The following is a 59,856-nucleotide window of genomic DNA, read 5'->3' on the forward strand; positions in this document are numbered from 1 at the left end:
ATTTGATTTATAGAATGGGTAATTTTCTTGTCAAAAACCCAGTTTTCTATCGTGTTACCCGATGACAAATTTACTGGATGCATTTCCTTTTGGCTTTCCGTAAAGGGCATGCATACCCGTACTTACCGTTTTTACTGGATGCATGGCCAGCCATGCATAAGTTTTTACTGGATGCATTGCCAAGCTGAGTGCGCGAACGCTTGCTTTAGTGCGTGAACCTTTGTTACAAGTACGCGTACTCTTGCTAAGTGCGCGATAACATGTTTACCACTGTGACTCAGCATGCGGCCAGTAAAAATGAACACATAGCTCTCGACCAATCAGATCGCAGGATTCTCGCTACCCATTCTATAAAGCCCAATCAAACATGCCAGCATGAACAGTATCTACCACTTGGTACATATTTATACACACGTTGCTCATGTTTCACTTGCAGAGCAATTATCAAGTTCACCCAAAACAACTGGGTATGCATATTTGCATCATCCTGAATCACAGATTTCTTTGTGGATAGGGAGAGAAAGTTCAGGAAAATTCTGTCAAAGTATTGCTTACATCTTTCTGCTTCACAGAGCTAAAAATTATCTTCCTGATTTGAGTTTAAAAAAGAGAGAGTATTTTGTTGATCAACAGAAGTCAGAATTCAAGGGGGATACACACCATAAAAGCACAAATGTCCTTCTTGAAGTAAAAACATTGATTTCATGGGAGGAATAGTGCATGCATTCCCATGTCTGTAGAGGGTACAAATTTGAAATATTTAATTACATTAAACGCCAGCATAACGAAAATCAAATGAACACACTGATACTTCATTTCCTGACGATATATTTGCTTAGCAGAACATGAACTGTTATGTCTATGTCATATATTGTAGGCAAAGCAAATTGTTATTGTGGATGTTGGAAAATGATGGAAAAGAGTCATATGTACATGGGCTGCAGAAATACAGTATTATAAATGCCATCAGACCATTGCCAACCAGACATTGTAGGTCCTTACGTGCCGGCATTGTTGTCATGACAACACAAGGTTGCTGATTAATACGAGTTACATATATGTGTACACCTGGTACAAATCTCTCATTTCACTTTGAAGCATAACACATATGTCAACAAGCGGTAATAAAATGATTAGTACAATACACAAACATAATATAGAAATAATTGTTTTCCGGAAGGTGGATGACTATTGTTGCAAGGTGAAAAAACAAAAACAAACCCAAAATATGTGTCCACATGACAAAAGAATGGGCAAAACTGCTATTTAACTGACAAATATACATTTGCAAAATAGCACATACAAGTGTACCTCATAAGTAGCTGTATCAACTTCAGCAATAATGCAAGATATAATGAAAGTATAGCCTACAAGAGACCGAACAAGAAGTTTAGAACAATCTGCCATTACACATGCACAATTACAATGTGCATATAAAAGCTACAACAGACATCTCAATCAGATAGCAGCTTGCCAACTACATCTGTAACTTGCGAGAAAAGTAACAATATATTTCCATTCTGGGATTGTGACAGAGTGCCAAGAACAAATGCTGTACTCTGCTTGAGTCATCTTACGTATTGTTCTTGAGAAAGAGAGGCCATGATGATTTCCATTCACTTTCTTCTTCTTCTTGTATTTTTGGCAAGGCTCACATGAATAAAATAAGGAATGAGTGATACAATGTATTTCATCATCAAAAAGGTATTCAAGCAACCATCGCAAATGCAATGCTACCCTGTAAGAATGCAGAATGCGTTTAATAAGGGAACGTAAAACAATAAGCACAAGCCTTCAATACAATAGCAACCATATAATGGCCCGATCTTAACCACATGAAAATTGGAATCTTTGTTCAATGTCAGTCCTTCCCAATTGTTTTTGAACATTAATAATGAGATGATATGTAAATAGCATTAATCATACTGCACACTCCTTGAGTGAAGTTAAGAGCACAATTTTGGAATCAGACCATAACCAATTATTTTAACTTGTTCAGTAATGTTTTGTAACATGCCTGCCAGTTTCTCCATCAATCCATATTCACGTATTTAGTTCAACATGGTACAATAGTATGTCCTACATTTCTTCACTTATGGCTGAACACTTAAACCGTTGCATTGAGACATTGATCTTTGACCAGGGCCTTCACCATTGAACGGGCCCCGTCTAATCAATAAGAATAACCCTGTCTCTGTGTACCCTTTCTGAATATGATGAGAGTCCTAAAGAGGTTTCAAGTTCCATAAATCTAGATGGCAGACGAACCCTGAAAACACAGCACCTCCTGTATTTTTGTTATGTAAATACAGAAAGTATGGGAGAAATGGCAGGCAAATTTCAAGAATATTGAAGAGGTCGGGTAGAGGGAAATTCTGTACACAATTATTCCCAAATATACCCCCCATCACGACTTCTTTCAAACTGCTAACACAGAAGCTTAACGCAAACAATATATCTTTTAGCCAGTGACTCCTTTGGAACGTGCACATTGCATTTCATGTCAAGCTCCTGATATGCCGTGCAGTCTACATTGAGATGTCTAAACAGCGCTCAAAGGGGTGGGATCAGTTAGGTTCTCGGTTAATTCTCTTTGTTGTACTTCTGTGGATTCATTCCTTGATTATCATTCTTTTATCATTTTTACAAATGCCTGTATAACACGATTATACAGAGACTGTGCAGCCCCTTTTCTCAGCTGGGTTGTACAGGCACAAGCCCTGAGTAGCAAACATTTTAAACTCCACCACAAAACAACGTCCCTTCACTCCCCCTCTCCCCTCACCCCCCCCCCCCCCTCCACACTGCTGGCACTGCTGCCGCCACCGTAATTTGATTTTTCTCCCGCTCCCCTCTTGACATCATTAATGAATAATGCAGGCAGGGTAATCCACAGTGTAGTTTCCTTTCGCTACTTTGTACAGGCCTTCTCTCTCTCTCTATCTCTCCACTTCTAAGGCAGTGCGAAAGCAAACCTGGGCAGCATATCAACTATTTAAAGGGACACACATGTCATGGTCAGCTAAACAGAGTGCACGCAGTGACTTTTGTGTGGCAGTGGAGTTGAGCATCTAGCATTAGCAGCAAGATGAGGTGACTACCTTTAGGATACTTTTTAAATATAGTATTCTGTAGTACCGGTTTACCAGGATGAGTGGACAAGATGCTACCTGAACTACATATAATCTGTTGAGAAAGATAACAGCATTAAGGTGCTACTAACGCCATAGGTTAGAGGAACCTTAACGCCCGTATCTTATTCAACCAACAATATTGTATCTTCCATTATTTACACTGATATAAAAATCAAGTTTCATCACGACCCTCCTTCACTCCATCCCCCCTTCCCATGAAAAGAGAGTGTAGCGTGATTTTATATATACCTGAAGAATGAACACAGACCTGCTACAATATTTGTTCACACATACTGCTTGAACCCACCCCCATCCCACCATTGTTCTATTGTATCAACATATCTCAATATTCAAGTGATATCCTTGAGTAATGACATCTCATTCCACTATCATATATGCCTTTCATATCAAATCAACTATTTATCATGGTCCAATGAACACACGCAAACATACACTATATATAGATTTTATAGACATACTTAAACACTAACATATCTAGACTGAATTGGTAATAGATACTGTGGTGATGAGACAATAAATTGAACTTCTGTCATCTTATGGCTATAAGAACCCACATTTAGTGATTCCCTTGGAACATGAGCGCAGTCTGATGCAGTATAATAAGCACATCTTTCATGGCACCTGCAATGCCATACATATTAGATATTATCAGATTTGGTATACAAACAAGCATCTTTGGGGTGCAATGCTGGACAAGAGGTACTGTGCTGTCATGTCACAGAAAACTGCTAGGACACAGCTAAACTGAAAACTGAAAAAAAAAAATGGTAGAAAAGTGTACAAACACCTTGTAGCCCGATCCCACCAGGGAAGTGCACCTCCCTGATCCCACTGATATCATATAACTTGAAGACTGAATTGTCTTTGATTACAAAAAAATAATGTGGGAATACCCAATATTAGCTAATAAATCCCCTCCCCCAGATGGGAATCATACGTTGATGGCATGGGTTCAAACTGACTCTCCAAGACAACATAATCAAACGGTACGGTCAAAAGGATGAGGCTTTGGATGGTGGAGAGGTTAGATACGACTCAGCTATGCACACACCGAGCAACTATAGTAGAGCCTTACAACCAGTAGCTTGAATTTCAGCGCAAAAACATGTCCACCAGCGAAATAAAAAATGAAGGAACAACTGTATGCATAATTTACACAGTGAACAAACATGGCCAATCAAAGATATTCACACAAGGTATTCAGATAAATTGCAATGATATGGACGAGACCCAACATAGAGTTATCACAGTTAACCTGAGCCGTGCCAGTATTGAGAAATGGGATTAAAGTAGTGGAAATCACTTTTGTGTGAATAGAAGCAGGATTAGAGGAACAACACAATGAAAGTGTGACCAAATTCTGATACAAACCAATAACGTTATGATATTTGGAATTTGTGATCAATATCGGCAATAACTATGGTGTCATACATTGTACCTGAGCCCTCATACCCCGTCCAGTAAGTTTTTAATACTACAACATGTACATGCATGCTTAAAATATTGTAAAATCATTGTAAATATTTTTCTTTAACACTCCTGCTAGGAAAAAATATATTTCCGTCATCAATAACGAAAAAAGAAAAGAAAAGAGAGATATGAAATTTCATGCGTGGGGCAAATGGAAGGTGAGCTTCCATGTCATATCACTGAGTTTCCAATAGTGATAATCAATCCAATGTTTGATTGGTCACACCTTCAAAATTAAAGAACTTTCTCTTTTCTACTCAGAACCTTCTGATCTCATTTTTCAAGGTTTTTTAGTCAAACAAACTTATTTTTTGGGTCAACTTTCCCTTTAAGTTCATTCCCAATTACACATTCAGAGAGGCAATCAAGACGCATAGCTACAGTTGTTGGCCAGTATAGTGATATGTTAAAAGAAGATTTTTAACTATGCTGCTTTCTCCTACTGTGGTCAATTTCCTACACAGTAAATTCTAAAACTCAGAGCATGAATTACAAAAACAGCAGTACCATGTCACAAGCTTCATGTGCTGATTAGTGTTAAGAGTTAAATCCCCTTGGAAAAGAATAAGAGATATCACTTGCAGCTCGAGGGAGTTTAAATATAGTCTGTTTATGAGCACATACTCTCTCTGCAGGGCACATCGACTGATGTTAAATATAGCATCATTGATACTCTCCTTGAAGAACAATTGTTTTCTCTGGAGTCCCTCTTTAAAAAAATACACTTACAACCTTCTTACATTGATTACCGCATGTGAAGCAATACCAGTAGTTACATCATTCACTGACATGGGACTAGAAGACAGGTCACTCAACAAACTGAGTACCATAACTTCCTCAAACTCTGATGGATATGCAGGTTAAGAGTTAAAGGACAAGTCCATCTTCGTACACATGTGGACTGAGTGAATGCAACAATATTAGTAGAACACATCCGTGAGAGTTTGAGGAAAATTGGACAATCTGTTCAAAAGTTATGAATTTTTAAAGTATCTGTGCAGTCAATGCTGGATGAGATGACTACTACAGTGTGTGATGTCACAAGCGTAGAATGACATAAGGAAAATATAAAAGAGAATTTCACAAAATTTCATTTTTTGAAAAAAGTGCACATTTCCTTGACTTGTAACTAATGTATCCCCCTGCCTCCTGAAAGAGGCGAGTCAAGTGTTCTTTCATTATGCAAGAAAAGTTAAAATACGTTGAATTTTCTTTATATTTTTTGACATTGTTCTACACATGTGACATCACAAGCTGTAGCAGTCTTCTCATCCAGCACTTAGCCAGCAGAAACTTCAAAAATTCAAAACTTCTGAATGGACTATCCAATTTTCCTCAAACTCTCACTGATGTGTTCTACTAATTAATAGTAATATTGCTGCACTCACTAAATCTACGTCTATGAAGGTGAACTTGTCGTTCAAAATCCCATCTATACAACACTTGCTGAGAGATTGTTCCCTGGAGGCACCTGAAAATAGACACAGCACAACTATTCCAAACTGCTGATAAGTTTTCATCCATAAAAGTAACACAGAATGTAGACTCAGATGCATGGGCAGCAAGGCCACTTTTGACAGAGCTCTAGTCAGATTCTATTAACCCTGTTCTCCATTTCAATTCAATTCATAGAATCGTTTCTGTGTATGAGTAGCACAACATGAGGACTCTGCAAAAGATAAAATGTTTTGTAGTTTCAAATGTTTGTCTTTTTCAAGAAACTTCAACATATTGCCTCTTATAAAATCTGATATTCTGGTCTACATCTGAAAAAAAAAGAGAAGAAAAATTACACTTGTGAATATAAATGGCAAAACTCTGCATTGTTAGTCCAAGAAGTAATGGTATTATGTACTCATATAATTTGTACACAATTGGCTGCAAATACACATAATGTGATCCATAATATTTCCTTACATTGTATACTGACAGCTCATAACTCAACTGTAACCATCAGTTCATCAGAAAAACAGGAAATGGTTCTTCTTATACACTGTGCCATGTTCAAAGTATCTATAACTGTGGTCATGCTGGCAAAACTCCTCCAAGTTGAAGTTCTCGAAGTTGGGCCAGTCTGAATGCTACTAACTCACCGAAAATTTCTCATCAACCTTTCCACTAAGATAGGGGAATTTCCAGAACGCCCGCAAATCTTCCCCAAGTTTGTGCAGTCTGAACACATCCAGCTGAAACTTTGCACAGTTTGCAATGTGACCAGTCCACTCCCTGTTTGTGGTGCCTCCCAAGCCATCAGACAGTGTGCAACTTTTTCATAGTTGCACATGCTCATCAGTGACCAAAAACTTTTGTAACTTTAATATCGAGAACTGAAACTTTGAGAAGTGCGGCCAAGCAGTATGAATGAACAAACAAATTTCATAAAGTGTTCTCAAAGTTTTGCCAGTGTGAACGCTGCCTCAAATGAGATATTTCAAAAGCATTTGTAAGCCATCCATGCCACTTGAGTCTTTATGAAACTGAGCATCGCTGAAGACAGGAAAAGAAAAGTCTGCAATCATACTCCATATGGCAGAATGTACAATGAATGCATGTAACAAAAGCAAAAAAGTTTTAGATGATCATAAAGCTATAGAAAACAAGACATTTAGTACTGACCAAAGAAATTGCATTTCTTCCCTTTTGACGGGATAGTTACTCTTTTGCTTTGTAATTCACGAGTATAAATAACGGAATGTCAGAATATGCAGTCATACATACATGATCATTCTTAAGATGCTGTCTGTTCCAGATATTTGTAAAAAATTTCCAGCACAGTATTCAGGCAGTAACTCTGGATATTTCACTGAAATACTGGTTTAATAATGTGTTTTTGCATGAACAACCGCCTTGCAACAGCATACACATTTCAATAAAATATGCTCTAAAAATGTACTGTGTATACAATGTTCATGAGTGATAGACTACCTCGTCTGAAAACATATCCAGGTATATATTGTCCACATTCATTAAAACATGATGATCTAATAGTACATTGAGAAAGCATGACACATTTTATTTGATATCCATCTTATCACTGCCTTCAGCATTGTCCACTGCCCAGGTATGAGATACATACAGTCAATGAAGTAAAAGTTGAATTCACTGAAACTGAAAAAAAAAACACAAACAAAACCAACAACAACATTACATTGACTGCATGGGAAATCCATTGATCATATTCTAATACTACAGCATGTCTCCTGTGTAAAGAGGGAATTCCTTATCCTTTTTGGAATGTTCATTTCAGCCAGTTCTTAACCTGCACAAAGTTGACCTACTGTAGGCACAGTGAACTGTATACACATGTCTCGTGACAGCTCACCAGCTACTGACGTCTCCAAGGAACAAAAAGGTGACTTGACTGGGAAGCTACTGCACTGAGCACACATCAAACAGATCGCATAAAGTAAGCCACATCACCCAGCGGCACTGGGACATTCTTCAACCACTGGTTCCCCTCATGAAGCTGATCCGACGTGTCTATCCAGGAGCCCTGCGGGAGATAGACATCACGCTGCCTGTCTCCCTCGTCGAGGACAGGTGCCACGAGGAGGTCATCTCCCAGCATGAACTGCGAGTCAGAAATCAGAGCATGGAAATCCATGGGTGCCACCCACCAAAGGGGTCTGACAAGAGGATCTCCCTTTTGTACAAAGTCTGCAACAAGCTCAGTTACTTTGGGAGCTACAGTGTTCTCATGGAAGGTGACCCACTTTTTCACAATCGCCTTCGTCTCGTCGTCATACTCGGATAGTATTGTGGGGATTTGCATTGCAGGAAAGAAAGCAGACAATTCTATGTATCGCATGAAAAATTCCTTTTCTGGAAGGCAGTCTCTAGGCTGGGTGCATACATCCTGAAGGACTTTGAGATCTGGCATAAAGTAAGGATAGCCCTGCAGACCCAGTGTAAGAGCTGTAGGGATGATGGTCTTCAGGCCATTGTCATAATCCCAGTTGGGTTCTTTGGGAATCATTTCGACCATCAGTGGAATACTTTGGGACTGATAAGCGCTACGAACATATGGAGAGGCCAGCATATTCGCTAGGGTCGTGTACTTCATGGAGAATTCATCTGGATTCTGCAGGATTTCATTCATTTGGAAGCCCACGGGAAGATAGCTGGCTTGTCCATAGTCAAAGGTGAAGGCATCCAGCCCACTGTCCTTCATCAACTGAAGCTTTAACTTAAACCACTGGACGGCAAGGTTGCTGGACATGTCCAATATAGCACCAATATTATTTTCCCACTTGGTGAGTCCAGGAACAAGATTCCTCGGGTCCCTCACCCAGTGCCCCTTCTCTTCACCCTCAATAAAGTTTGCTGACTGTGTGCTGCAATATGGCGTAACCTGGATGGCAGTCTTGAATCCTAGATCCTTCACAGTAGACATCAAGTCAGAAACGTCACCAAAACGGCTACTATCAAAGGTGAGGTCACCTTCATAGGCAGAATAGGATGTCGGAATCTTTAACACCCCTGCTGTATACCCAAGTTCTTGAAGTGAATCTGCTGCATCTATCAGAAAGGATTCATTCCACTTGGATTTGTCTGCAGGGGTGGCAAGGTTCCAGCGAGGGTTGGAAACTGAATAACTATCTGGGGGTTCAGTAGCTCTTGTGATGTATAGATCACTCATATTCCTATGCACAGCTCTTATATCAGAGGCCAAGCACAATGAGTACTGGAGCAGCGCTTGATCTTGGGTTTTCCTCGGGAAAGAGTATCTAGTTTGACCAGCCTCAAAGCAAAGTTCTTGACTGTTAGCATCTACGCTGACAAAGAGAAAAGATGAATCATTTACACGCACGCCAAGTCCATTGGAGGATAACCAGTAGCGTTCTGCAATGGGGCCAAATGTGGAGTCCCGATCCCCAGTGAGAAATGGCTCTGCTGACAAGTTTCTGGCTAACTCCAAGGGCCACTGCTGGTCTGCAACAATGGCACCTCCATACCAGTGTGAGTTTTGAAATGAAAAGCAATCTTTGTGTGTCACGTCCTTGTGAATAGCTGTCCAGGCAAACTCATAGCAATCCATATTGTCCTTCTCCTGCCAGTCGATCTCCAGCTGTCCGTATTCCCGCCACTCCAAGCACAATCTCTGATCAGTGGTCGTGGCACAGGTAGAGGGCGTCACACCCGGAAGATTCAACCCAACCCTACTGTGCGTGTAGTTCCTCCCCCTAAAGCTTACTCTTATGGTCTTGGTGTCTACATAGAACGTCAGCCGGCCCACTTTGTAGTGCAGTGGTGGCTCTGAGTAGAACAGTAAGACGCACGTTGTGCCAGTGACGATGAGGAGGAAGAGAGTGATGACCATCAATTTGAGTTTGACTTCACGTGGTGCTCTCAGAACCTTGGTTGGTTGGCTGATGTCCACCTGTGACGGGTCTGCGACTGAGTTTGTCCGACTTCTCAATTCTACCTGAGTCATACCATCATCCATGGGTGGCTTTTCGTCATCGAGTCTGACCATGGAGTGACCATTACCATTCCTGCCTTCTGGAACTTCCTCAACTAAGAAGCGGGTTGACCCAACTGTTGATAAAGGAAGCAAAAAGAATTGTCTGGTGAAAAACCCATATGAGGAGGAAGATTTCAACATGCTACTAGAAACAAAGGTCATTCTTTATTTATAATGTAGTCTCCTCATACTCACATTCAGTTCCCACAAGAGGCTTACAATACATATGTTGATGTATCTTATTTTCAATGTTAAGATTTAGATATAGTTAATCAGTGGAAAGTACGGACAGGTAGAAAGGCCAGCTAACGTTAAAGGATACAGAGAAACAAGTCTTTACAGACAGTCTTTACAGACAGGTACCGGTAGTCACTAACGTTAAACACATTACTAATACTCATTACTCCAGCTTTGATATTGCACATAATTAATGGACAATCTTTCAAAACTTTTTCTTTCACAAACAATGATACAGAGAAAACAGTTCTCATATGCTTGCAGAACAGTGTCGATTCTTGCTCTAAAATGTACACAGTCTAATGCTACCCACTATTCACTTCAACTTACTTAGATTAGACTATCTAGAGTTTACACTTCACGAATTACAGACTGTCCTACATTTCTACAGTACGTTAGATTTAAATATTGTTTGTCAGTCAGTATTTCTAACCTTAACGTTAGATCTACTTACCTCGCGTCTCTGCGCTCGAATTTATAGAGTATCTATCCATTCTTCTCAGACGTAGGACGTAGTACTGTACTAGTAGTAGTACTTAGTAGGGACGGCGTCAGTAACAAACAGCTGGGCTTAGAATGTATGGCCTAGTTTAGGTCTCGCAGAATAGAGCCGAATTTAATACAGGATTCCCTTTGAATAATGGCATACATACACTCGGTGCAAACAAGGAGGTAACCCTTATCCAAACCACGGCGTCCCTGATCTCTGATGCTGAGAGAGTCATCCTTCCCCTAATTGGGAGACAAGTTACTGTACTGGAGTGTAGTACATTATCATTACAAAATAAATGTGTCGGACAGTGTCACACGATCGATGCTATACAAGCGGCGTTATATTCAGTGGCTAGTGAGTAGTGCGAGAAGTGAGGGTCGTACTGGCACCGGTACCGTTCTTTGCACTGCCACAAATGACGCCCTCTGTCTGTGCAAGGAGCTACATGCATGGTTCATAAAGCCAAGCGCCGCAGCTCTAGCGAAACTCTCTTCCTGATCCTCCCTCCCAAACATTTGTATTTAGGCCGACAGTACCAATATATTTTAGATTTTTAAAAAAATTGCATCCTTTAGTGATTGGTTGACGTGATTATAGGTATCAGAATATTGGCTTGGTTGGCAGTTGACACTCCATGGCATACTATTTGCAAAATGATAACACCAAGTCTTTTTTTTTTGACATTTTGCGAAGTAGGGCCAATAACAACCTTGTGAAATGATGTCACAAAGAAATTGTGACATCACAAAGTAATTCTGACATAGCGCGCTGTATGAAATGTAACAATTTCTAACAAAACAATTGTGACATCACAAAGCAAATCTGACATCGCGCGCTGCATTGTGTGAAATGTAACAATTTCTAATAAAACAATTGTGACATCACAAAGCAATTCTGACATCGCGCGCTGCTTCTTACTGACACTGTGAAAATAATGTAACAATTTCTAACAAAACAATTGCACATCACAAAGCAATTCTGACATCGCGCGCTGCTTCTTAACTGTCACTCTGTGAAATGTATCAATTTCTAACAAAGCAATTGTGACATCACAAAGCGAATCTGACATCGTGCTCTGCTCGTACTGTCAAATGTAACAATTTCTAACAAAACAATTGTGACGTACATTACAACGCGCTGTTTCTTCCACTGTCACTCTGTGAAATGTAACAATATGTCTAACAAAGCAATTGTGACATCACAAAGCAATTCTGACATCTCGCGCTGTTTCTTCCATTGTCACTCTGTGAAATGTAACAATTTCTAACAAAACAATTGTGACATCACAAAGTAATTCTGACATAATGCGCCGCTTCGTTGTACGGTCAGTGTAGGATTCTTCCGCAATCCACCACACGACTTCTTGCCTCACATTTCCCCTTCTCTTGTTTAATTTTTAGATCCAAAATAGAAAACGAAATAAACTCTATGCCTCCAAAAGTACTATTCACTGAGGGGCGCAGCCCCGAAGTGCATAGTAGAGTTTTGGAGATTACCTCTGCTGACAGTTTTAACCAGAAACTATGTATTTTGTACAGATCCACGATTTCTCAACATGTACAGGTGGAAACCAAAATGGTCTGAGTGAAACTCATGCATCTGTGCGTTGGTTTATTAAATTCTCTAGTACTGTTAGAGCATTCTCTAATACCTATAGTACACTTACTAGATCTATGTTAGTCGAGTAAACTGACGATAACAGTAATGATATTGATGATGATGACAATAACAATAATAATGACCATAATAATAATAAGAGGGGGGCGCGGAACGGTTTTTTTTTTCAAGGTGGGGGCTGCGGGACGGGGGTGGGGTGGGGAGGGGGAGGGGGTAAGGTCTTCTTTATCCCGAAGGTTCATTATTTCAAATCCCACAAATTTCGTAATTTAGGCCTCTACCTGATGTTCGTTAATCCAAAAATAGATAGGGTTCAGTGATCAGAACATGGCATTATTCCGAAGGTTCGTGAGTCCGAAAATGAAATAATGTTTGTTATTCCGAAGGTTCGTTAATCCGAAAATGAAATAAAGTTCTTCATTTCGAGGGTTTGTTAATCCGAAATGAAATAAGATTCGATATTCCGAAAGTTCGAATGTTCGAAAATGAAAGTTTGAAACTAAAGGGGAAAAAAGGTGTGTACTACCAACCTTCGGATTAACGAACCTCTTACATTTTCGGAATAACGAGTCTTATTTCATTTTCGGAATTACGAACGTTCGGACTATCGAACCTTCGGAATGTGAACCTTCGGATTAACGCCCTGTCATCAACCAAAACAAATAATGACAGATTATAATAGGGATAAAAGCTTGAATGTTTTGAATTACACATACACCATTTAAACAAACATGTTTTTATTTTGTCTCATTTTGATTAAACTCCCTCTCCCTCCCCCCCTCTCTCTCTCTCTCTCTCTCTCTCTCTCTCTTGTGACTTTGCTCGAATTCATATCAGAGGCCTACGTTGAATACGGGCCGGGTAAAGTTACCCTGCACTGAATTCGGGTTGTCGTCCTTTTCAGCTTTGGTTTCATTTGGTGATGATAAACAATCTATCATCATTATAATGTGATCGACAGTTAACGATGGAGAAGTGCTAAGCGTGCGTGCATGCGATTTCTCTCCCCCCCCCCTCCCCCTCCCCCAACATTAACTTTGTGAAAAGCTCAAATCCGTCCTTTGTATATAGGCCCTGCTTGCATATAGGCAATGAATATACGTACAACGTGGATAGAGTACGGGTTTCTTGTTATGTCTTTCTGGTGATAAACATTCAGTTGCATTTTGATTAATTCTGATATCGTTCAAGTTGAGTCATATATAGACGTGGTATAGTTGAACGTGGAAGTTAAATAAGAGCAAGGACGTATGGTGGGGGGGGGGGGGGGGGGGGAGGGGTGATGTCTTGAAAAGAGCAAACATGCAAGGATGCATGTTGACATGGAAGGATAATACCTACATGCCAAGCCGTAAAGAGGCTCCTGTCGCTGGATGGGGTGTTAAGCCATGCAAATGAATAATGACCTGTCACATTCATGAGATCACGCGCATGTGTATATGAGTATATAATGTCCATACCACATTGATATTAGTTGTGCAAGCAGTGGTGATCTCATTGACCAACTGTGCAAATAAATTCAACTAGGTGCATCATCATTACCAATCGTGTTGTGCTGAGTAAACTTCATTTGGAGTTGTTGTGATTCACACGGGACCCGAAACTCTTCATTTTCGCAAGTGCGAGGTTATGAGGCAGCCACATATCCAGACTATTTTTTTTTTTAATTTCTAAACTGGAAACAGCTTGACCAAAAACTCTGACAGACTATGCCAAACATTAACACTTTATTTTTGTTGAAAAACAATCCTTGAGAACGGCGAGAACATGCCTGCCGAAACGTCGGGACTGGGCATGGCCCTTTTCAGGGCCAAACACATACCCTAGAAAGAACACGTGTTGCACCCGACGTACTACCGCCACGGAAGCCTTCAAAGATTTCAGCCTTCAGAGATTTTAATCCGGGAGAACAAGCAAACAAACATTAAAACTTTTGATATCTAGCTTGCAATTCAAGTGCCCTGACGAGCTTCATTGGATGACCATGAGTATGCGACATGCTGGTATATAGGCCTACTCAGTTTTCTTTAGAGAAAGCTAAGGTGTTTATCATGCTATGTACAATTTTGTCCGCTGGAATCGTATCATCTCTCCCACGACGATATTGGGGGAGAAAACTTGAGAAGTCTGTCAGATGAGGACTAGGACTCCATGAAACAATGCACTAGGGTACCTAGAGATTAGGACACACACGTTGTACTAAAGTTATCGACCACGTACTTTCAATCGTAGATACTGTTTCAATCATTGATACATTTCATTTCATTTATTTTCACTTAATAAAACATGCATACATGAACATGTGACAATAGTATGACAAGTATAACATGACAATGTGACAAAATAAACAAACAAACAAGCAAACAAACAACCAACGTTATCAAGTGAATGGGTTAATGAGAAGGCAATTGGCCTTGTTTAAAATTAACCCCGGGAAAGTAAATATAGGGTATTGTCTCTTCTTTCTGTAAACTATGTATAACTGACAAAAAAAGAAAGAAAAAAAGTCGGCACACGCACGCATACACAAACAAAACATACACAAGATGCCATTTCACAAACATACCCTCATCGTGCTACAGGCCTAAATGGTGATTACTTCCAGAATACCTTTCAAGTAAAATACGCTTGAAAGTTTTCTTAAAACTTTTTTCGTCTTCTTACATTTCACATCAGAGTGTATAGAATTATGGTGATCTACCAAACTTCGTATTTCTTGGATTGGAGGAAAAACAACAAAACTAAAGTTCAATGTAATATCGTCATACAAATTACAATGTATAGTGGGGTGGCTTAGTGAAATTATCGTGACACGGCGGACAAAAGCATGATTTTTTCACCAAAGGTACTTCATGATGTACCTTCTCAAAAAATAGGGTGCTCCAAGAAAATTGATGCTGGGAAGGAGGTCAGAGGTCAAAGGTCAATGACCTTTATTTGTGAAACAGGTTTTTTGGCTATTTCTCAGGTCAGGAATATCAAATCTGGATAAAACTTGGCAGGAAGAATATTGAGAACAAGTAAAATATTTTGATTGAATTTGGAGTGAATTTTCCAAAGGTCAAAGGTCAAAGGTCAATGAACTTTTTCTAAAAATCATGTTTTTGTTTATTTCTCCAGGTAGGAAGATTCAATTTTCACAAAATTTGATATGAATGTTGTATAGAAGGTACTAAGAGTATAAACCAGGGGTCAAATATAATTGTTGATTTGTGCGTTGCCATGGCAACCCAAAACTAGGGTTTTTAATTGAAGTTAGTTACAGGAGGCTATTTTCCAGTTTGGAAGAGATTCCATTTGAATAGGTACAACTGATCGACGGGATGTATACAGGTTTGAAATACTTTTCATTAGTGTTAAGTGGTATGTTGCCATGGCAACTACATATATAGATTTTGGTTAAACTTAAAGGAGACTTCAGAACTTATGAATTTGAAGAGATTTCCATCAGGCTTGGTATAATTGATCAACAAAAAAGTCGCCAGACAAAGATTTGTCACCTTTATAGCATGTGGGTTGAGTGAATGCAGCAACAATAGTAGAACACATCAGTGAGAGTTTGAGGAAAATTGGACAATCCGTTCTAAAGTTATGAATTTTTGAAGTTTCTGCTCATGCAGTCGAGGCTGGATGAGAAGACTACTATACCTTGTAATGTCACATGTGTACAATGATATAAAGAATGAATAAAGACAATTCAACATAAATTATTTTCGCTTACAAAAGGATACTCAACTTCTCTTTCAGAAGGCAGGGGGAATATATTACCCTTGACATACGTCAGTAGCAAGTCAAAGAAACTATGTGAACTTTATTCAAAAAGTATGGTTTTGTGAAATTCTCATTTTATTTTCCTTAGAATGTGCGCATGTGACATCATGCACTGTGGTAGTCTTTTCATCCCGCCGCGACTGTGCAGATACCTTAAAAATCATAACTTTTGAACGGATTGTACGATTTTTCCAAGCTTTCTGTGATGTGTCCTACTAATATTGTTGTATTCACTGAATCCATGTGTGCATGAAGGTGGACTTGTCCTCAAAAGAGCAGACTGTAAGCTTTAAAATGATGTATCACACAATTCAAAGGGATTCCCCTAACCTATCTAAATAATAATACCGGTACTGGAAAGAAAGCACACACTCTGGATAAGTATGAACTGAGAAAAGAGGCTGCATTGTCTATTTTAGCGTTTAATCTTTACCAAGCTGTCTCATGTCAATATGTTCGTCTTTTCTTCCCCCCTCCAATTTTCATTTGAGTTTGTCATTATCAATTTTTGATGATAAGAACGATGCCACAAGGCATTGTTTCTTAAAAATGCTTCACCTGCTCCTTCAGGTCCAAAATCTACATCAATATATATAATTTTCCTGATCTCCTCAACATTTTCCCAAAATAAAGCATACACCTTTTATGCATTGAGTCCTCCTTTTTGTGGATAATTAAAGGCAAAACCCCAAAATTAGTGCTTGAAAATTATTCTTAAGTGTGAGTTACGGATAGAAAGAACCTCTGTAAAAATGAATCTGTATAATCAATGTTAAGTATTGTCAATAACACAAAATGTGAACAATATTTCTATGATAACATGTTTCCAGACTAAACCGTCCGCATTTATGCTTTAATGAGAAAAATACTGATATCTCTTTATATGTTTGCTTTGATTGCAAAAACTGTATATGGTAGGATGTCTTGTGATACAACAGGGGGGGGGGGCATTTCATGAAGCAGTTTGGTCAAATATTTTTCTGACAAACTGTTACAAACTACAGAAATCCTTGCATCTGATTGGCAGAGAGCAAATTTGTCCGACAACTTGTCAGACAAAATGCTTCATGAAATGCCCCCAGACCTACACATATTATGCATAAAATGTGATATCCTGAACATTTTTTTCAAGTCACTCTCCCAAAAGTGTATATATAGGACCTTTAAGTTTTTCTTGTGTTTGTTCCTGGCAGATTACTAGTACACAAATGCTCCAATCCATGATGACCTAACGGAAATTAAGGAAATTAAAATGAATATACAGTTGTACTGAAAACCAAAACTACAGATACTAATAACTTACTTCATTCTTCTCTCCCCACCCCACCCCTTCTTTTTGGTTTCTTGATATACTAGTAGATCTAGCTAACTTTGATAATTGTCATTATGTAACATCATCTTCAATTGACAAGGCGATAAAACTTAACAATCATTTCATTATGCTGCTGGACTAATGGGGTCAGTTGAACTATATTGTTTTTAATGTACTATACTTTTTCCTCCTGTCAATCACATGTATTTTGGGTGGAATGTATTTTGACATAAAGCATCATAGAATCAACCGCCTTTGGGGTCGGGAAATTTGTCATATTGTATTGTGATTTAGATTTTGCTCTATGCCGATTTTGTTTTATTTCTATCAACTTTTTAAACTCCCCCATAGACTTTGTTCACCAGCCAACTACATCCCACCCTCTTTGGATAATGTGAACCAATCAAACATTGCTTTTACTTTTTAATAACATGTCTATACATAGCTATCAGACCAAAAATATTCAAACCGCTTTAAGTCTTTATGAGTGAAATTACAAATATCAATATATTTTTAAGAATATTCAAATTGTCTAAATTCAACTTCATCTATGAAAACAAACTTTTAACCTTTTTAAACATTTGAATAACCCCCATAAGAAATAAGAAACATATAGAGAGGGGAAGTGCGGACTATAAAAATTGCTTACGGGAACCAGGTAATCCCTGCGCTAAACCTATGGAATTCACACAATCTTGGAGGAAACAGGTTAAATTTGTTAGGAAATATGTAGGGTAATACCCAAAACCTTAAGTTCTCAATGGAATATGCAGCTCTTCTACTGGTAAACTAGTAGTTCTGGGAGAAAAAATGAGCTGTGACATAGTCCTACACCTGGCTATAAGTCATTGCCCAAGATTTAAAGTATCTGAGCCAGAGTCACATGTCACTCTTTGCCATTTCTCTACAGGAGGTAGACAGTACTAAAAAAAATCCTTTACCAGAAATTATATCAAATTATTTAATGAAAAGGTGCTTAAGAAAACTGGACTATTCCAACACACCTCCCTCAGGTCTGCAACACAGACTAACCACCTGCTACCATAGGAACACCAGTAAATATGGTGTATTATTGGTAACATGCACATAATATGTCGAATTATGGGTCTGAATTTTAAGACTAGCAACCATGTACATTGCATTGCATTGTACAGAAACCTGGCGAATGCCCTGTGTATAGTCTTTTAATTCAGACATTATTGTTATGTACAAATTAAGGGCATTTTCTCATTTTTTCTGTTAGCGGATTTCTTGGAGCACCCCCTAATTTTGATCCTCATATATATACAAATGTCTGAGGAAAAAATGACACTTTTGTCCGGCGTGTCACGATTATCAGTATATTTGTCACTAAGCCACCCCACTAGTACACGCGTACAATAATTATTTAAAGAGACGCGACCTTTACGCGGTCACGTGACTACACACACCACATGTCGCCCACCATTCCCAGACGTAGACGTAGACAATCTAACAACAACGAGGGTTCGCTGCAATGCAGGAAAGTCTATTGTACAAAGCGCGCGAGCTACACACGAGGCCATGCCACGCCGCACCACCACGCACCACACAGCGAAGATGCGTACATGAACCATGCGTGCTACACAACAAGCATACAGCATACAGCTACAGTACATACAGCTAATGATCACGCGTGCGTTAATTCACAATACGTATTGCGGCGTGTTTAGTGAAGATCAACATGGCATCTGGCAATTATTTCGGTTTTACCCACGGGGGCACGCAATACAGGTCAGTAAAGACGCCACAGGTTATGGGAAAACATTAGTAAGTATTCTGAGATGCATTTGAGTTGTGATTGTGCGTTTGATCTTAGTGCATTTTGAGTGCAAAATTTGTCCATCTCGAACGTCTACTCGACTGCACCCGGTACCCGGCGTCGCGTTCTTCTATCTATATGAGCACAATGTAGATGTCTACATTGTGTGTGGTGTAGACAAGACCCTTTAGAAAAGCTGCAACGTGATAACGCACTCCTGTGCCTGTGTGCGTAAAATGCTGTGCAATGTCTATAACAAACGCTAGGATCAGTAGCTAGTACTACCGTAGTACTAATATAGTAGCCTTCATCATAAGAAAATTAGATTTTCACCGAACCATGAAATGAGTTCAATTATCCGTAGATTGATATGTAACATACACATAAACAGTGTTTAAATCAGTCCATCTTTTCATTTTCTTGGAAAAATCTCGCATTTTAATAACTTTTCGCATACACGTAGGCCTGTCGTAGCAGTGGCTTCGATTCGCCCATATGGCATCATCATATTCATAAGTAGAGAGCTCGCTAGCGCCGAGCCAGCGCGCGGCCGCCGTGCGGCGTCCACGGGCAGGCGTAAATTACACAACACCTATAGCGACTCCCGTGGGAGCAACCGCGAAGCTCTCACGGGCTGCGCGATCGGGCAGCCAATTTCACTGAAACAGGCATTGCAAGGTCCATTTCGTGTACCGTTCTTACCACATGGGCTTACTTGGGGTCGATAAATCTTCCTTTCAAAAAATCAGAAAACACTTCAATTTTGAAAAAAGATAAGTTTCGACACTGCCATATATTGCGCAATGTGGATTAAGTACAAAATACACCAAGGTCACGACAAATAAGTGCGAAATTTCGACTTAGCGTGCTACCAGATCGTCCTCCTCGGGCTACCTTAGCGGTTCGTAGCAGACTCAAACCAACGTACAAGGAAGGCAAAAGTAGTTCAGGTTTGTGATTCGAACATGTCGTTTGACATAGGGCCGTATTACTTTTGAAAAGAATGATATCAATGCACCCTGTCATAACTGCTACAGCTAGCAATCATCGCGAAGAGTTGAGCACTGCGTGTGTAGAAAACGATGTATTTGCGCGAGAGCGCCATCTAGTGCTCAATGACGCTAGCTACTAATAGCCTAGAGCATCCGATCCTGGCTGGATTCGTGCTGTCTCTGTAGTCTAACGTTAGATCTCGGCAGAACACTTGTCTCTGGGGAAGCATTTTTCAGCTGTCTTCGCTCTGAGGTAGACACACACACATCAGTTCGGGCAACCTCAGAATTCGGAAGTTTTCCGATATCGGCAGTCCTGACCAAAGCCTGCCGTAGAGCGCGCTCAATACTTCCGAATTCGGAAGAGCAAGTGTCCGATGCAGTAGCGGCTGTCGGCAAGGCACACTTTCATATTGCTACACAGCACTCGTGCGAGGCAGGGAGACTGACGGCGCAAAGCAAGGAAAAATCTCGGAAATTCTTATCAAAATCAACATTTTTTTTTTCAAATTTTACACGCCTTGATGTGTGGATTGTGGAATATCTGTCAAACTTGTAGGGCGAGTTCCTTTGAAAGCAGTTTAGAATTGTGATTATGGGTGAGAGTGGTTAGTTAGGTAAGAAGAAGCTTGCCGTTGTTAGCTAATGCGTGCCGTTGTTAGCTAATGCGTGCCGAAAGCCGAAAAGCTACGAAAACTTCCGAATTCTGAAAACTTCCGAATTCTGAGGTTGCCCGAACTGACATGCATTTCTCAATTGATTCCTGTCAGCTTGCCATATTATTGCACATTGATTTTTAGCTCCTGGTCGTAATAATTCGTAATGTTGCCTTAAAGATTTGTGGCATTAGCTGGCTAACTGGAGTTTCCTGGTTTCAGGTTTTGCAGGTTGCATGCGCTTCGGTCGTCCATGAAGAGCAAGTTGTTATGAACGATGACATGAAACTCGTTTGCCGATACTGATTCACAATGTACATGTGCGGCGCTAGTGATAGAAGGAGTCTAGTGTACTTTCGCATCTCCTCGTCAAATGATCTGCACATACAGTACGCGCAATAGAAAACGCCCGACGAAAGTGCGTCCAAATTTCGTCCCAACGCTTTTTTCGTTGTTGATTTCGCCGGGGACGTTTTCAACGCTTTTTGCGTCCAGACTTCATGGACGGATTTTGGACGAATTCAACGAATTCAACGAAATCCCCGAACGCTTTTCCGAAGCTGTGGACGCATTCAACGCTTTCAGCGCTTTCAACGCTTTCAACGCTTTCAACCCTTTGTACACGCGATCACACACACAGCTACAGTGTATACAAAGTTAGCTCTAATCGCGAATTGCTAGCTCTTCTTTCGTCGAAGTTCTCTAGGTTTCCCGTCCATTTCTCTCATTTTCTCTCTTTTGCTTTCGTATCTTTGTATCCCTTTCTTTTCAGAGTACAATCATACTTTAGAGAGTATTTTTTTCTCATTTTTATTAAGTGATTACCGTGTTTGCCACAATTTGGGGTGAGTTTTTGTTCGAGTGTTTGTTGAGTTTTTCGATTGAACGATGTGTCGATTATCTTCGTGTGTGCGAGAATATCGTACCCACTCGTTTGTTTCCGTGTAAGTATTTTTACCGTAAAGTGTCTTCATCGTTCGTCATCACGCATCGGGTTTTCACCCTAGTTTTCCTCATCGTAGTTTTCCACATCCATTTTTTTTCCGGTGCAAGATACTCTGTGTATTTTCTGCTACGGTAAAATGCCATCGTCGATAGTTTTTGTGTATTCATCGTAGTTTTCCACCTCCATTTCATTTTTGTGTGCAAGATGTGTAGCTAGGTCTGCGATGTCTGAATCGTTTACAGATGTGTTTTGTGAGAGTATTAACCACGATGATTTTGAGGATTTTGAGGGTTTCGCGGTGGATGAGATCGACTGGAATGATAGTGATAATGATAATGAATCTACACTATCTAGTGGTGTTGATATAAGAGCTCTTATGATGATGCAATTTATTTCGTGTGACCGACCATCATGACGTTGGCGATGACGAGTACGAAACGAGTAGCCTATACATGTACAATGTAGGCCTGTAATGATCTTAGTTATAAGACGAGAGTGACACTGACGACATGGCCTGGCCCTGGGGGCTGTTTTAGTGTTGCTCGCTCGATCGTGCACTGGAGTGGTCTAGAGACCCGGGGCCTGTCTTATAAAGACTTGTGATAGAAATCAATCACAAGTTTCATGTGCGCTTCAATGCAAGTTGATTTGGGGACTTGTGATTGATTTGAAGGCTTTATAAGACGGGGCCCTGCATTTTATTTTTTCATTTAATTGTATCCTTTTGCTTGTTCACTCTGGTTTACTGCTACCAAAATTTATGTCTTTGAAAAAACTCAACCAGAAGCTAGACAATATGTTTGCATCAGGTCCAAGTCTGTAAATTGCGATGTTCCTACTCCTATCAAACTCGAAATCCCATTTTCTTTGCTCATTTTTCCACTGATAAATTATTTAGAACTGCATTTCTGATGAATTGCTTTTGTGTTATATCAAGAGCCTGCTGAGTAGGTGTTCCATTCTATCATTTCAGTTATCTTTCTATCACTTTCTTCTTTTGACCCTGGATGGAAAAAAAAACAACCCTATTTTGCCATGTAAAGACAGAACACATACCATCATGAAATATCATGACATTACTAAAGTAATAAAAGAAATAGGTAAGCGATGAAAATTCTTGTTTGTAAAATCATAAATCAAAGGTGATTTCATATGAACCAGCTCTTTGAAACGTATTTAATTTGCCTATTGATACTTGCTTTGCAAGTATACATTTTCTCTCCCATGGACTTTGTGTCCCCCTTTTTTTATGTGCTTTAATGATTATTATTCTAATTTGTTTTGTCAATATCATCATTATTGCTGTATCAATATTACCATACTTTGATATGGTTAATTGCATTTGTTGATTGACTCTAACTTTCATTTTGTTGCCTCCTCTTGGTACTTGTACAGATCCTTTCTAGGGCTTGCTGTTTGCTCACCCCCCCCCCCCTTTGCTGTTGCTATTTCACTCTTTACCTTTCTTTGTCTCTCTGTTGTTCCTTACCTTGTTTGATGTTGCCTCCATATTCATCCTTTTCCTTCAATGGTTGCCCCCTGGCCCTCACGACCATTAATAACCTTCCCCTGCCTTTTGTCTGCCCATCCTCCTGCTCTAATCCCCCTCCCTTTACCTGTTGGGCTCCTTGCCCATGACATCCTACCCTCTCCTTTTGTTTTCTTTGTTCCTTGTCCCTTGCCTGTTCCTGACTGTTCTTGTTGTGTGAAGTCGCTTTACATGTGTGTGGTTGCTTTTTCTGCCTATTTGCCATTTTGCTTCTGACGAAGATTCTGCTATGATCGAAAACTTAGGTCCCTTTTGACTCTATCTTAAAAACATTCATGTACACTCCCAAAACTTGCTGGGCTAGTAATGAAAACTTCCATTACTAGTATCTAGCAGGGGAGAGGGAATGCTTTCATTTTCTCAAGAGAGCTTTTGTGTGAGAGAATGCAAAACTTGATTGAGTGTTGCCAAGTTGTTTTCAAACTTCTTCATTTTATTTGATCTTAAGCATAATCACTTTCGTAAGTACATGTACAGTATTACGATTTCTTCTCCCCTGACTGTAATCGGAAAGTTTGCCATAACGACGATCGCTAATGTGTTTGGATGTGCCGATATGCGAAACACGTGGTTGAAAAGAATGCACCATGTGCTACTTACTGCCTTAAAGGTTACTGCAAGTTGAATGGATCGAATGCGCCATAGGCTTAGTTACGGTAAACAGTTTACGTTCGATGCGAATAATTATTACGTCTTTCAGGATCGAGGAATAATACACACAAAACATGCAAACAAACAAATCCACGAACGAGTGTTGATAACCAAAATTCATATGAAAAGTAATAGGCAGTTTTGATGAGCGTGAAATTTTATTGTCATGATTTTGCCGTTTAATCGGGTGGTGGCTGCATCACATAGGACATCTCAGTGAATTTGTCTAGGCATATGAGACTTTTCATATAAATCTGTGATTGCATTTTTGAGTGATTAATCAATTCCTTTTTACAGTTCGGGAACCAGAACATCAGAACATCTTTGCAATGATTCCTTTAACTCAACTCACCCGCGAGTTCTTCGATCGATATACTACACCAATGCGCGCATTCTTTCGTCTGGCACCTGGGGTCTGGCACGCACCTGGTTTTGTGGAAATTTCCACAAAGGGAGAGGGTGGGGTTTTTCCAATCCCAAGAGACCGCATTATACACAAGAAGACAATCTCGTCGCTTCTATCATTTTCCGTCACTCGTGTTTTCCCCTTATTCTTTGCTAATAATGAACATTTCGATTGAACTTAACGATGGTTGTTCACACGTGGTTCCTTTTGTTGTGAGGTGTAGGTATTTTCTTTTTTTATCATTCTTGGGAGGGGAAAGAAGAGTAAAAACTTAAGAGGGAAAACTTATTTAAATAAACGAAGGGCACGTACGCTCAGCATCCACAGCAAGCCGTCTTTTGTGACATCAGCATCGTTGATTATCATCACCTGCACTATCATCAGGCATCACTCGGATAATTTTGTCCTTTTTTTATGAACATTTAGAAACACGATCACCATCACTCGAGATAAACACGTAGCAGTGGCAGATCCAGAGGGGGCGCATGAGGCGCACGCCCCCTTTATTTATCGTGGAAAAAAAATAGAAGTGAAACCCGGAAGTGGCACCAAGAAATATTAGTTGCGCCCCTCCCCCCTCCTGTACAGAATTCCTGGATCCGCCCATGCCTGTACGAAAATAAATGTCAACAGACAAAGTATCAACAACCTCCCTGACAACCACATAAACATTACCACAGAGCACACCGAAGCGGCTGGCATCAAACACCCTTCGAAATACTGCAGCAAAGCGCGAAATCGCCGTTACGAAAATGCATGTACACAGTGCGAGGCAATTGAAAGATTACCTTTAAATATTTCAGAATATGAAAGGAACAAATAAAGTGATATGAAACGAAAGAAATCGTACACCAAACGAGAGGTATAACGACCTCCAATAGGCCCTTAGCCGCAGCGTATCAATAAACATGACGTATAAGCACACGGAATATGCGTGTTTCGGATTCCTCGATCCCTTCTATATTTCTTTCCAGAACTATTCCCAATGCCCGAATAAAATACATGTAATGACTAGTTTGTTACACTGATTTCTTCTTCTGAGGTAAGGAAGTTCGTTCATCCGAAAACAAAAGGATTGACACTCCGAAGGTTTGCTAATCGGGCAATGCCCCCCCCCCAAAAAAAAACAAAACAAAAAAAAAAACAGCCCACAAAATGCTCGTTAATCAAAACATTGGTTAATAATGTTAAAGACGATAATGATAATAACAAAAATAATGATAATAATAATAATAATAATAATAATAATAATGATAATAATAATAATATAACAATAGACAGAATTAAAACAATATATGGCCCCCTATAGCAATTACCCGCAGCATAATTACATTTTCGAATCAACAAACATGGATAGGCACAAGGAATATGCGTGTTTCGGATTCGAAATAACGCCGTAACCATCGGAATAGCGCACCCGTTTTCTTTTTCGGAATAATGAACACCACGGAAATGAATAAATGATTTCAAACTAAGAATCCATCGTAATTCTTGCCTTAAAGACTTTCCTCCCTTCTATATTTTATTCCTGAACTATTCCCAATGCCCGAATAAAATAATGACTAGTTTGTTACTCTGAAACATGGTGTTGTGAGTTAAGGAAGTTCGTTTATCCGAAAACGAAAGGATTGACACTCCGAAGGTTTGCTAATCGAGCAATGGGGGAAAAAATAATAGTAATACATTTTATTTTCACACTATACGAACATCTACAAGGTGTAGAGAATTTGCGTGTTACGGAACATTTTATCACTTTCGCATCAGCGAACTTTACGTGCATTGGGTACTACAAAAATGCCTCCCCCCCCCCCTAAAAAAAATGTATATATAATTACACCAACGCTTGAGCATAACAACAAACAAGCAATCAAACAAACAAATAAACAACTTAAGATTTAATCTCATAGCTGCTTTGAATATTTCACGTTCCGTCTGCATGTATACTTCTTTTCAGAATTATCTCTCGCTTCCCGCTTCACAACTAGGAAATAAACGATGTCAAACTACAAGTATATAAGAATTAAACTTATTGTCTTACTCTGAATATAAAATTCATTATTTCAAAAGTTCGTTTATCCTTGAATACAACAGGCTCGATACTACAGTACTCCGAAGGTTTGCTAATCCGACAATAACGCACCTATCCAATCACAAACATTCGTGCATTTTCGGATTATGAATCATAATTTGACTATCACATTTACGAACATCTATTTTTCGTGTAGGGAAGTCGCGTGTATCTGAATGTTTCATTTTCGTCCTAACGAACCTTATGGGTGCATGGGTACAACGAACATGAACCTCAACCCCCCCCCCCAAAAAAAAAAGAAAGAAAGAAAGAAAGAAAGAAAGAAAGAAAGAAAGAAAGAGCCAAGTCAAACTAAGAATCAGTCTGAATTAGTCGCTTTGAAAATTCCACGTACCGTCTGAATTATCTCTCTGTCCAATAAAGAAATAAACGATATCAAACTAAGAATTAAACTTATTGTCTTGTTTTGAATATTTTTTTTTTTTGCTTTTCTGGGGCCCGTTGCATAAAACTTACCATTGAATTTCAATAGTAACTACCGTCAGCATCAAGGATTATAAAATTTACCGCTGATTTGAAGACTTACCGCATAGAAAGGAGCGGTAAGTCCAGCGGTAAGGGTTTTATGCAACAGGGCCCTGATTCAATAAAAAACGGGCAGTGTAACGCGCAATTGCTGAAGAAAGAAAATATATTTAATGACCAAATAACGGCGAACAAATCCTTCTAATTTCTTTTTTCCTCTTTTTGGGGGTTAATTTTCTTTCTATACTCAAATGGATTTTACGTACACGCAATTTTAGTGAAACCATTTTCTTTTTGGTCGGCATTCTACGATAAGGTTCCTGTGGGTTCCTGTGGGTTCACCCTCGCCAAAATTGCGTGATTTCTCTTAAATACTATGAACCCGAATGATCTCTGATTGGTAATTTAGTCTATTTCATGATCAACAGTTGTTTATTTTCTGCTTGTAAAAAAAAACAACAACACGTGAACAACTACTAGTAGTAGGCCTACTTGTCATGTATCGTACATCTCTGTTTCGTTCAGCCGAGCGAGCGTGAGCTACAAAGCCATGCCATGGCAATGGCGACGCACATACGGCGCACTCGCCTTTCCCACACGTGCACATTCCCTGGTTACATGCAGCCCGCATACCACCATGTGATGTATCAGGTGACTTACTAAATGCAGTGAATAATCTGCTAACGGTGCCGTACTTACATCTAGGGTAAGGGAAACTAAAACTGTTACAAATTGCTTCAATGAAAACGGCATCGATGTATGTATACATGTTACCATTTTTAATAGTATTATGTGAATCAGGTGAATTCCACGCCTGTCTACTGTTCTCATTCCCGACCGCTGTGCTACTCTAGTACTTGTTGAGTCTAATCTAGCAGTGATTCTTCCCGGCTAGCGGCTGTGGATGTGGCCACTACACACACTCGTGTGTACTGTATTCCATGTGCGCCTTGGATCACGGACGCTTTTAACGAAATTTGGACGAAACTGCCGAGCTCCGAACACGCATTTTCCGAACGAGCAACGCATTTGCCGAACGAAATTGAGCGGGCGGTCGTGCGTGAAATGCGTCCACAAAGCGTCAGAATCGTTGCTACTGGATCGATAACGAAATTTCGTCCAAATTTCGTCCAGATTTCGTTGCTACTCGATCGATAACGAACTTTCGTTGGAAAACGAAATTGACGGAGGCGTTTCTTATTGCGCGTACTGTATGCACAATTTCACCCTAGTTAAATTTAGTAGGGCCTTCGCATTGCATGGGAGTCTTCAAAGTCGAATAGAAGTTAAGTTTTAACACTTTAACAAGTGCTGGAAAATCAGTTGAAAATCTGCATCACTTGAAATGCTGCTCTGTGCACAGCAGGCACAGTACGAATACGTTCAGTGCATGCAGTGAGGGTTGATGGTTTGATCTGAACTGACTGTAGCAATCACAGCGGCTTTTTCTATGGTGTCTTTGAAAAGCTATGAAAAATGTGTTTTTCCCTTTTCCTTGGCCATGCACTTGTGGTAGCGGGAATAGCTTTTTTAAAGATACAAAGCTGTGTTCTGCCTATGGCTTTGGCCAAATTATTTACGAGAAATAATCAAATTCATAATTATGCCACAAGACAGGCTTCTGCATACCACTTACCTCATGCAAGGACAACATTTACTTCCAAAACTTTAGTTTGTACTGGACCCAGATTCTGGAATTCTTTAGATCTGAGCATTACCTGTGCTGTCAGTATATCTGTCTTTAAGCCTAAAGTGAAGTTATACTTATTAAGTAATTACTCGGTTGACTCGTAAACTTACACTCTAAATTGCTGTGTTGCCATTTTTAATTTTAGCTATGGTATTCTAAGCAGTTCCTTATTTTGTTGCTGCGTAACTTTTGTTTAGAGAACTGCAGACTTTCTTTTGTCTTCTCAGTTGTAGCCAACCTATCTATTCCCCCCCCCCCCCTTGTTGTTTTGTGAATTACATAATTCATTTACTTGCTTTTGTTCCTTCTTTCTTTTGTCTCTATCTTTGTGTTTGTTGTCCCCGCCGAACAAGTTCGAGCAGGGGAATATGAAACGGGCTCCGTACGTGTGTGTGTCCATGTGTCCGTCTGTCCGTCTGTCTGTCCGTCTGTCCGTCCGTCTGTGCGTCCGTGTGTGATCAAAATGTTCAATTTGCTACTTCTCTGTCATTTATGAGCCAATTTTGATTCTGTTTGCTTTATATGATAGCACTACATGGGAGCTTTGAAACTTCTACACAGAATTTCAGTTGTGACCTTTGACCTTGACTTTTGACCTATATTGAACATTTTGCTTCAAAATGCTACTCCTTCGCCATTTCTAACCCGATTTCGATTCCGTTTGCTTTGTGTGATGGCACTAGGTGAGGGCTTCAAAACTTCTACACAGAATTTTGACCTTTGACTTCTTTGACCTTTGACCTTGATTTTTGACCTATATTGTACATTGGCTACAAAATGCTACTCCTTCGCCATTTCTAACCCGATTTCGATTCCGTTTGCTTTATGTGATGGCACTAGGTGAGGGCTTCAAAACTTTTACACAGAATTTTGACCTTTGACTTCTTTGAACTTTGACCTTGATTTTTGACCTATATTGTACATTTTGCTACAAAATGCTGCTCCTTCGCCATTTCTAACCAGATTTTGATTCTGTTTGCTTTATGTGATGGCACTAGGTGAGGGCTTCAAAACTTCTACACAGAATTTTGACCTTTGACTTCTTTGACCTTTGACCTTGATTTTTGACCTGTATTGTACATTTTGCTACAAAATGCTACTCCTTCGCCATTTCTAACCCAATTTCACTTCCGTTTGCTTCATGTGATGGCACTAGGTGAGGGCTTCAAAACTTGTACACAGAATTTTGACCTTTGACTTCTTTGACCTTTGACCTTGATTTTTTTACCTATATTGTACATTTTGCTACAAAATGCTACTCCTTCGCCATTTCTAACCCGATTTCGATTCTGTTTGCTTTATGTGATGGCACTAGGTGAGGGCTTCAAAACTTCTACACAAAATTTTGACCTTTGACCTTTGACCTTTGACCTTGATATTTTACCTATATTGTACATTTTGCTACTAAATGCTACTTCCGGCGGGGACATATATTACGCACCGCGTAATTTCTACTTTTCCTTGTTTTATGTTATGTCACTTTTGTAAATAGTTTTTTCTTTATCTTATACCCTCTTGTTATAGTTTTATTTTTTCTAGAAACTCTTGTATTTAATTAGTTGTTTATTACTCTTTTTAATCATGAGGACCCCTAATTTCACAAAGCTCTCCTTTTCTATAGGGTCTCCTCGTCTTTCTTCTTTTCTTAACTGCTTTAACCAGTGTATTCTATTATGTTTGTATGCTTGTATTCTCTTGTTAACTGACACATTCAATGTATATTACAGAGTTGTATATTGTAAGGAAGGAAGAAAGATGAATAAACTTGAAACTTGACACTTTCAATTTCCTATTCAATCTCACTTTATGCCTACAGCTGTAATTGTTCTTTGTTTCCTTCATGGGTTATCTTTCACTCCATCTACCTTTCCTCTTTTACTCTCCAATATCTTTTCCTGCATTTAGTTCTGATGTATTATTTTCGTCATTTTGTTTTTAACCTTAATAATTCAGTCTGTCCTTACTATTCATATTTGCTTTCATCCAGTATTGATTCATCTCTCATTCTATTTTTCTACCTAGTGCATTTTTTTTTCAATCTTTATTTCTCCATTGTCCTCGTCTTTTCTTTTCAAACATATCCATCTCTCCCTTACTTTCTTTCATAATACAACTTCTTTTCTTTCTTTCCTTCCATTATCTTTTGTTTTTATTTTAATTGTGCTTTCTATATTGTAAACCTTTTGTTTCATTTTTTATAGATTTCTTCTTCTTTCATTCATACACACAACACGAACAACAATCCCAAACCTCAATCAGTCACTATCGCGACTCAGTAGGCCTACAAGCTGAGAGAAAGGCGAGGAAAAAAGTTACCATTAATGATAACATATTTTTAAAGATACCATAGCAGAACTTGCTCTGATTTCTATGAGATTGCTACATTCAGACCAATCGCTGCGCTCATTGTTGTGCCATCTGCTTGCCTGTGCAACGCAGTTAAATTGCAGAGCGAACTACAGCTGTAGCTGCGCACTGCAGTCGATATATTCCAACAAGTGTAAGAGTGTCAAAATGGTGAAAATTCCATTTCTACTGGACTTGCATCTCACTCAGATGCAAATATTTGTGGTTGATGGATATTAAGAGTGAGTTTGTGCAAGTTTGGAGATTAATTGACGACGAGGTGCGAAAGTACACTAGTGCCACAATGTACATGTATCCGACATCTGAATTGGTTCAGATATGTATTGGATATAAGCTATTGTGTGTTTCCTGTGATTTTGGTGCAATTTGGTTTTGTGGAATTTGAGACATACATACATGGGTACAAAAGTACATCGTACATGAGTGCCAAAAAATCTATTACTAAGAATCTATGACTTCAGTAAGTGGCTGATTCAGGGACTCGTGGAAGATTCATAAGGAGCCTCCACTGTGAAGCCTCCACTTCAAGCTTCTTAAAGTTTCTTTTAGTTTGAATGGCTTTATTGTGTTGGGAGATGAATGGTGAGAAGAAAAATTGTTTCACTTAGTGTAGAGTCTATAGTTCAACATACTGTGTGTACCGTATTGGGCCATTATTATATATAATTTGAAAGGAAAGAAGTTTCCATAAATCACCAAAGCATTTCTTGTTTGTTTGCTTGTTTGTTTAATTGTTTGTTTTTGCAATCATTGAACCATGAATTGTGTCAATAAGAGCATTAGGAGGGAAATGATGTCAAAAAGTATCATAGATTCAGTGTGTAACGTTTTCATTTTCTAGAAATCAAGCTTGGTTTGCCCCTAGTGCACATGTTAGTAGTCATTGTCTAGAATGAGTGACGGGACCAATGTTTCCACTTTTCCAACAGTACCAAGATCTGATAAAGTTGTTTTGATTTTCCTTGATACTTTAATGTAGTCAACCGCAGGCCACCACTTACACTGCGCAGCATGCATCCGCTGCTCAAGGAACAACACAGCTCTTTCCTGCCCAAGCTACCCACCAAACTGTGTATGCATCGTCAGCAACGCCTCGGCAGACTCAAACAGCCTCATATGAGACTGGATATGCAACAGCTCACCAGGCAGGAGGCTATGGCTATAGGTAGGCAATCAGCTCATGTAAACACAGTATTGGAATCTAAAGTGGAGATGCAGTCTTAACACTGTAGAAATTGTCATTGCCATCAAATGTGACTCTTACATTTAAGAGAGCAAAAGTGTTTTGTGATGTAATAAATACCAACTTTTCCTTTCGAACTATTAATCTGCGTGCAGCTCCCATCACCAAGATCTATCCTCTTCGCAAAACAAGTTATATCCATGTGTAGCATTCAAGAGAAGAGTGAATGTAGACAGTGACGCTAATCCTACTCTCATGAACCCTCCGTTTATGCCATAGCACTCCCCAGCGACAAGACCCTTCTCCGGCCCGCCAGACCACCCAGACCTACCAGGAGAGCAGCTACGGCTTTGAGCCCTCTCCCAGTTCTGGGGCCTTCCAGAAGCAGACCTACTACCAGCCCCAGACCCATCAGCACTCGGGCAACGATTCCTACTTCTCCCAGACTCGCAAACTTGCTGGTAACTTTGGTTGCTTGTATACATGTCTTTGCTAATTGTTGGTTCTGGGAAACACAGTGAGTTGAGTTGCTTGTTCAAGTCCATTCATGATGATTTCATTTTTGGCCATGATTGTTGAAAAAAAAGTAATAATAATAATAAAAATGAAAACACCCTAATAATATTTTGGATGAAAATTGAAATGTCTTTATTAACAGTGATTTCAGAAGATGTGGACCATGGTTATGTGTTGATTATCAGCTTCTGCGCTTCTATGCTGTCTATTTATTAAGAATTATGCCGCCCCCCCCCCCCATCCCCTTGAAAAAATGACTACATCAATTTGAAAATTATCCATATTTTTCCCCTTTGTAACTTCTGTTTATCTCTTCTCCATGTGCGCAGGTGGCAAAACCAACTCGGTTTACACCTCAGGCAGTGCTTCAGGATATGGGGGTGGGCACCAGTCAATGAGCCAGAAGCAGTCCCAACCAAAGATTGCTCCTGTCGTCACCTATGCCTACGCTGCCCAGACCACTGCACCTACCTACGCTACAACATCATCATCCTCTTATTCTGGTCAATCTAAATACAGCGGTGAGATGATTGTTCAAGTTGTCATGCTATGAAAGTTGTACTGTAGTACTGTAAAAGTGGTCTCATTCGCGTACAGATACTTTCGCGGTTTCCATCGGTGCCGACTTTTTCGCGTGTGTTTAAATTCGCAGTCGGCAAAATCTGTGAATTCACAGTTGGCAAAAAACTGTTTTATTTTGCACATGAAAACCCAAACTATAATCCAATTATTCTTCTTATGTATTTAGAAATTAAAATTAAATGCAGGCTTACCTGAAATCCTGTCTCTCAAGTACTTTATAACATGCTTGTACCTACATTGTGCGGTACCGCTTTGTATGTGTTGACCATCAATACACTCAATGCGCGGAATCTTTGTGTGTGCATGTGCGCAATAGCGGCGAGTTCAAAGCATTTCCTTGCATGGTTAATTTTGCGCGACTTTTCAAAACATTTTTGCGTGATGTTAAATTCGCGGTTCAACCTCAAAGCGCGAAAATAAAACCACCGCGAAAGAAACCACTTTTACCGTAATAGGCTACAAGTTTTGAATTAAGACTTACTGCAATCATATGTGATATTATCAGCAGAGTGAACTCTGCATGTCTACGAATAGATGCTTTCACTTTCAAACACATACAATACAACACAACACTATGCCTGAGTTAGCTGTGTTGTGTTTGTAAAGATTTGCACGCTGCACCGAGACCATGCATCAGACTATGATTGTATGGACTCCTATCTGTGTGCCAGAGAAACTGATCGAGCTTGGAGAATTAGGGAGTCATGGCTTTATAAGCAGTGCCTGGACTCTCACCTGCCTCCTGGACATTACCTCCTAATAGAGGCCATTTTTTGTAAAGCTTCTTGAAATGTTCGGCCAAAAATTTGTAGTGAAGCATATGAATTTAGAGTAAAAGTTCACTGTAGGTGAAGTAATTTGAACTGTTATAGAATATCCAAGGTAAGGCAAGTAAAGAATGCAGACATTTGTGCATGTACGTTCAGCATGAATTTGTGTTGGGATTTTATTATAAGTGCTATGGTTGAACAGAGAGCATTGCTTGTTCTGTTTTGTCAGTTCTTGACATCCAAGTACATATGTAATGATACAAGGAGATTTCTTCATCTCATCATGCCTTCGTTCTCATACGCTAAATGTCTCTTAGGCTTTATATAACCTTGGGTATGTGGATAAACCAATGATATTCCTAAATGATATGTTTGCGGTGAAAATGAGTGGAACTAATGCCGGTTTCACTCTAAGTGACATCCGTGATGTCAGTGGATATTGGTGATGAAATTGGGTCTTGTTTGTGACACTTGGTTTAAAGTCTGTACAATGTATGTCATGAAAATTGACCAAGGATACTGTGTAAAGGGTCATCCAACTTCTCCTTTCATGCCATTCCATCATCAATACCCCTCTCATTCTGTGACAGGCGGTGGTGGAGGAGGCAGCAGTAGCGGGGGTAGCAACCAGTACTCCAGCTACGATGCAGCCATCTACTCTGCGGCTACCTCCTACTACCAGCAGCAGCAGACGGCCAAAATGGGCAACCAGTGGGGCCAGGGCTACAAGGGGGGCATGAAGAAGACCCAGCCCCCGTTCCAGGCCAACAAGGGCAAGGAGAAGCCTCCACCCAAGCCCACCCAGCTCCACTACTGTGATGTCTGCAAGATCAGCTGTGCAGGGCCCAGGGTGAGAAAGTCGTCATGCAAGAATTTAAGCATTTCAATTTATGCAAGACTGACATGTATGTTGCCATCCTGCAATAATAGGAATAGACTAGAACCTGTCTTTAAGCTAAGATGGTCTGTGGTGATTATATACAGCAAACAAGGTAGAAATAAGTAAATAGTTACTTCCATTCAAGGTCACAGGTTGAGGTCAGAGGTAATGAACAAATGTCACTGTACTTTTGTCCTTTTCCTTTCAATAGGTTCAAATCCTGTAGACAACACCGAAAATCAAATAAAATCAAATTGCACTTTACTCTAAATTTGTTCTGCAAGGCTTGCTCAATGAGAAGTCTTGCCATTACTGAGGTGTTTATTTGTACATGCTGTAAAACGTATGTAGCAAGTTAGTTTATCCTGCAAACTTGCTACAATCTTGATATTCCTGTTGTCAAAGGTTGTCTTCCCGTTTGCAGAAAGTAAGATATCCCCAATGCCTACTGGATTTTTCTGCCTTGCATGATTACCTTGCTTGGTAGAAAGGTCTACAGGTACACAGTGTTAATTTGTGGAATCATTCATCCATTTGTTCCCCCTCATGTAAATCACATCATATGGGTTTATGCTTCTTTGTTTGCTGAAGAAGACATTGATGCTAAACCAGTAAAATTAGTATTACACAGTATGCTTTCCACCCCCCCCCCCTCTTGATTACAGTACAACATTCTCCGTCCTGTATGAATTTTGTTTTGAAGTCGAATGTTGGGTACGTAGTTTCCTCTCATGAAGGTGGTGTTTCTGATGATAGATACTGTAAAACATGATATATTCGCGGCATGAATTTTTCGCGAATTGGAGCCGATGGACTTTTTTGCGGCATGAAATTTTCGCGAACTGCCACTGGCATTCAATGCATATAGTGTAGACAAGAACTTTCGCGTGCATTTTAATTTCGCGAATCTTGGCGCTCGCTAAATTTGCAAAATTAAAATGCACGCGAAAATTCCTCGTTTTACACTAATTATTCAAATGAAGCATTGTGCATCACTATTATCACTGTCATTATCCTTTTGGACAGACTTACAAGGAACATCTAGAAGGGCAGAAACACAAGAAGAAGGAGGCAGCAAGTAAGAGCGGAACAAGCGTCAACCTGCCAAGCAGTAGGTCTGGGGTTCAAGCCTACCGCTGTGAACTCTGCGACGTGTCATGCACTGGGCTGGATGCCTACAATGCCCACATCAGGGGAGCCAAACATCAAAAGGTGAGACATTTTTCTTCTTGCATCTTCTAAGATAATATGGATGAATGAAAAAGGTACTGTTATAGTAAGACTAACATTAATATTTGTAGATTATTCAATATTGATACTGCTCTTCCAGAGGGCCTTATCATTTCTATTCAATAATGATAGTCTGTAAAGTGCATTGCGATGCTTAACAAGTGAAATGTGCTATATAAAAACCAGCTATTATCATTATTATTATCCAGCATTGCTGGATAACCCACTTTTACACCTGGGTCAAGGTCACTGCGAGTTGCACATGTTGTCCAAAGATATTTGCACCAAGGAGGATACAAACTCTTAATCTTTTCTTTCTGTGTTACTTCTCTTCTCTGTCATGTGCTGTCGTGCAACGCTGGTGATGTCAGTAATGTGTAGTAGCGTTGAGATCTCCGTTTTTTGTTCTGGTATCACTAGAAAATTCTGGAAGGCAAGAAGAAAATGAACACACGTTTGAAAATAATATTACTGTAAAAGTGGAAAAATTTGTGGTGTTGAAATTTTTGTGCAATAAAAGCACATGAATATTTTTGCCTGCCATATGTTCCAGTAGTTAAGGTCTTGATTCTGCGGAATTGAAACACGCAAAACTCTCCGTACCTGGCTGAGTGCGAAAAATTAGTCTCGCGAAAATATCCACTTTTACAGTACAATGATACAGGGCTCCATTACTTGGTAAATAGGGGAGAAGTGCATTTTCACGTGTGATGACTCTCCATGGTGCCTATATTGATTCAGGTGCTGAAGTTACACACCAAACTGGGCAAGCCCATCCCGTCCGCAGAGCCTGTGAAGATTGGTAACCAGGCAACTGCGGCTGCCGCTGCCACTGGTAATGGGAAGGCCACTGCTGCTGCAGGCAAGGGGGCAGCCAAGGCTGCTCAACCTGTCAAGAAGATGGTCACTCCCAAGATTACATTTGTTGGTGAGAAGAACGTGTGTTGTCATAACTTGTTGCTTCTTTAGCCTTCTTGTCCGTATCAGAAGTCCAACCAAGTGATACCTTAAACTATTTTAATTTGTATGATTTACAGTAGAGCCAATAGTTGAGTGTGCTAGGCAAATTTTTGCACAAGTTCATTCTATATGGTGGCCTTTTATTGATGGCAAGGGTCCAAGACATGTGCAAGAGTCTATTGAGATCAACACATTTCATGTACAGTGTACTTCCGTTGTAACGAACATGGTTATAACAAATTTCCATTTTCAACGAAGTAAAAATTCGGGCTGCAACGTTATCCACTCTGCACTTTTTTATTGTTTATTTGTTCGGTTATAACGAAATTTCGATATAACGAAAGAAAATTGCCGGTCCCAAGGACGTCGTCATAATGGGAGTCCACTGTATCTGTAGAGTATTGTTGATTGAAGTTTGGTTTTAAGTGTTTTGTGTATTTTGTGGTCATACCTAAGAGGCCTATGCTGTCCACTTCAAAAGTTTGTTTCTGTAACATGGTTGAAATCATGTTCAGGATATAAAATTTTTGTGCAAATTTTGCTAAAGTTAAAAAATAAGAACATGAACATGTCAATTAGAATTTTATCAAAGTGCTACCAAATAACAACTTCTTTCAGTACCAGTCAGATGGCTAATAAAGGACTAAGGTGGCACCTAGAACCGCTTTTTTTCTGGCATATTTGTTCATGTTTTGTCCTGCAGGTGGTAGTAAATTGACGACCACTGGAGCCGTTGAGACTGAGAAGAAGACGGACACCAAGGCAGGCTCTACCGCCAGCAAAGCTCCAGCAGCTGCTGCCACTCCCGCTCAGAATGAAGGTGCAAAGTGCTTGAATTTTGTTACTCTAAAACATATTTTCGCTGCATGAAATTTTTTTGCGAATTGGAGCCGACAGCCTTATTTGGGTCATGAAATTTTCTCGAGTTGCCTTTTACATTCAGTGCGTATAGTGTGGACAAGAACTTTCACATGAATTTTAATTTCGAGAATCTTGGCTCTCGCGAAATTAAAATGCAAGTGAACATTCCTTGTTTTACAGTATATGTACAGAAAGAAACAGCTAGTTAACTCAATTTTGAAAACTCTGCACTGTCATTTTAAGGAGAGATGTATGTTTTCAAAGCGATAGAGAATTACCCAATTCACTGTGATTATGGAAGCACTTTTGGCTCACTTCGCTTGTAGACTTCTTGAGCATGCATCATAGCACAGTGTGTTTTCTGTCCTGTGACTTCTTCATAAGTGAATTTTACCTCCACAAGATAATTGATTCTTCCATTGCCACATGTTGGATGCAAAGTGTGTTTATTCGGTATACAACTTAAAAAATAATGAGACCTACAATTAAACAAACTTACATGCAAGCATGCAATCATATCACACCCTGGTCTGTAATACAATTTTGGTACTTGCATAGTGCTCTCACAACGAGTGAACATGTATCACAGTGCTTTACACAATGGTATCATTCTTAAATTAGGGGAGGGTGGGGAATAAGAATTAAAAGTACAATATATATGTTATGATTGATCTTATCTTTTGATACTGCCTTACTGTCCCTTAGTAGCTTTGTCGTCTTTGGGTGAACAGTTGCAAGGACTCGTCTGAAAATGTACCCTTCATGTAAGGCATGAAGAAGCAGTCAGCAGAATCTAATCTAGTGTCGTATGAGGGTGCTGAAAACTGGAACCATGTCGGTCTAAATGCTGTTGGCAATGAATGAAATCATGATTGCTGTTTCCCCCCTTGGCTGCTCACAGACAAGGACGATCCCATGGAGGTGGAGAAGGACATCCAGCCAGTGGGCGAGGACTACATCGAGGAGCTGAAGAATGACGACGGCAAACTGGTCAGCTTCAACTGCAAGCTGTGCGAGTGCCAGTTCAACGACCCCAACGCCAAGGAGATGCACATGAAGGGACGCAGGCATCGACTCCAGTACAAGGTAAGTTAGAGAGCGGTAACATCTCTCTCTTTCTGCATGCCTCGTGCACACAGAAACCAGTCAAATTGGGATGCTAAAATGTAAGGCTTACTAATGGAACTCTTTGCCAGCATCTATGATGGCAGTGCTTCATTCAAGATAGGTACCTAAAATATTACCTATATTGCTGTTGTAATGGCCCTTTCACTCTAGGAAGATCAAGCGTACTAAAGACTTCACTGTTTTGGCATCATTGAGACTTGCTCCAATCTGATGTTATCGTCGTCGGCAATCGTTTTCCCATTGCAGATAGTGAGATATCCTCATTACATTTGGGCTCTTCTGCTTGGTGGGGACAGATACATAATTATTCATTGTTAGTTTTAAAGGTCCTGTTTACCTTTGGGAGCAGTGATTTGAATAATTTTCAAGATATCACATTTGATACATATGTTTATGTCTGTTGCATCACAAAACATCCTATCATATAAAATTTTTGCAATAAAGCCCGAAATATAAGGAGATATGTATTTTTGTCAATAATCCATAACTGTAGACGGTTTAGTCTGGAAACATTTTCATTTTTCCAGTATCTCATCAGTGGTTTGACTGTAAATGGATTAAGTACTCAATTACTACAAAGAACTCTCAGCAGAAGATGACAAAAGCATGAAAGTCAGTGATTACGAGTACGCAGCGAGATGATGTTTAATGGTTGTTTGTCATGTCACCGAGCAGAAAAAGGTGGATCCCAGCTACCCGGTGGACATCAAGCCCTCTGCCCGCTCCCGCAAACTTCAAGAGGACAAGCTGAGGCGGCAGATGGCCAAGGAAGAGTTCATGAGGCAGAGGCAGGAGGAGTTCCAGTGGAGAGAGGAAATGAGGTGAGAAGCAAGGAAGAGGGATGGGGTGCAAGTTCTGATGTATCATTTTACTTTCACCTGTCTTCACATATGTGACTGTGCATCACAAAACCAACAAAAAGTCACACACCCTGATTTTACGTGAGGACTCAACATATGTGAAACGGGTCAGCCTAGTCGATCTTGAGGTTTTCAAGTGTTTTCTGAAAGAGCAATCCTTCTACATAGTTCTGAAGTTTGGGATTGTAAAACGAATGGGAAATTTTTTTTAGCAGTTTTTCTAGAACACTTTTTTTCTTAGAGAAGAGTGATTACATATGTCATAGAGGTCCCCTTTTATTTCTTGAAAATCTTTTATACACTCTTCACTTGAAACTCTAATACCAAGTGAAAGAATGATGGTAAAGCTTTAAAAGTTGGTAGTAATAGTGGATAGAATGTGTTGATAGAGCATGCTCAATTTCAGCTTAATCTGATAATCCCTTCTTTGTTGTTGCTGTGGTGTTTTACATCCTGTTTTTTTGGTTCCATTCATTGAACAGCTAGCACAGCTTGGTGGATTAAGCACTTAAATAGACCCTATACTTCACAGCCTCTTTTATCAGTACACACTTTTCCAGAGTGTGGCTTTCTTCCTAATATCTAGATAGGTTAGGAGAGTCCATTTGAGTTGAGTTACACATCATTTTAAAGCTTAAAGTCTGCTCTTTCAGAACCTGTCCTTAACTGAAAATCTGTGTCTGGTGATTTTTTGTTGGTTTTGTGTTGCAGGGTCACATATTCTTTCTTGCTCATCTTTGAAGCGACAACTTCTTTGTTTTGCTTTTATTTGTCCATTGATCTTTTCATAGTTGGGACATGCATTCTCTAAACAGGTGTCATTGCTAACAATATGGTGCAAGCATCCTCATGAACTTATGATGAGGAACTTTATGTATGATTCTGTGATAACCTGACATTTATTTTACGTAGAGCTATTTCAATTTTTATTAATTCCCTTGTGTTTGAGGAGAGTTCTGTAATGATACGCACTGACAGAACTGCTGAATTTGCATGCCTTGATCTGCAGAAGTTTGTAAATTAATCACAAGTATCAATTGCCTTCTTGTGATTAGACTTTGGATCAAGTAGTTCAAGTAGGTCAAGTAGTTAGCCTCGGATCAAGGAATGTGTTGTTCATGTTATTTGACCCAGTACATTTCTTGCCCATTGACTCTGCAAACTTGCTACAATCGTGATGCCTCCATCGTTACAGATTGTCTTCCCGTTTGCACAAAGTAACATATCCCCAATGCCTTCTGAATGTTTTTGCCTTGCTCAGCTATCATGCTTGGTGGAAACTTCGTCAGGTACAGCAAAAAATGTAAAGCATTCATTTAAGTCTGAGCCATTTAGTATTGGTGAAGTATGTTGTGTTTAGGGCTTGTCAGTCTAAGAATGCAGAGTTACATGCTTGTGGTATCTCACTAAAAGTTTTGATTTTAAAAAGATGAACTAAGTAGTATACTTGTAACCATATGATCGCTGTGTTTGCTGTCAGTATTTTTGTTCCAGGTGATAAGCTCATGAGCTTATAAGTCTACATCTGTTACCAATATTGCCAAATTGAGTTCAGACATTAACAGTAAGAGCTTTACCAATCAGTTCACCTTGACATGTTAAGATACATCATCTCTTCAGCCAATGAAAGAGCCATCTCATGTTAATTTCCTGTCTGTTCGCATTTGTTATCCTTGTGTAGGCGTTATGAGGAGGACTTGTACTGGCGTCGCATGGAAGAGGAGCGCTACTGGGAAGAGCGCAGGCGATTTGAAAAGGAGATGGAGTACTTTGAGTGGCAGCGTCGTCGTGGCGTCCACCTGCCCCGCCCCTTGCCACCCAAACCGCCCATCCCTGCAGAGGCGTCCGCCATGCAGGTGAAGCGCGCGGAGACAGAGATCGACCGCCACGTCATGGCAAAGCACGGTGCCATCTACCCGACAGAGCAAGAGGTATGCTGAGAGACCAATGAGGGAAAAGGTTCACTCCAAGCAAGATTCATTATGGTGTTATCGGGATCAGAGAATACTGGAATATGCATATGCTTCAAGACGTTTTGTATGCAATAGATTACAACAATGTTGGGTTACGCTTCGAACACCCGACGGTGTGTGGTAAGCCCTAAGTGGGCAATGCTCTGTCAGAATGATATTTGGTTACTTGAGGATGAGAAGTTACATCATGACACTCACATTGCACAGTTTACTCATATATTTACTGTACCACATGTTTTTTGGAAGAAATCACTCTTGAGTGATCCTGGAGGGGAAAAGAGCATGATGCATGAATCCTGTCAGGACCACAACTTCACACAACATCATTGACAAATGGTGCTGTATAGCTGTTAGTTGTATGAACAGTTAATGTCAGTCATAGGCCTACATCCTATCTTTAGGTGACAGAATGATTTTCTAAAGCATAGTCCTTTGGACTAAAGGGGGCTGGTAAACTCTGGAGATTTAGGGTGCAAACTTGCTACAATCTTGATGTGACCATCATCAAAGGTTGTCTTCCCGTTTGCAAAGAGTAAGATATCCCCAATGCCTTTGGGTCTTTCTGCCTTACAGTCTTTCTTTTGTTTGGTAGAAACTTCCATAGGTACATGTGTAATTTGTATGTACATCTCTGTGTCCACCATCCACATTTGCCAAGCCCTCCTGCATGCTTCTCTCAACCTTATGTGCCTATAAGCATTATTATCTTGCCAAGTTTTTCCATCCCCATTCAGTAATCGAATCGACAGCACTCGAAATACCCACCAACCATCAGCAATTTGCTGCCATGTCCTTCTCACCAGCCGGAATGCCCTTATCAAAATCAAACCGTTCACGGCCACAATATTTTGTTACTCACTTGTGCCCCTTTGAGTGGATTTGTGTCCCCTCAAAAGAGTGCCTTTGACCCAAATTTGATGAAATCCAAGGCCTGCATCGAAACTTGACTCAATTCAACAAGAAGGTCAAGGAGACACAGTTGAAATTGAAGTTAAGTAATCTCTAACCATTGATATTCAGTGCCCAGACATCTGTGCCAACCAACAAACAAAAGCACTCCAGCGTGCGTGCCATTTGGCAAACGAAGTGCAGTTGAGGTTAAACACCTTGTGAATAGGATGACTTGTTTATTGCTTGCGTAGCACATCATGGATGGGAAAGATACGCTGTTTGAATTTCATCTATGTGAAGTGTTACTAGGTAGGTGACTCAAACAGTATCAGATTTTATAGATCTTGTGATAAGGATGAAATGTTGTGACTCTGATTGAGGAGACTTTTGGAGGACAGGTTGCTATAAACTCACTTTTAGGCAAGTAAAAAGGACAGGGGCTTTTCTGTTTAAAGTGCAGAACCCTTTACAAGGAAGGACCTCTTTATGAATAGATCAACTAGCTAACTACTGCACGAACGGATTGACTTTGCTTTCAGTGTTGGGTCAAACGAAAGGGATGAAAACAGTCATACCCTCACTTTTCTCTTCTTTATGCCACAGCTTCAGCTGGTGCAGAACATGGTGTCCCAGCTGGAAAAATCTCTCAAGGGTGTATCAGATCACATCGCTGAGGAGGACAACCCCAAGGCCAAGGAGCCAGCCAAGCCCGAACCAGCCAAGGAGCCTGCAAAGGAGGCAAGCCCAGAAGCAGCCAAGGACGGGGCCAAGGAGGCAGGAGCTGCCGACGTTAAAGATGAGTAAGTTGCCCTGATACTGCTTGCTATTTGTTCCTCGGCTCAAGAGAAATTGGTTATTTTCAAACATGCCTCTTTGTTATGCTTGGAGAGTAATTGCGTGAAGTACACTTTCTCTTCTCACATGATAGTATGCGAAGCTGTAATGCAGAGATCTAAATATTGCACTGAAGCACAGTTGGACTTGAGGTCAGAGTTCATGTATCTAATGCCGTAAATGCTGTAGACTATGATTTGCTGAGTTTCTTCCTGTACTTTGTGTATCCCATTTTTCAAATGATCCATACATGCACATAGAAGCCCAAACTGGAGGAATCTATGTTGGCATTCAGGGGTCTGAACTCTGTTAAGTTGAAAACTAACTTCATGGCCTGCACACTGCACCGAGACCACACATCAGACTATGATTGTGTGGACTCCTATCTGTGTGCCAGAGAAACTGATCGTGCTTGGAGACTTAGGGAGTCATGGCTTTATAAACAGTGCCTGGACTCTCACCTGCCTCCCAGACATTCACTCTTTGAGAATTTGTTTGACAAACCCAATGTTCTGAGTAGGTCTTGGTAGTATTTGTAAGCTGTTTACTTTATCAAAATGTAACTGAAGGGCTATGTGCATGTATGGTACATGTAGTGTTTGCTTGAAAAACAGAGACATCCTTATAGACTGCTATAGTTGCTGTATGATATTTCATAGTGGGTGGCATCTTATAAGTGCTTCTGAGATTTTGCATGTCTGCTGTTCACAGACCTAATCATCAGGAAAGTATGGTTAGTCTGTGTTCATTTGGCATAAAATTTTGGAGTCACTATCTTCACCTGTTGCCCTCTCCTTGCTCTGTGTCTGTCGCAGGTTGAAGGAACTTGGACCTCCTCGCATGTTGAAGGGAGTGCTGCGTATCGGTGTCCTAGCCAAGGGATTGCTGCTGAAGAACGCCCTCAACATGGGCATCGTGGTGCTGTGTAATGAGAAGCCGACACGCACACTTCTGGAGCGCATCGCCAATCTTCTCCCCAAGCAGCTTCAGGTAACACAATTCATTTCAGATTCAAAAGGTCACATGATGCTTAAAGGTCGCCATAATTTTGAGAGAGTTTTTCTGTGGCTGTGCCGACTGTCCAGTAGGTTGACTGTGCTGTTGCATGGTGTTAACAGCAAACTGAGTGAGCTTGTCTAGAATGCCTTAGCAATTAGCAACACACATTTCTGTATTTCTGCCATTTTTCCATGAGAAGATGTTGATTTGATGAACGAGACGGAATCATGCGACATGTAATAATAGTCTGTAAAGCGCATTGAAATTTTAAACAAGTCTGAAATGTGCTTTATAGAAATCAGCTACTAGTATTATTATTATAATTATAATTATAAGTCAAAACTAATCTTGGGGTACTGTAGAAGACTGCCAATGACCCCCTATCATCACATGAAAGCAAGGGGAAGGATATGTCCAGCAATGAGAGAAGTAAGATTTGGTACACAGATATACTGTAAAACATGATATATTTGCGGCATGAATTATTCGCGAATTGGAGCCGACGGCTTTTTTTGCGGCATGAAATTTTCGCGAAATGCCACTGGCATTCAATGCATATAGTGTAGACAAGAATTTTCGCGTGCATTTTAATTTCGCGATTCTTGGCACTCGCAAAATTCGCAAAATTAAAATGCACGCGAACATTTCTCGTTTTACAGTATTGTGTCTGAAGAAAATGTGCAATTGCAGGTCATGAAATTTGAAATGGTATGAATGACCTGTACCTCTGTGATTCATATCTGACAGTTATATCAAGTATGTGCGATAACTATACATTGCAGGAAATCACCGACGATAAATACGAGATCCGTCTGTGTGTGGAGGAGGCTGCGCTGATCATCTCCAAGGAGCCCAGCATGACCATGAAGGTGTCCCTCACCTCCCCAGCCTTCAGGGACCAAGCCGCTGCAGAGGCCGGTAAGTTTTGGACCGGTGGCAGCCACGGCTTACTGCACCAATCACCATGCTGTTTGTATTCAGATCACTGCACTTCTCAGGCCCCTATCACAGACATTCAATGTGGGGATTTCCCCTCCAGTGCACCAAGGGGATCTCCCTCCAGTGCACTGAGAGGATTTCCCTTCAGAGCACTGATTACAGAATACATTTTGTATTTCCAGCTATGGAACTCTTGCTTCTCAGATTGGCACATTGGGTCAGCAAAGTCTAATGCGCCATTCAAAATGTCTTTCAGTAACCTTTTTTTTTTTCTGCAAATAAAACTTGTACAATCACCAAGAATTGAATCTTTATGAAATGTATGCTTTTGAGAAAACCTTGATGAGATATTTTCGTGAGTTCCAACTTTTTAGTAGATTTGTGAAAACATCAAAAGTGAACAAAGTTTTCTCTATGTGCTTAATGGCAATAGACCCGGAAGTATTTTTTTTTTCAGGGTTTTTCTTTGATGTTGTTAATTTGTTTGATGTTATAAGAAATTGGAAGTGCCTTAGACAAGACTTAATTAATGTGATATGGGCTCTATGGAGTGCAGACAGCTAGCAATGTCCACTCAGCCAAATTTGCTGTTTGATACCTACTCAAAAGTCCTCATGCAGAGCAACAAAATCTTTGATTCTATATACCAGTTCCAATGGTATATTATTGACATAGTGATTTTTCATTTATAAATATATTTCCAAGCACTCATTCAAACAGTACTTTAGGTGGACTTTGTATCATGTTGTATTGCCGGTAATTAATATTTTTGAAGGCCCCCGTTGTCAATATTTGCACGGAGAAACTTCAAATTCTCACAACAAACTGGAAGATTTTAATCCTGAAGAAAATTGAAGGAAAATTAAGAAAGCAACTCAGAAGCAAGTGCATTTCTAGTCATGGGATATACTGGAATGTGGACATGTTTTCATATTGTTGTATTTGGTGATGGCCAGTTTTAAGTGAATGATGGTTTCTTGTTTCTTTCTTTGCCTTGAAAAAAGAAAAACCAAAGATTTGTTTGTTTCGAGTTCTTTTCTCTGTGCAAAGCCTTCTATTCCATACAGCCATTCGTAAGATACGACAGGTCGGCAGCTTTGTGGAGGATTTTTGATCATCCTCGGGCCTGCCGGCAAGAAAGGGTTGAGTCGGCCGATAGGATGACCCCACATGGCTGGACACTAGTGCATGCATAAAAGATAAAATAAAGTACACCAAAGTGCAATACATCTAACTAATAAAGAGTTTGTTGATTAAACTTGATGTCAAAGTTAGGCCTATGGTTTGATGAAAGTGCTTTACACAACAATCAAATCCCCATTATCAATCCCAATCATTTACCTCTTACTGTTAATTTTTTTTTTTTTTTTCATGAAATGCACTTCAAATTCTCATTTGCAAAACTTGTAAAACTGTCCTTATGCAACAGAAAACTAATGTTTGAATTTTATAATTGCTTATCCACATGATCCTCATAATGTGAGAAATAAGGCAAAGGATAATTGCATTTATCATTAAAGATATATAAATAAGTAAAAAGAAATATGCACACAATGTGTTAAGTGCAGAAATGAGAAAAAGAAAACTTAATAAAAGTGCTGAAACTAAAAATAAGTCAGCTGAGCATGCAAGGAATCTAACCATTGAAGCTGTTCCAAGTTCAGTAGCTTACTCATAATTGTCAGCGTGCACACAGGTCCTGGCCTTGGAGTCAAGTCCGCCAGACCGACTCCCCTCTGACCCCTTTATGACCCCTGACCTGCGTTTGGAGGGCGCATGGTGGAAGGGGTGAAGGGGTCAACTTGCTCTGGCGTCCCTGGTCCGAGGTTCATTATTCATGTGGTCAAACACCCATCCCTGCCATCCAATGTTATGCCTAGATTCGGCCCGAGACCCTCCGGATGTACTGGACAGGCAAAAATGCCTGGAAGCTCTTGCAGCGTTACGACATGCTAAGTGGTTCCAGGTTCGATATTCTCAACCCATTTGATATATGTTGTCTAGTGTGTGTGTGTGTGTATGTGTTTGTGTGTATGTGTGTTTGTTTTGTGTGTGGAATTACATGTGTTGTGCTGAGTGAACTGATGGTGGAACTGTACCAGTGCATTGCAGGTGATAGAAATTTGTGCCAAATTTCTGAGGCAAAACTTATCTCCAAGAAACCCAGAATTACAGTACAGGATGATGATCAGTGACTTATGATTTTGATTAAAAAAAAAAAGATTGGTTGTAGAATGTCAAGATAATGATATCGGAAGTGCATTCTCAGCAGAAATCCTGAAAAAGCCCTTAATTTTTAACAGAAAAAACCCATATGTCTACACCACACCTTATTGGTGCTTGCATGTATAAAAGACATAAATGACCCACATACATTTAGCTCTCTTGACGGTTTCCCATCGTAAAGTACATAAATTCACGTTGTAGATAAACAAGTCAATGAACTCTATATATGATTGGGGAAAGAAACAGTTTGAGTCATTGTGAAAAAGCAGTGTTAAAAAACAAAGATGTGAGACTGAGTGTTTTAGTGATGCCTGTTTAATAGTGATGGTGAGTATTTGTGGTAGGTTGATTGTACTTGAGGAGTTCAGTAAAAACTTTTCAGTGCAACCAGGCACTGAAGGGACATAGACATGTCATCTGTTGAGTTCCAGAAGGATGTTTAGTCTGCACATACATACAGTGATTGGAGATATGACTTTCTGCTTCTCAGGAGATGACTTGTCAAGTGATAGGGCCCTCTTATGCCTCTATGCAGTATAACAGTTTGTGTGAAAATGTTTCCCTTTTGCATGTGTACATAAAGACTTCTACCAAACCCTCTTTAGGTCGCATGTGACATGGTTAGATTATGAAAAGATGAAGTACACCATGAGTTTTGTTGACAAAAGCATAATGTGGCTAAATTGCTGCAAGCTAGAATTTGCGGGCAATTTTCACGTTCAGTAATCACATATCGACTTCCTGCTCTAATATGAAATAGATAAAATGCCTCAGTTTGAATTTACTTGTCAAACCTAGTAAGCATGGCTTTTACAATCATATCTGTATTTGGTCCAGAGCTCATGTGTGAGTAGCTCGGTAAGTGAAAATACAATTTGAAAAAGGAAATGAAGCAGATTCATCTTGCCCTCCTGCATGTATCCTCTCCGCCGTCTAAATTACTGCAGTTGTCACATTTACCTTAGCATATGGTGCTATGTTTTGACCCACTTTGGATATTACGTCAAATGTGTACATAATTCATCTCATTGTAGAAATGCTATGTGCTTAGGATGACAATGAGATATGTCCATCTTCTTAACATGGTTGGTAAGTAATTGTTATATATAGCACATCCAAAATTAGCCATTGTGTTGGTAAAGTTTGGTTAGGAGTAAAGATGACTGAAACCATAGCAGCCAGATTGTGGAACATCGCTTTCCTGTAGTCAGCGTAAACTTTATTCTTTATTCCCTTTTTTTTCAGTCTTTCATTGGTGTTGACGTATACTTTTCATGGCAGTCCGTTAGACTAAAATTGTGCCTCCCTTTATTCCTCGGTTCCTGTGCTTGTCACTAGGCTAGAGCAGGAGGTCTTCAGTCCTGTGTGGTCATCATCCGTGTTCTGCGGGATCTGTGTGAACGTGTGCCAACCTGGGCCCCGCTACGAGGATGGGTAAGAGCCTTAAAGTAACAACCCCCATGTTTAAAGGGATGGTATGATTTTGGTTGAAATGGGGATTCAGGTTTTAACTTTTTCCAAGATAATTAGAAACCACTTACATAAAATATTGAAGTGCATACAATTCTAAGAGGAATTGAAATTTTATTTGATGAAAATCTGTTGTGAAGTAACTGAGATGTCCAAAAACAAAGAAACCCTACCAAAAGGTGGGACCCATCTTTTGTTAGGACCACTTTGTTTTACTTTGTTTTTGGATATCTCAGCCATTTCAAAAGTGATTTTCATTAGATAAACTTTCCGTTCCTCTTAAAATGGTATGCACTTTAATATTTCATGTAAGTAGTTTCTAGTTATCTTGCAAAAAGTTAAAACCTGAATCCCCATCTCAACCGAAACTGTACCTTCCCTTTGATTTGACTCACATGAGTAGATTGATATCAAACAAGATGTTCTGAACAGTGGGAACATTTCATGAAAAGATAGGGTGTGAAATGTACAAAGGCAAGGAATGTTAAATCTGTGATTTCCACAAAAAGTGATGTCAGTTACAGGCAAACATACCGACGAAATGAGCGAATGTTATTGACTCACAATGCTCCCATGGTCTTGCACACAAATGTTGATGTAATTTTTTTTTCAACTATCTATAGTTGGCTAAATTGTTTGATGCCAACAATTATTTTAGAACATTTTATGCACCAACCAATGTGAGAGCATCTAGTTCATTGGGTATTCTTGGAGATGAGCAATGAATGAAGCTCCCTGTCTATCGAGACATCTGACACAGCATTCATTAGTTTACTGTAAAAGTGGATATTTTCGCGCAACTAATTTTTCGCGCTTGGCCAGGTAAGAAGAGTTTCGCGTGTTTTCAATTTCGCGGAATCAAGACATCAGCTACTAGAACATATGGCACGCAAAAATATTCGCGTGCTTTTATTTTCGCGCTAGCTTCTGGTTGCGCGAAATGCGCGAAAATTACCACTTTTACAGTAAATGATTTAGTAGATCTTTTATGTATGGCATTGAGTCTCCAGATCCATATGTTTCATAGTGACTATTTCTCTTCCCACTTGCTCTGTGCAATCAGCCGCTGGAGCTGCTGTGTGAGAGAGTGTTAGCCAGTGCCGGCCAGCCCCTGGGCCCTGGGGATGCCCTACGCCGAGTCTTTGAAGCCATCGCTGGAGGATTTCTGCTGCCAGGTATGTATGTGCCAAGAATTAAGCAGTGACCACAGAATACAGTCACATGACCTGTATACGAACAACTTACGAGCGACTGGTGATCAGTTCTTGTGCTGAATTATTGAAATTCTGGTAAGTTATAACAGGCTTTCAAGTGGCCCTACTTTTCCTACTTTTTCCTACTTTTTTACTGCTGTCCCTACTTTTCCTACTTTTTTGCTGAAAATTCTACTTTTTCCTACTTTTTTGATGAAAACCCCCACAAAAAAACAAATGTGCAAGGCTACTTGAATAGTTGATATTCAGAAATGATGAGTAGACTCTAGTTGCAGATTCTTAGTGGTGGGGAGAGCCTCTTCAGCATGAAAGAGGGATAACACACGACTGCTGCCAGCCTCAGCTTTTGCTCCTGTGCAGATGTGATTGATCCCACTGATATTGCAGCCTAGGACTTGGAGCAGTGCTCATCCAGCTCTCATCATTGCTCAAAATTACTAGGCTCTCCAAAGGAGCAAAAGTGAGGCTGAGGCAGCAGGGTTGTGAGTACAAATTAAGATTTACATGTAGCATCAAGAGTTCTGGTGAGTATCAACGAAAACTGCTCCAAAAAGCCTGCACATGTCCTGATTTATTCCTACTTTTTTTTTCTTTAATGCCCTACTTTTTTCCTCGTATGTCCTACTTTTTCCTACTTTTTTAGAGATTTTGTTCCTACTTTATTCCTACTTTTTTACATTATCCCGCTTGAAAGCCTGTAAGTATAGCACATCAGAACTGATCACCAGTCGCTCGTAAGTTGTTCGTAACTCTACGAACAGCTTTATGAAACAGGGCCTAGGCTAGTTTTATTTCATGTGTATTAGCAGCTGGAAAAAACAGTTCTCAGTAAGGGAAAGGAAAGAACATCTTGTGTAATAGAAAAACGAAATGTAGTTTTGCCTGTGCTTGCCAGCCTCTCTTTGATGTATCCTCTTTTGATATATTACGGCACACTGCACCGAGACCACACATCAGACTATGATTGTGTGGACTCCTATCTGTGTGCCAGAGAAACTGATCGAGCTTGGAGAATTAGGGAGTCGTGGCTTTATAAGCAGTGCCTGGACTCTCACCTGCCTCCTAGACATTCCCTACTTTTTGTTTTGGTGATATTTGAGAATAGATAAATTCTGAAGATGTTTGTGTATGACACATTGATAGACAAAAAACTGACTCACGAACCCAGCTTTTATGCGTTGATGTGTGGACAGTTTTTCGCATCATTGGGTTGCTGTTTATATCTGTTTTTGTGCCACATTGAAAATTTACTTGATACAAGTGTAGCTTCACCAGAAAACTGATTAGGGCCACATTGATTTTGGCTTCAAATGCATGGATAAATCAAAATCTCAGTTGTATGAGAATTTATGTAGCAGTGCACACTGTAAGTGCATGAGTGCACTATGCCTTGCCAGTACACTGCCAAGGAATGACCTTATATTGAGCTTGCATGTTACTGTCCTTTATACTGTGTGATTATTCAATTCTTTGGTACCACTGCAAAAATGAGTGAATAAGGAAACTTTGGCAAGCTGTCAAAAGGAAGCAAGCATGCAAGAATGGTACATGTAGGTACATGTGATTTTAGGTCGTTTGATATTGAGGGGGTGGGAGGGGGGGGGGGGGAGAGCAGTACAGCGGTGATGTCATAATGTTTTATCATGTCATATTTAATGATGTCATAATGTTCATGTCATGTTTGATAATGTCACTATGTGAAATGTTCACAGGGGGCCCTGGACTCTTTGATCCTTGTGAGAAGGACGAAACGGACGCCCTGGTCCACCTCACCTCACAGGAGTGTGAAGACATCACTGCTAGTGCCCAGGTAAGCAACCAGTGGAGAGATCAAGCCATTTTCTTCAAGTCATTGAAAGTTTTCGACATATTTAAGGCTGCGCCTAAAGCCAAACAGCAGGAATATTTCCAACATAAATCGATAAACCCTAGGTCATTTTATTCTTCAAGGCATTAAAAGTGATAAGTTTAAGACACTGGCAAAGACCAACGTGCAAATGGTCTGTAGACTTGAAAAGATTTAATGGTGTGGTGTAATTGTGACTACCTAAGTCTGTAGACTTGAAGGGAGGATTGACCACTGCAATGCAGTTTTATGACTACTCCAGTCTTTAAACATGAAGGGATTGACCACAGCAGTGCAGTTGTGACTACCTCTATCTTTGGTGGACTTGAGTTTGATTGCTGTAGTACTGTAGTTGTGACTACCTTAGTCTGAAGACTTAAAAGATTGCTCACTGCAGTGTAACTGCTGCAAAGCCGTTCTGACCTTATCTCAGTCTGTAGACTTACAACGATTCACTGCAGCAGTGTAATTGTGACAACCTCAGTCTTGGGACTAACATATTCCCTTCATCACTAGTTAGTCACTTGATGACATTTTAGTTTACAATACTGTAAAAGTGGATATTTTCGTGTGACCAATTTTTCGCGCTTTGCCGGGTAAAAAGAGTGTCGGATGTTTTTAATTCCGCGGAATCAAGACATCAACTATTGGAACATATGGCACGCAAAAATATTCATGTGCTTTTATTTTCGCGCTACCTTCTCGTTGCGCGAAATGCGCGAAAATTTCAACACCGCGAAAATTTACACTTTTACAGTGTTTAGGGGTAGACTGTGAGTTGAAGAAAAGCCCATGCTCTTTTTTTTATGCCTCCGCCACGAAGTGGTGCCGGAGGCATTATGTTTTCGGGTTGTCCGTCCGTCCGTCCGTCCTTCCGTCCGTCCGTCCGTCCGTCCGTCCTTCCGTCCGTCTTTCCGTCCGTCCGTAATGAATTTTGTGGACAAGGTAACTATCAAAAGCTGTTGAGGTATCCTGATGAAACTTGGCATGTATGTGTATTAGGGGGTGAAGTTGTGCCTATCAACTTTTGGGTGCACGTGCTCAAGGTCAAAGGTCAAAAGGTCAAGGTCAAATACATAAAATTTCACTATTTCCACCATATCTATGCAATGCCTGAAGATATTTTCTTGAAACTTAGTGTATACATGTATTACCCAATTTAGATTCTCTGGTGAAAGTTTGGGTCATGAGGTCAAAGGTCAAAGGTCAAAAGGTCGAGTAAAAGTATTAAAACTTCTTTTTTTTCTCTGTAAATTGGAAAATTGTTCAAGGTATCTTCATGGAACATAGTATATATACATGTACTGACTGGCAGTGATTATCTAGAGAATGTAGGGTTCATGGGGTCAAAGGTCAGGGGTCAAAGGTCAAGTGCAACACTTCAAAATTTTACTATTTCCCTCATGTTCATGCAATGCCAGCAGGATTAGTATTTTTTTTTTTTACACTTGGTGTATGCATGTGTAACCTAATAGAAATTCTCTGGAGAGTTTTTTTTTCTTTTTCTTTTTTTATTGCCTCAAAGGTCAAAAGGTCAAAGATCAAGTGAAAGTGCTGAACTAACTTTTTCCTCCATATCTCGGAAGTGGCTCAATTTATCGTGAAACCTACTGCATATCTATGCATGTTCTACCTGAAAGTGATTATCTTATGAATTTTAGGGTCTAAGGCCAGATGAACATGGTAACAATTTACTATTCAGTACAGAAATTGCACTTTTTCTCCATACCGGTACCATGAAAATTACTCAATGCATAAATGTATGAATGGGTCAAAGTCAAGTTAAAGTCCTTAAATCCCCAAATACATGCTCTCCTATTCATCCAATTAAACCAAGTTCAAGGAAGGTGAACATTCAACACATTTCTGACAAACTTGTCATTTCAATATTTTGCCAGTTTTGTGAAAATGTAATCACACATTGTCCACATGGACTATCTAGACCTATTAGGAGAATCATGCATTATGGCAGAGGCATACCAGTCGCCATAGCGACATTTCTAGTTTTAAGTCTATATTCAGTAGTAATTAATAACTGAATGGATCTCTACCTCCCTACCTGTTTGATGTGCATGGTTGTCGGTGATAATGAACAGCACATACTTTATTCCTAGTTTACTTTTGTTTCGTCTTCCCTCCCAGCACGCCCTGAGGCTGATTGTGTTCCGCCAAGTCCACAAAGTGCTTGCCATGGAGCCCATGTACTCACAGAATCGCAACTTCATCCGCAACCGTCGCAACGCCCGCAAGCGTCGACGCGAGGACACCGAGGGCGGCGACAGCGCTGACGGTAAGCGCATTTTGTGGTGACTTGGAGTAGGGGTTGTCTGTCAATGCACCCTTCCCTGTGTGTTGTGTTATGGTGCAGCAATTTTGGCAAAAGGGTCAATTATCTTTAGGCGATTTTTTTAACCCAACAAGAAAAGATTTTAACACAGTTATTCGTATCTGTTAATTCGAAGAGGACATACATTCCTCTTGTTAGAGCTTTACTAACGACAAATGCATTCAAAGCAAACGACATGACATTTGAGTTGCACACTGCACCGAGACCACACATCAGACTATGATTGTGTGGACTCCTATCTGTGTGCCAGAGAAACTGATCGAGCTTGGAGACTTAGGGAGTCATGGCTTTATAAGCAGTGCCTGGACTCTCACCTGCCTCCTGGACAAAGTGAAGTAATCCTGAACAAGACAAAGTGCAGTGTACAACAGAATTCAAGTCGCATGTACAACTGTGCCCTGCATGTTGCTTTCTGACTGGTGCCGTTTTGTAGGTGATTCCCCAGCATCCAAACATGTCTTATTTACATGAAGAATCTTGTACTTCCCTTCAGTAACCTACAACCTCTCATCGTGAGTCTCCAGATAAATCTGGCTCTGGAGGATTAACACTTGCATTGGTTAAAAAATCAGTGGGCGCTTAACAGGAGTGTGGAAAATTGTAAAAAACAGAGAGTTCTCCTTTTCTTTTTCTTTCTTTTTTTTTTGGGGGGGGGGGGTCACAACAAGATTGTCAGTGTTGTCTATGTTTGTTTGGTTGTTGGTTTTTATCTCCTCTTACAATCTCGGGAATGTCATACATCCCCTTTCAAAATAAAAACAAAAACGAGAGAGGAAGTTTGAAAACCTTTGTTTCCATGCTGCTTTTGTTAGTTGAACCCCTCAGACTTTGACAAGGCCTTTTAAGTTATGCTGTTCACGATTTCTTGTCCCCTGCAGGCGAAGGCAAGAAGGACAAGAAGGAAGGAGATGGTACAGCGACTGGAATGGACATCACTGCAGGAGAGGGTGCAGGAACTGAATAACTCCCCTCCCCCTAAATGGATACGGAGATTCCATTCTCCAGTAGTGATTTCCCTAAGCTATGTACATGCATACCAGTACAAATATTTTCTGTTAGGTCTTATTTTCTGTGATCTAATCGCTAGTAGTGATGCTTTATTTGTGTAAAGAAGGAAGGAAAGAAAATGCTTCAAATTTGGAGATTGGGGACTGTGGTGGTTCGCTGTGTGTACTGCGAATGTCTTATATTAAACTGCGATCTTACATTGAATGGCTGTGCAAGTGTACTCCTTGAGCTTTAGGGTTTCATAATTTAAACACATGATTCCAGTCTCGGAGTCATAGGTCAACTAAGCTATTTATAATGCAAGCCATTTCAGTGCTGTTAATAATGATAGGAGTATGGGCTTTACATAGCGGGAACTAAAATAATGTAGCAATTTGGGCTGATCTGTGCGATCAATTTATCAGTCAGCGTAGCATTCCATCATTCATGGAAGTTAACAACCTATGTCATGCAAGTAATGTAAAGATGTTTGCTTAAATGATATTTGTGACTATGTAAAGATTTGTAAATAAAACGCTCAGCTGGAGTTTCTCACTTTAAAAGCAGCATTTATGCACCAAGATCAACTATGTGTTCCTGTTGAAATGAGGAATTGAAACTTGTGAAATTACAGTTTTAATAATGAATTGGAGCAGATGTCAGCATGATTTGTGATGCCAAATATTGTATGTCCAGAGATGATGAAGTGCCCAGGTATTTATTTTTCTTGATGCAAGTGTACGTTGTACCTTAACTGTCTGGTGTAACTTGCGATAACCAAAGTCGTAGGAACGCTTGAATTATTGCCGGTTGATGAGGTAAGTGATGGGACAGGTTGAAGCAGTCAAGTGCAAGTATATTAGCGTAAATCTCGAGTCTGTGTTTTGTTTATTTGTCATACTGTGTTAATGATTTTCAGCTGTGTGAATGCTAGTGTCTTATGGTCTTCATCTTCGGCTGAGAAGGTGTTTATTTTGCACAATTTCATTAGTATCAGTCTAATCTTTTGCAAGGACCGATCTTAGATTGCTGCCACAGTCATGCACTCCAGTGAGGGAACAGGGGTTGTGTGTAGTTTGAAATTAATGAGTTATACAGTGACTAGTGTGATAGTCCTGTTCTAAAAAAGAAGGGGGAGAGGGAAGGGTATCAAGGATGTGTTAAGGGTGCAAAGTACAATCTGTTAAGTGCAGAAATGAGCATCAATGACACTTTGCCATATTTCTGAGAACTAGTTGAAAATTTTTTGACGAAACATGCATACCCGTAACAGCAAAACCAGTGTTTTTGCATTGACCCGTAATTTCTTACATGAGAGAGAATGGCTCAATATTTATCCAGATAGTGAGATAAGCCCCTGTTGCACTATACATGTATCAGTATACAGTTAGCTGTAAATTCAGTGTCATAAGTTACATTGGAGTGTGATACTAAATGGATACTTTATTGTCGTAGATATAATGTACATGTACTATATTCAAGTTTTTAAGGAAGAAAACAAAAATCAAATTTGGTTGAGTTAGACAATATGTGTGACTCTACGCTGTTTGCACAAATTCAAAGTCTATGTCTGCACCACTGTGTTTTCAACATTGCTCACTGCTCCGCAACAAATATTGCTCTACTTTCAAATGTATTCCATTTGTCTAGAGTCTCAGTGTGACATTTTAAAATCTCTCTGCAGTCAGTTACAGTCATCACACTAAGTAAAGCGTAAGGGGGTCGCAGTATTTTAATCAAATTTGAAGACATGAAAATCTCGGTATATTTCTCTACAGTATCTTCCTCTCTCTTCCTTACTTTTTCTCTGTTTATTTGTCCATCATGCTGTTGAAACTACTAATTCATGGAAGTGAAAAGGATGTCTGTTGGCAAAGTCTACCTTCCATTTGGTTGATATCATGATAATACAGTGTACTTGTACAGGGACACCCTTCAACGAGCTTGCTTACGAGGTCCTGTCTTTATTTAAACAGAGTGACTTCTGTGTTGTCTTTTTTTTGTACGTACATGTATTTAGCTATATTTTTCCCGTACTTAGCTGATTTCTTTGTCAGTATGTTAACAGCAAGGTACCAATCGTGAGAAGGTAAAATCAGTGGCCCCAGCATCCTTGCTTTAAGGGGGTTTCCCTGTGCATTGTGTATATGCACAGAAGGGGGGGGGGGGGGGGGGGGTGAGGGAGAAAGTTATTAAACTTACCTGTTTTATCAGAGTAAAGTCAGAAGTACATTTTTTTCAAGCTGCTTTTGATGAGTGTTGATATACTGTAGCTGTGACATAGGCACTGCATTCCTGGAATGCCATCATCATATTATGATGAGATGCACTGTGTCACTTGTGCATTGTGTTGGCAGATAGGTTGAATTATGAATCCCTTTCTATGTTTTGTTACAGCCCTTTAGTATTTGCACCTTGTCAAGTATCTAACACATGTTGATTGTTGAATGTTCATATTGCTTTAGTGAAGTTTCAAAGCTTTAACTTGCAGGATTACTAATACCGTGCTATGTATCTTGATTCTTCTATTTTGTATGTTCTTGATGTTCAATGTGATTGCTATTAAAAATCCTTCCAGCTATGAAATTCTTCCTTTTTATGTGTGTGTGTGGTCCTTGAAATATGAATAACCTGTAAATGGCGAGTCTGAAATTGAGGTTTGCTGTATTGCTGGCGTCTCTGTGTCTACAAAGACCATGCATAAAAAAGCATCACAGTTCTTGGAGATTGCAGCATCCATTTAGTTTAGTGTGTGATTCAACCCATTGTTTACATATGTTTCTTAAATGGAAGTAGAATCAAACAAACGGGAAGATTGTTGTTTCAAAATAATGAGTAGGTACAGTACAGTGTATTTAGAAATGAATCTGAATAGATGTTTAACTGCACACAAATTTTCTTATATGTATATCAGAAAAACTTGTAATGTACTGAATTATGAAATTCTCGTTGCAATGACCAAGGACTTGCAAACTTCGTTGGAGAAAAGATTGTACATGCGTGGACATGCTGCCTAGATTTTAAATTCTAAGTTGACATGAACATCAGAATTGCTTTCTAAAAAGTGTTAATGGAGTGAGTGTGCTATGAATTTGTGCTGCTTGCATGTGTGTGGGTATGAGTAGTGTTATGTTAGTGATGGGTTCACTACTTTAAGTTAGTCGACAGCACATTTTAGGACGAGGCAAAAAATGACACACTCTCTTCAGAGTTATCCATTTTGCTCAAGACACATACAGAATATTAAGTTCGCAGGCGCAGCTTACGCAGTTGGCATTGTGTGTACAAGTATTGAGTACATCATAAGTACAGTATCATATCTTAGTATGGCAGGGCAGGATTATTGGGGAGTTTCCCAAACAATAGTCGTAGGTTCGAATCCTGCTCGAGTATGTACGGCCATGATTTTTTATCATGGCTACTTCTTAAACACTGATCAATTCAGTGCCTATTTACGTCTATGTAGGGCAATTTGTCAATCAGTTGCAATATAACATTTGTACTCCTACTTGTACATGTACTTAACTCTTCAGGCTTCTGAAAATGTATAAACCAAATACAAAAAACTGACATTAGGTGATTGTCCTTTCCCAGTTCATGTCCTGATATTCCCAGCATTTATTGTGGCCCCCGTATGTTGTGACTTCAATATGAAAGGATATGGACCCACGTGCGTACCCCCGATGCTCAGTGCAAGCTGTCATTCTCAGTTTTACGTACAATGTACTAATATTGGTCTTGACTCCCGACCGCCCTGTTCACTTTTTGAAGTCAGGCTTGTTCCATCATGAATAATACGAAGTCTGAGCCCGATGCAACATTGATAACACATGGGGTCGTTTATTTGTCACTTCCATTTAAAGAAAGTTTCGATCATATCGAACAACCTCGAAGGTCTGTTTCATGTATCCCGTTTCCCTCGTTTAACTTTCTAAGTTGAATGTTACAGCTGAATGCTGTAACACGTCATTTACTGGTCCCATGAGTAATTTGAGTGCATCTGGTTCGCCTCCGTTAGTTCTCACGTTCTTGAAACGACACATAACAGTA

General features: G+C 39.9%; 2 protein-coding genes across 2 annotated transcripts; one reads left to right on the forward strand and one right to left on the reverse strand.

Annotated features, from left to right (window-relative positions):
• Positions 1-7,828: 7,828 nt before the first annotated feature.
• LOC139732304 (myogenesis-regulating glycosidase-like) lies at positions 7,829-10,820 on the reverse strand. Its single transcript, XM_071643174.1, has 2 exons — positions 10,781-10,820; positions 7,829-10,163 (listed from the first exon to the last, which is right to left on the reverse strand). The coding sequence occupies exons 1-2, from the start codon at positions 10,818-10,820 to the stop codon at positions 8,014-8,016; spliced, it is 2,190 nt and encodes a 729-aa protein (XP_071499275.1). The 3' UTR covers positions 7,829-8,013.
• An 8,380-nt stretch (positions 10,821-19,200) lies between these two features.
• On the forward strand, positions 19,201-57,957 carry LOC139732334 (zinc finger RNA-binding protein-like). Its single transcript, XM_071643201.1, has 20 exons — positions 19,201-19,271; positions 32,090-32,275; positions 32,573-32,754; positions 33,139-33,330; positions 34,752-35,011; positions 36,068-36,253; positions 37,013-37,199; positions 37,935-38,051; positions 38,994-39,178; positions 39,896-40,041; positions 41,762-42,011; positions 43,548-43,744; positions 44,594-44,768; positions 45,560-45,695; positions 47,597-47,682; positions 49,281-49,376; positions 50,476-50,587; positions 52,339-52,436; positions 54,615-54,762; positions 55,698-57,957. The coding sequence occupies exons 1-20, from the start codon at positions 19,222-19,224 to the stop codon at positions 55,781-55,783; spliced, it is 3,075 nt and encodes a 1,024-aa protein (XP_071499302.1). The 5' UTR covers positions 19,201-19,221; the 3' UTR covers positions 55,784-57,957.
• Positions 57,958-59,856: the final 1,899 nt, after the last annotated feature.

The sequence above is a fragment of the Diadema antillarum genome, unplaced genomic scaffold (assembly GCF_040938485.1).
Source record: "Diadema antillarum isolate AM-2024a unplaced genomic scaffold, OU_Dant_1.0 seq00000413_RagTag, whole genome shotgun sequence".
NCBI classification, from domain to species: Eukaryota; Metazoa; Echinodermata; class Echinoidea; order Diadematoida; family Diadematidae; genus Diadema; species Diadema antillarum.

What these genes read in the sequence shown, in the direction of transcription:
- LOC139732334 (XM_071643201.1), top strand. Translation starts at nt 19,222, where the DNA reads ATGGCATCTGGCAATTATTTCGGTTTTACCCACGGGGGCACGCAATAC. An exon ending in TCAGCTGTGCAGGGCCCAGG is followed by an intron (nt 35,012 to 36,067) that starts GTGAGAAAGTCG and finishes CCTTTTGGACAG; the next exon opens with ACTTACAAGGAACATCTAGA. An exon ending in TTCTCCCCAAGCAGCTTCAG is followed by an intron (nt 44,769 to 45,559) that starts GTAACACAATTC and finishes TATACATTGCAG; the next exon opens with GAAATCACCGACGATAAATA.
- LOC139732304 (XM_071643174.1), bottom strand. Translation starts at nt 10,820, where the DNA reads ATGGATAGATACTCTATAAATTCGAGCGCAGAGACGCGAG. An exon ending in TTCGAGCGCAGAGACGCGAG is followed by an intron (nt 10,164 to 10,780) that starts GTAAGTAGATCT and finishes CTTTATCAACAG; the next exon opens with TTGGGTCAACCCGCTTCTTA.